Source organism: Eulemur rufifrons, chromosome 15 (assembly GCF_041146395.1).
Source record: "Eulemur rufifrons isolate Redbay chromosome 15, OSU_ERuf_1, whole genome shotgun sequence".
Lineage (NCBI taxonomy): Eukaryota > Metazoa > Chordata > Mammalia > Primates > Lemuridae > Eulemur > Eulemur rufifrons.
In genome coordinates, this window is record NC_090997.1 from 882,815 (window position 1) to 952,337 (window position 69,523).

Genomic DNA, 69,523 nt, shown 5'->3' on the forward strand with positions numbered 1-69,523 from the left:
TATGAATCAAATTTAATATCTCCTCTTTTCTCTGTTTTTTAAGTCTTCACCTCCATAATCATGTCCCTAATTTTATCATTTATAGCTCCCCTCCTTGTCATATCGTCACTATTTCTTCACCTCCAATTCTAACTCCTACAATATCTTCTTTAGTTCTCTCTCAAGTTTTTCCACTTCCTTATATGTCTGCTTTGCATTCTGATTCTTTTTCATTTCCCAGATAACAGCAAGGGAGAGTGGAAGCTGAAGCCCAGATAAGTTCAAAAACTCATCCAAGAACACACAGTGCTCGAACTAAAATCCAGACCCAGTGGTTTCCAGTCAAAGCTCAAATACACGCTGTTGCTTTCACACTGTAATCAAATATCCCTGTATCCTTAGCCTTGAAGTCAAAACAGAGCCTTGCGGAGAAAGCTTAACTTCTTCAGTCCTGATATTTCTTCTCTTACAATGCCCACAAATTGCAGCTCAGAAAAAGAGGGAAAGGTCTTAATATTTATTTTAGGCAGTCAGGACAATTTTGACATTGGGGACTTTTGCCACCTAGTGGTCAAACGAGGTATTGCGTGTGGCATCCCAGACTGGGGTTGCCTCCCAGCAAACCCATTGTAAATTGAAAATTTCTAAGTCAAACTGCATTTTTTTTTTTTTTTAAGAGACAGGGTCTTGCTCTGTCACGCAGGCTGGAGTGCAGTGGCGAGATTATAGCTCACTTCAGCCTCAAACTCCTGGGCTCAAGAAATCCTTCCACCTTGGCCTCCCAAAACGCTGGGATTATAGTCGTGAGCCACTGTGCCTGGCCCCAGAGATGCATTTACAAACACTATAGTTTGGCCTAGCCTACCTTAAACATGCTCAGAACACTTACACTGGCCTACAGTTGAGCAAAAGCACCAAACATAAATCCTATTTTATAATAAAGTGTTGAATGTCTCATGTAGTTTATTGAATACTTTACTGAAAAATGAAAAAACAGTGGTTGTATGGGTACTCAGAGTATGATTCCTACTGAATGCATACCACATTTGCACCATTGTAAAGTTGAAAAACGGTCAGTCTAAGTCTGAGAGTGAATGCAATTTACACAGACTCATTTAATACTTATAAGAACACTATGAACCAGATAATATAATATTATCCTTTTTCAAAGTCAGAAACTAAGACACAGAGTTTAAGGAGCAACTTGAAAATGTGCAAGCCAAGATTGAAACCGTGCTGGCTCGAGAGCCCATGCTCTTAACCAGGGGTGGGGAGCCGGCGGCCTTAAGGCCACACGTGGCCTTCTAGATCCTTAAATGCAGCCTTTTGATTGAATCCAAATTTCACAGAACAAATTCTAAAGGACCTTTCATACATTTCTTGGAGAATAAGAGTCACTCGCTCATTCATTCACTCATTTATAAAGCTGGGTGCCATTTTCCTGCAAAGTTCTGGTCCTTGCCCTCTGGCAGCCTGGAATCTAGCGGGGAACTAAACCAGAAACACCCAATGAGCTGTAGCGACACTTTTCCCAAGAGGTTTCTTGTTCTATTGTTTCTTATTCCCATGAAATGCTTTGAAACATTTGAAAAAAACTCTAATTCCAGGGAAGCAAAACTTCAGCTGGAGATCAAGCTAGATGTATTTCTAAATTAGAATGATTTCCTCAAAGTTTGTTGAGAAGTCAGGGCTTGTCATCTGCGCCAAAAGGCAGGGGTGGGGTCCAAAGAAATACAGAATAAAAGAATAAAGCGTGTGAGTGCTGGAGGTGAGGGAGGTCAGGGGAGTCTTTCTAGAGGTTTGCACTACAGCATATGGAACAAAATTAATACGAATACTTGCTGATTCACTGTGCGGAAGGCAGGAATGCTGGGCATTAAGATGGGAGCTGTAGGGAAGGAGCCACACCAGGGAGCAACATGATTAAGGAGGAAGACAAAGATTGTTTCAGAAAGATATAGAAGCTTGCTGAATTGGACACAACCAGAAAATTGGAAACCAGAAAAATGAGGTCCTTTACAGATGTTTCAAGCCCACAAGGTTTAGGTCTCCTGAGGGCAGGCACTTACCCATCCTCCGACACAACACTTGAGTTGGAAGCATAAGGGGACATTATTCAGGAACCTCACGGTTTTGGTTGCCTATTCAAGTATGGTCACCAGGTCACTTCTGAGGGGCTCTGAATCACGAATAGACGCTGACGCACAGGGCCCGGCCCCTGTTGTACCTGCCACCTGCAGAACAGCCAGGCCTCCTTGTTCCCCCAATGCAGAATTATTCACCCTTGAAGGGTACCAGAATATGCCACCTCAAAATATGCCTCTTCAGATTATGGGTTATTCTGAGCTAAAGACCATTGAGAACCGTCAGACCAGGGAATGTTCTAAAAACAGGACACAAGTTCTCCTGTTATAAAGAAAATTTCCGTTTGTGAAGGGACAACTCCTATCAATGGAGAAAGCACTGGCTGAGTCTGCTATGACAGATCTTACTGAACCGCCTTTGTTGACCATATTTTCCTGGTCACCTTCCCTTAATGTGCCTGCCGGCCACCCACCCACCCACTCAGAAGCCCAAACCCCCTTTTCCTTTATTTAGCCTAAGAGGGTATACAGTGGACCCTTGAACAATGGGCTTTTGAACTGCAGTAGGTTCACTTATACATGATTTTTTTCAATAAATCTATTGGAAAATTTTCTGGAGATTTGCTACAATTTGAAAAAACTCAAACTATGTAGCCTAGAAATATTGAAAAAATTAGGCATGTCAGGAATGCATAAAATGTATGTAGATACTAATCTATTTTATAATTTACTACCATTAAATATACACAAATCTATTATAAAGAGTTAAAATTTATCAAAACTTATGCACACCAAAACTCACACTCTATACGTGGTACCATTCCTAGTCGAGAGAAAAGCAAACAAGCGCAAAGACGCAGCATCAAGTCACAACTGCACAGAACTGTCTGCAGTGATACCGCGCTGTGGCCAGACCAGGCTGGCTCTGCTCACGCAGCGCCCTGGGGAGACGCTGGAGTGGGAGTTGCAGCGGGAGGACCCACAGCGCACACTTCACACCCGATTCCCCCACACTGAGGGGCCAGCGCTTTTAAAGGCAGGGCACATTTCAGGCGGGCAAAATTGTAAACCGATACATGGAGGTTGTATGTGGGCCTGGCCCAAAAGGCGGGGCACGCTGACGTGGGAGGGGAGGCACAGGTGAATTCAGAGATTCGCGGGTGGGTGGAAGGGAATGTTAGGATGAGTGTGACCGGCCCCTCAAGGGGAGTGCAGAATAAAGGGCAGTCAGAGTTCAGGTCCTCAGTTCCCCCTGGTCTGCACGTTCCATCAGGTGGGGGTTTCTGAAAAACAACTCAAGCACATATGTTAAGATGCCTCTTTAGTTTCCACAGGAAACCAAACCAGCTCCTGACTGTGGCTCACTTGGAAGGCCACGTCGTCCCCTTAGGTTGCCCAGAACCTCCCCTGAAGGGACCCAAGATTTTCCTTTATCTCCATGCCTGGGGGTGGGGGCGTCTGTCTCAGTCCTGCTGTGATAATTTCACAGCCGCCCCTCGCTGCGGTGAGCTCAAGCGTTGCAGGAATCCCCCGAAGACGCCGTGTGACACTAACCATCTCCGCAGGGGTGGCTCATCCAGCCAGCACATTGCGTGTCACAGCAAAGAGTGTTCGCTCAGGATCCTTGCACACTTCTCATCGTGCTCAGTGCAATGCTGTCAACCTTGGATAGCACCATGATGCCACTCGTGATGCCGGAAGTGTTCCCAAGAAGCAGAGAAAAGTCATGACATTGTAAGAAAAAAGTTGAATTGTTTGATGGGTGCCCGAGACTGAGGTCTGCCAGGGTGGTTGCCCGACACTTCAGACAGATGATTCACCTTGTAAACAGGTGACATAAACTTGTGGTACCAATAAAGACAGTGCAGTACTATAAATGTATTTTCTCTTCCTCATGATTTTCTTGATACACTTTCTTTTCTCTAGCTTACTTCATTGTAAGAACACAGTATACAATACTTAGAACATACAAAATATGTGTTAATTCACTGTCTATGAATCAGTAAGGCTTCTAGTCCACGGTAGGCTATTAGTAGTTAAGTTTTGGGGGAGTCAAAAGTTACGTGCAGATTTTCAACTGCACAGGGGTCAGCACCTCTGATCCCCAAGTCGTTCATTGTCAACTGTATTGGCCCAGATTCTAACCACGCATTTGTGCTACTCATCACCAGGTGCTCCCATGTGTACACGCACGAACTACATGTCTATAAACTTCTATTTGTTTTTCTCTAATTAACCTTTTTCCAGTCTAATATGTAGAGCCTCAGCTGGAGAACCTGAGATAGGCAGAGGGAGAAGATTTTCTCCCTCCCCTACGTCCCTCAGCACCCATCTGGAGGGTGCGCCAGCCCCGTGCTACGCGAGTGTCACCCCCCATCTGTCTCCCTCTGCTGCACCACTGAGTGTCGGCTCACACAGGCCCCCGCACACGTCCCACCACAGCCCCACTGGAGCTGGGACTCTCCTGCCAAGCCCCGGGTCCAGCATGGCCTTCCGGGCTCCAGTGGGCCATGTCAGCGGATGCCGTGTCGGTTGTCAAGTGTTTTGAGATGAGCCCACTGGAGGGGAGGCTGGCACTTGACATGAAGCCCACCTTATGATCCCCCTAAGGTTAATGGGCCGTGAAGGGCAACATAACAGAATTCCCTGCTCGGCGGGCGCGGTGGCTCACGCCTGTAATCCTAGCACTCTGGGAGGCCGAGGCGGGTGGATCGTTTGAGCTCAGGAGTTCAAGACCAGCCTGAGCAAGAGCGAGACCCCGTCTCTACTAAAAATAGAAAGAAATTATATGGACAACTAAAAATATATATAGAAAAAATTAGCTGGGCATGGTGGTGCATGCCTGTAGTCCCAGCTACTCGGGAGGCTGAGACAGGAGGATCGCTTGAGCCCAGGAGTTTGAGGTTGCTGTGAGCTAGGCTGATGCCACGGCACTCACTCTAGCCTGGGCAACAGAGTGAGACGCTGTCTCAAAAAAAAAAAAAAAAAAAAAAGAATTCCCTGCTCCAAAAGCCTGAGTGAATAAGCAAAAAGTTGCCTGTGCAGGGTGGCCTCAAATGACAAAGGGCTGTGGGAGGGACCACAATTGGCAGGACCATCTTCAAGGCTTCTGGTGGAGGGGGCTACGGGTGAGACTGCAGCTGGCCCTGAGGCGTCCAGAAGGAGCCAAGGGCCCGGTAGAGGCTGATGACAGCGCGTCGGCAAGACTGGGGTGATCAAGTCAAAAGGGAGGCCACGCGGAGGAACACGGGCTTTGCAGCAGTCCTGCTGTCCAGAGACGGCTGCGTATTTGTCCCTTCTGCATGCTCTCTCACAGCGTGACTTCTGCTCATCCCGCCGAGAAGTGGGGCCTGTCTCCTCGCCTGAACCTGGGCACAGCCTGTGACTGCGCAGACCAACAGGGTATGGCAGCGGTGACGCTGTGCAACTTCCAAGGCTTTGTCAGGAAAAAAGGTACAGCTTAACCTAGCTGGCTCTCCCCAGCTCCCGCCCCTGCAGTGTCCGTCTGTCCCCCTCCCTCTCCCCACCTGCCCCCCCCACTCCACTGGCCTTTGGAACGTGGCCACTACATCAGGAGGAATCCCAGCCGCAGGCAAAGGCCATGTGTAGGGCTCCAGCTGACAGCCCCAGCTGAGGTCTCCGCTCAGAGCAGACACCCAAACATAGACACTGGGTGAGGGACCCTTTGGATGGCTCCAACCTTCAGCCTTCAAAGCTTCCAGATGCTGAGGAATTGGGATAAATTCTCCCACTGTACTCTGAATTACTGACCCACGGAAACTGTGAGAGATAATTGTTTTAAGTCATTTAGGGTAACAGGTTACGCAGCAATAGATAATACACACAGTTTGAATATCGCTCTGCTCCTTAGTGCCAGACAATGAGCACACAACCCCTCCCCTTTAGGGCTGCCCTGGGCGCCGGAGCTAGTGACTGTGAGCGCCCACACTCCTGGTTGCTCTAAGATACCTGTCTATTTATTCGTTCAGCTGCTTACTGGTCACCTTCCCATCTCGAGAAGGCACATCCCATGAAAGCCTTCCAAAGCACCTGCCTCAGCAATGTGCCCGATCAACATGTGGATTAAAAAGACAACAAAACTAACACAGCCGCCAAGTGTGCACGAAATGCTTTCTATTAGTGAGCGCCTGGCACTGAGGCCTGATGTTCCAAAGCCAAGCGTGAGGGCGAATCCCACCCTGACTGAGGCAGGGATGGAAATGCAAAGCCTGCCTGTGGGTGTGGAGGGAGCAAGACGTCCCAGAAGCACTAAGCGGTGGCCTCCCGGCCTGGCCCCACGTCCCCTGGGCACCCTTTGCACTAAATGCCTCTGCGAGCCCCACCACGTGGCGTGGCTCCTGCACTCCTGCTAGCAAGGTGCCCGGCTCACCCTGGGCCACAGTGGAACTTCTGAGCCTTTGTTTATAGCGCACACCCCACCTGAGCGCGATAACAGTCTGAGGTGGTAATTTGAGTCTTTTAGGCTCTACCAGGGGCTGCTACGAAGCTCCAGCTGCTGTTTCTGAAGCCAACTGTCCATTTTCCACGTTGCAGGCTTATCCACTGCGTCGGCTTCTTCCCCTCTCCTTCAGAATATCCCACCAGGGGAAGAAGGGAAACTCAGACTAAACCCTTTTGGTCCAAGGCAGAGAGTCACAGCAGAATGTTTTCCAAGGGCTGGTCTACGGTCTAACCTACCCGTCTCTAGTGGAAGTTCAGAAATTGGCTCTGAAACGGGACCCGCCAAACCCTTGTGGCTCTTGTGCAAAAATGTGAGACTCACTTGAAAAATCAGTGCCAAAGTGAAAAAGTTGAGCTTTAACAAAGCACTTCTTCAAGACAACATGAAGAATCATAAAAGTCCTAGGCAAGTTTGTTTTGCCCTTGGCCATTCAAAACCTTCTTCCATTTTAATAGCAAATTCTTTCCAAGATGCTCAGAGTTCCTTGCACAAAGACTTTAAAGGTTGGAAGCACTCCAGGGCCATCTCTTCCTCTGCCTTCTAGCAGGATCCATTCTGTTGTTCTTACTTCCTGGGAAGGAGAGTCTCCCTCACACCTGCTCAGCCGCTTGCTCCAGGCTCCCGGCACCGCCCGCCACTGTCACAGAACCCATTAAACAGCGGTGACCAGGCCAACAGCCACCCGACGTCCGCCACGGGCCGAGCACCACCAGGTGCCCGAATGCGTGGTCAGTCCGGTCCTGGCGTCCGCCCCATGGAGAAATGCACTGCTGCTGCTGTCGTCACTGTTGTTGTCCTCGTCTCACAATGGGGACACGGAGAATAGAGGTTAGGGACTGTTTGCACGTGGCAGGATCCGACGCCCTGGCAGTCTGACTCCAGAGCCCGCACTCCTAACCACTAACGTCACCGCTCGCTAACCTCAGCCCTGACGGTGCCCCGCTGAGCACTGCTGAGCCCGCGGTGCCTACGCAGAACACCCTTTCACCCCTCTGCTTTCACGCCTTTTCATTAACCCGGAGCCCTTCCCGCCCCTGCCCGCCCCAGCCTCCCTCCCTGGACGTGGCCCACTCTGCCCACAGAAAGGAGGGTGAGGTGCTGAGTCGCACTGTTCACTGGTTTATTGAGCTGTGGGGAGATCCTTCCCCAAGAGACACCACAGTGTGAAAGGGACGCCGCCGTCCGCCCCATGGGGTCCCCTGTCCATCCCAGCAGTCGGGTCCTTCCTTTGCTCAGGATTCTCAGCGAGTATCCACTGGAAGCAGCTCTCCAAACCTGCCCCCATTTCTTTTCCCCTAATTCTCCTCAAAAAACACAAAATGACAGGGAGCAACCTCGGGAGAGGGTGACTGTGAGCGCAGACTGAGGGTGGTGCACGAGGGGACGGGGGAGTCGGAGCAGAGACTGAGACCGCGTGAGCAGGGAGCGCGAGGACGGCCCGCCAAGCATGCACTGGGCCGAGGGCACGCACGGTGCAGGGCGGGTGCTCGTGCTCTGCTGGAGGAACACGGCGATTTTAAGGTGCAAAGGAAAGAAGGTACACAGGTCCACTGAGGCACACAGGGAAACACACGGATGAACATGACGTGTGCACGTAGGAGAGACGTGGCCCAGCATGCTAGCCACGCTGCACACGCCCACCCAGACACACGAGGGCCAGCCCGTGACCGGGAGAGGGGCACACGCAGCTGTGAGCGCAGGGCGTGTGGGTGAGCACGTGACTGAAGCATGAAGAAAGCACTCAGGGAGAGCACGTGTGACCGGGAGCGTGTGCGTGGGCACAAGCGCGAGACGGGAGCATGCGTGTGTGGCCAGCGCGGGCACGCGGGGCAGGGCAGGGGCAAGTGAGCCTGGCGAGAATGAGTCCCCAGAAGAAGCCAAATTCAGGGGGAACAAAACATGGGCCTGTGTGGAAGCGCAAGGAGGACGGAGAGACTAGGACAGAGAAAAGGAAAGGCCCGGCGGGAAGAGCACTTGTCAGGAGAGCCCCGCTGGGTGGGGCTGGGTGGGGCCCAGTGCGAAGGCGGAGGAGCTGCGGAGGTCAGACAAAGGGGAGAGAAGCGGACAGGAGAGGGGGTGCAGGGAGTGGGCCGCTCCCAACAGAGACAGACCAAACGAGGAAGCAGTGATATAAAATTACATGAATGGACAGAGAGAAAAAGGTCTGTTTCCCAGAGGTATTAGGGGCCCACATAAGCCCAGCACGCACAGATGGACACGTATTTACAAGAGATGGGACTGGACGGCTTGTTCTTCCCCTGGGGACAGGAGCCCCTGCCTCCCGAGTCCCCCACCCTTCCACCTCCCTCTCCCCACCCCCAAAGTGGCTGTCCTCCCTCACCCGCCCCTCACTTGTAAAGCAAATGGACTCGGCTCCCATCACAGCTAAGCCGGTCGGGGGGCTCAGGGGGCCCCCTGGGCAAGCCCCCAGAGGGGTCTGGGGGCGTCGGGGGGTGTCGCCGGGAGCGCAGCTGCTGCCGAGACTGGAGCTGATGGCGCAGTTCGGAGACGCGCTCCTCTTTCTGGAGGAAGAAACAATTGCCAGCGGGAGAAGGGGAGGTTGTGGGGGTGGGGAGGGAAAGAGAGGAAGGGCACAGAAAAACGGGTGGGACACAGGGCAAGTGACAGGGAATTTAAATGAGGAATCAGAACCGAACAAGGAAAGCCAAAGAACGTAATGGGAGCATCAGTGAAAAAAAGAGGTCAGGGAAAGCAGAGGGAATTTTAAAACAAAAGGAGGAAATGGGGAAGGAGCTCCAGTGGCTCACACAGAAATTTATGCCAGCCTGGCTGGACACGCCCCTCTTTGGCACTGCGCCAGCCCCAACCACTGCCTGGGGCCCAGTGGACCCTGTGGGCGCCGGCCACATCCCCTTTGCCGGCGGAACACGTGACATCCAGCTGCTGTGGTGGCTGAACAGCTCACAGCTGCCTTCCCCACTGCCACCCAGCCTCCTGCCTCCCACTCCGCAGCGCCCTCCACCGACCAGGCTGACGCCAGATTGTGCCCGAGACTGAATCCTGCCCCCTGCACTCCCTTCCTTGCAGGCTTTCTCCCGGGACCCTCCTTCCATAAATCATGGGCACCGGGCTTCACAGCTCCCCCGACCCCACCGCCTCACCCTCCACCCCGCCGCACCTCGGCAATGATCTTCTCCAGTTCGCGGTTCTCCTTCTCCAGCAGCCGGGACTTCTCCTCCTCATTGTTGTTGGTGGACGACCCTGTCTTCATGGTGTCCTGCGCCTCAGACTGCCACTCCCCTCGGGTGATCAGCCTGCGCATCTGGGGGCAGAGGGGGGCGTGGGCTGGCCAGCAGGGCCTGTGCCGCGTAGCAGGTGGAGGGTTGGAGGTGGAAGGACGAGTTGGGCCCAAAACAAGGGAGTGAGCGGAGGGGTGGGCAAGGGCGGGGAACAGAGTCGTGCGAGGGCAGCGTGGAGGGCCCATGGGACCTCACCTTGGGCACAAAGAGCACAACCAGAGTAATGTAGGAGGAGAAAACGATGGCAAGAGAGGCAAAGGCGAAGGCTGCGTCCTGCTGGCTGGACAGAATCATGGTGACAGGGGCCGTGATGAGGCACAGGACCTAGAGGGATGGAGCGGGTTAGGGGAGCCTCAGATCTGCAGGCTCAGACGAGATCCAGGGTCTTCTTCCCCCAGAGACAGCCTAGAGGACAGAGTCCTGGTGAACTTTCCATTTGAAAAGAATCCAAATTCTGGATCGTCCTCAAATCCAGATTGAGAAGAATCCCAAATAAACTGCCCCAAACCAGTTCCCAGCCCCAGGTCAACCCCTCCCTCAGGGCGGGGATCCCCAGGATCTGCACACCCCGCCCTCCAAGGGCAGCCCTGGGGAGAGCCAGCAAGAAATCGCCACTCAGAGCCCAGCCAGGAACCAGAACTTTCACTTCTCTGTGTTTCTGCTTCCTCACCTATACAATGAGGTTCCAATACCTGCTTCACTGGCTGCAAGAAGATGAATAATTTAATGTCTGCAGTGGCTTTATAGACTATAACATAAAGTGCTTTATAAATCTGAGGTATTAACAAACTTTCTAAGAATTCCACGAGACTGAGCCCAGATCTAGGGCCTGATTCTTCCCGGTTGCCGTGGTCAGCCCACAGGGTCACTGCCGTGGTCAGCCCACAGGGTCACTGCCGCGGGGCCAGTGCTCACCGCCACGTTGTAGATGGCCATGCCCACAGCTCGGTGGTCATTGATCTTCTCAGTGGACACACTCTTGGTCTCATAAGCAAGAAAGATTCCCAGCAGCAGCAGCAGCCCCTTGTAACCATAGAAAATGCCTAGGGGGGCAGGAAAGGGTCACCTGGGCAACAAGGACCTCTGCGCTCCCCACTCAGTCCTCGTCCTCTCTCTGCCCTTCACCTACTGGTGCTCCACCTCCCAGCTCCACAGGGGGCAGGGGGCTCTCCTCTCCAAGCCAGCCCCTGCGACCCAGCACACCTCGCCTGTGTCGCCCACCCGCTATGTCCACCCACCTTGCCCAGACCCCCGAGCAGCCTCCTAGGATTCACACAGGACGACACGCTTGTAAGCAGCTGTCAGTCAGGCTAGAGCCTGTTGAACAGCTGGGGACGGGCTATCCGGGCCACACACAGCGTCTCACTCCTCACCGTCCAGGTGGGACATTTTGCCATTTGTGGCCATAATCAGGGCAACGCTAATAAGACCGAGTGGGGCCCGAACCCATGACCTCACATCCCCGCTTTTCATCTAGGGAGCTGACCAGACAGATGGCATCAAGGAGGGGCCAACCCCACGCGTCCTTTGCTGAACACAAATTCCTCTTCATCTCTGCTTTGGAGCCTGAGCTCCTCATCACAAAAGAGCAACTCACCTCTATTCTCAGGCAATACCAGTGCAACCACAGAGGGAGACGCTGCAGCTGGGCTGGAAGCCTCTGCCTCCTCTCCCGAACTCGCTGCTGCCCCAGGCCCGCTGCGCCGCCCGCCCCGCCCACCTTCACTGCACCACTGCCCTCCTCTCCCCACGTCCACGCACCGAGCCACGTGTTCATCTTCTTGGAGCTGCAGTGCTCCAGCTGGGGCAGGATAGAGACGTCAATGTCTTCCTTCGGTTCCTCCTTGGCAAACGTCTACGTAAGAAATGGGGCCACAGGACAGATGGCTGCCACCCGCCCCTGCCCTCCTCAACTCTGCTCAGCGCCTGACCCCCACCTGCCCTAGGAGACCCTCGATGCTGATGCCGACTCTCACTCCAGGCCTGGGCACACCTTGGAAGTGCTTGTTCCCCACTTTTCCCGATGCCTGGAAATGCTACAGCCCTCCCGGATCCCACCATTCCCTTTCTTCAGCTGCAGCTAGAGGCCTCTGGCAGGCTCCTTCTAGGAAGGAGAGGACACATCTCCAGTGCTCAGAAGGCGGAGGCCTCTCTCACCAGCAGCTGCATCCCACGAGGCCACACGGCGCCAGGGCCCGGCTGGCCAGTGGGCCCCGCTCAGCCCGATCCCAGCACCTCCTCTCAGCGGTACCTCAATGGTCCGATGCAAAGGATCCACAATCTGCCAGATGGCGAGCGTGAGGACGTCCATGCCCACCAGCAGGCCCACCGTGGCATACAGCTTCCAGGGCTCCAGGGTCTGGGCAAGCACAGGGGCACGGGCACGTCACGGGAAAATCCTCCGAGCCCCAGGAGCCAAGGAGCTGAGGCTGAGGACTGGGAAGCAGCTCACCTTCCTCCACTCCTTCTTTTCCTCCTTCTTTGTGAAGACCGTGTGGACCCACCAGATCTTGGTGAACATGGAGCCGTAGCCCAGACTAAAGCCCAGGCCCAGGAGCCAGAGGCGGGCCTAGAAGCGGGGAGAGAGCGCAGGTGGAGCGGCTGGACGGGCAGAGGCCAGGAGGGAGTGTGGGCCGGGCTGGTGGCAAAGCAGCAGGATGCAGCCGTGGGGGACATGGTGAACGGAGAGGGGAAGGGCAGCGAGGGGGTGTCTCCCCTCCTTCAACAGTTCTTCCTTTCCATCCTCTACTTCTCCACCAGCTGATCTTGCCACAATCACCGGGATTTAGGGCCAAAAACCTCTGACCATTCCCCAGTACCTGTGCGATACAGCCTGAAGTCCCCCGGGTGTGACACAGACCCTCACAATGCGGCCCCACCGGCCTGCCCAGGCTCATCTCCCAGGCCCTCGTGCACCGCACACTCCAGCCGGGCTGAACTACTCGCTTTCTCCTGGCCCACTCTCTTTCGTGTCTTTGCCAGCCACGTGATGCCCGCACGGCCCTGGAGCGACCCTCCTCTGTTTCCCCAGCTGACAGGACTCCATGCATCCTTCCATATTCAAATGCCACCTCTCCTATCGCACTAATCGTCTGCCTCTCCCAGCACACGCTGGCGCCTCCTGATTACTGCATGTGCGTGTGCGTGCAAATGCCACGTGCGTGCAAATGCCGCGTGCGTGCAAATGCCACGTGCGTGCAAATGCCACGTGCGTGCAAATGCCACGTGCGTGCAAATGCCGTGTGCGTGCAAATGCCGTGTGCGTGCAAATGCCACGTGCGTGCAAATGCCGTGTGCATGCAAATGTCACGTGCGTGCAAATGCCGTGTGCGTGCAAATGCCACGTGCGTGCAAATGCCACGGACACAGATGATCGGGGCAGCACAGGGCAGAGGAAAGAGAGAGAGTAAGGATGGGCAGAATCAGGGAAAAGACTGAATGTTTCCCACCAGCGTAATAGAGAACCACTCAAATATCACTGCTGAAGCCAGCCTGTCGCCACAGCCCCAGAACCCTCCGTGTACCAAGAGTCTCGGAGTCCCCCCTCCCTGAGTGGCAGTGGACCCCCTCTCCCGCCCCCGCCCCGTTCACTCTGCTGTCTGTTTAGGTCTCTGCCTCCATCCTTCCAAACCCCCCCAAGGCTGCCGTAGGGGGGTCCACAGTTCCGGTTCTCAGCCCCCACACCACAGACAAGCCCTCATTGTTCAGGGTTTTTTGAGCAGACCCCCTTCCTTTGTCTTCAGCGCCTCCCTCCTTTTCCCTGCAAGGCACGCCATGGCAACGCCGGAACTGACAAGTAAACACAGAATGAAAAAGGTCTGGAGGCACAGAAAGAAGGAACAGAGGCAGAAAGCACAGGGGTGACGCTAGGAGGAAGGAACAGGGACAAGAGGCAGGGAAAGGCGGGACCACACACTGTGGAAGGGGCCCCCGAGGGGGCTGGGAGAGCCGCATCCTGCAAGGCGTGTGCCCACCACCTCCTCACCTGGCAGACGAAGGGGAACTGGTTCCTGCCGATGTGGTAGCCATCCAGGCCAAGGGGGAAGACGGCAGCCAGCGCCAGCGAGCAGCCCACGGCCGTCAGGTTGTTCAGGTTGGGCTGTGAGTTCTGGATATAACTAGGGCAGGGGCGGGAGGGGGAGAGGGAGACAGGATTACCCCTCTTCTTCAGGGAGGCTGGGCTCTCCAAATGCCATGCCACAGCATGACCCCTCCGTAGGGCCACGGCATGACCCCTCCGTAGGGCCACGGCACCAAAGGAAGACGGGACTAGAGAGGGCAGCAGAGCGACCCGGTCACGCAGCTGGGGCTGGGGCTGCAGAGGGACCCCAGCATGGGGCCACCAGGACAGACCTGCCGATGCAGAGCCCAGGACTGTGCGACCTGGCCTCAAAGGTTGTTTTTCCTTTTCTTTTCTGTTTTTCCAGTTAGCTGCTTTGGAGCAGGGGTGGGGGTTATAGCCAGTTCCCCCTTTTCAATCTCAGCAAGTCGGAATGAAAACTTCCATGATACGTGGCATTGGGAGTTACACTGGTTTCATTCCCCATCCCTCAAGGGGCACAGTCGTTATTTTGGACAGGCAGGCGGCATAAGGGAAAGTCAGAAGAGAAACTTACCGCACATGTGAGTTGTAGATGTTAAAGGACAGACAGACAACAGCTAGGACAATGCCCAGGCTGGAGAGAACCGAGACGGAGATAAAGAGTTTCTGTGACAGGAAGCGGAATGTCTTGATGACCAGGGTCTGGTCAGCTGGGGGGGACCCTCCTGCATGGCACAGGGGAGGACGAGGGGAGGGGACAAGAGAAAGGAAGAGGACAAAGGCATGAAGGTGGGACGGGAGAGAGGGGCGAAGGACTAAGCTGCTGATGGGCTCCGTCCCTGGCTGAGGACACGAGGCCCTGAGTGCACGGAACAGGGGCTGCAGGCGGGAGCTCGCTGACGCCAGGGCCCTCGGGAAGCATCGGAAGGCGACGAGAGGCTGGCGTGAGCTCCGGCCGGAGGCTGGGAAAGGGTTAGGGCGTGTCCCCACAGTTGTCTTTTTTGTTATTGTTTGTTCTTTCTGCCTTCCTGTCTTTCTTGCAGAAAAGGAAAATGAGAGGGGGAAGAAAGAGACAGCTGAGAAATAAATTTAATAAGGTCTCCTATAACCTGACTCAAAGGCTTCAAAAGATAATCACAGAATCATAAAGCTAAAGGGCCCTCAAAGTCTCAGGTGTGGTCTCCAAACCCTATGCAAAAAACCCGAAAACCAAGAACACTGATCTGAGATTTTAACCCTGGCAGGGTGATATTCCCAAAGGTGTTTTTCAGTTATTATTAAGTGGAAGTTCAAATTTGTTAGAGTTCACGAAAATAACTAATTTCAATTTGCTTAGTTTAAAAAAAGGGGGGCAATTGAGGCCACGCGGCAGCGTTTACAGCAGCACGGAACACTGTCCTAAATTCACATCTAAAAAGAACTGCAAGACTCCAGCAGTGCTGGGAATGACTAGATTTCCGCTGGGGAGGCAGACGCAGCTGTCGGCGACGCTGGGCCTCCCCCCGCCCTCAAGGAGCTATCCTCTCTTTGCCAGGGGGCCCTTCCTGTTGCCCACCCTCACTCTCTCCCGTTTCCTATCACTTAGGCCACCAAGTGCACAAAGAGCGATTGCTACTTTCCCTCTTTAAAAAGCACATTGTAGCAGATGGCAATTATATGAGGTTTTGCATCCTTCCCTACGGTTTAAGCAACCGTTTTCCTGAGGAAGACAGACAGAGGCAGCTCTAGGCTTGAAGTAGCTGGTTCAGATGTATCCAGGCACCAGGACATCTGGGAAACCCAAATGGAGTTTCTATTTCCCGCCCTCTGCCCACCCCCCGCCTCTAATCCCAGTTATCGCAGCAATGTACTATTAAAAATAGTACTGCCCCCCACCCATTCCCTCCCAACACACCAGTCTCCCCTGCCCACGTCTTGGAAGCTGTAGCCACTCTCAACCCTTTGCCCTGGCCCGGCTCCCAGCCACATTCCAACCTCACGGCCCCCACCTCCAGCCTCATTCAAACGCACGACTCTTCCTAGATTGTTCAGAGGGCTGAAGGAAAATGCAGACAAGATCCACTTACCAATCCACTTATCCGTTCTAGACCAGGAGAGGTCATCCTTGGTGCTGTCATAGTAGCCAATCTTCTTGTAGCTGCCACCTGGGCAGACAACAGAAGTGACCACAGGCAGCCGAAGAGCCGATCCTAGCCAGGCATGCGCAGCTTCCCACTTCCCTAGAGCTGCTTTCCACGGCTGAATCTGATTTCGTCTTCACCTGAGCCCCTAACCCACGCTTGGACGGACCTAGGGGTCTCCTGATCAGCGACCTGACTCCAAAGCCACATAAGGCGGTTCCCAAGGCAACTCGGGTAAATAAGAATATCTTGTACGTTTAAAACCCTTCCACGAGAAGCCGCACAGTACGTCTGCCACCTATTCTACTTCCTCGCGCCTCTTTCGGCGAGACGTCTCTCGCTTTGATTCTGGCTTCTTAAGCTTTCAACATCTTTCTGGTTATCTTCCTTCTCATGATGGACAGGATCTATTTTCCCAGTGGCTTTCATTTTACCTTTAGAAATTTCCCTTCCGTTGGCTTGGGTTCTAATTCCTTGGATAAGTTACATCTGCCTCTTAAAGAGCCACCAAGTAAAATTCACTCACTTCTAAGATTTCTGTTCTAGAACTGTCCCAGTTACCATAACTTTTCCTTCAAAAGCCAACTCACACCCTTTCACCATGGCTGAAGTCCATTTCCTCTTGTTCTGGATACAAAGAAGAGCCGAGAGGATGTGGGAGGTGGGGAGAGGGGAAGAAAGAAACTTTTCACAGGTGGCCAAGAAATGGCTTTTTTGGCCACGCCGTAAAAGGCTGAGAGTGTCGTAGAGTTGAAAAATTAACTCATGGAAGTTCTGCAAATACGTAAGTGTGCAAAATTATAAGAAAATGCAATCTAGGCAGGGTGCTGTGGCTCACACCTATAATCCCAGCACTTTGGAAGGCCAAGGTAGGAGGATCGTTTGAGGCCAGGAGCTCAAGACCAGTCTGGGCAACATAGTGAGACCTCCATCTCAACAAAAAATTTAAAAAAATAAACAGGTGTGGTGGTGCACACCTATAGTCCCAGGTACTCAGGAGGCTGAGGCAGGAAGATCTCTTGAGCCCAGGAGTTCGAGGCTGCAGTGAGTTATGATTGTGCCACTGCACTCCAGTGTGGGTAAAAGAGCAGGACCCTCTCTCCAAAAAAAATTTTTAAATATACATACGATCTAGAAAAGCCACTCTCTACCTACTACAAATGAATCAGAAATGATAGTTTACATGGCAAGGAAATTCAATGGATTCCCTTAAAAAATAGCAGGTTTCCTAGATACAGCTTTCCATGAGTCTAACTGACAGGTCATCGACCCCTCAACCCAAGCCACCAAAGGGAAAGTTCTGAAATTGAAATAGAAGCCACTGGGAATGACAGTGGCTGTTTTTAATCTGCATGCCCCTTTTCAAGAACACAGCCAGTGTGATCCAATCTAAGCTTTTTATTAGTATTATTTAAAAGCACAATGAACACCGTTAAAACAGAAGGGCAGGAGGGGGGCGCCAAGGCAATTCTCGCTGTCTCCGGCGTCCTCCCCCAGGCGCCGTCTGGCCCACCCCCAGCCTAAGCCGCACCTCCCCTCCCGTCCCCTCCTGCCACCGCACTCACCCTGCAGCTGCTCAATGAGCGTCCACGCCATCCGGGAGCCGCTGGCATCAAACACCACGTGGCCCTGAGGGAGGGGAGCGTGGCGGAAGGCAGAGGGACAGAAGCAGAAGTGAAGAACATCAGGGACTCTTTGAATCCCTCTGCGTTTGATGTACCTGAGCCTCTGAATGCTATTTATGGCGTCCGCCTGCATATAGGACACACCCCAGATGCCCATACCCTAGATTTTAGAAACAACATTCTTTGGAGAAGCTTCCCCATGAGATCTGAATGGGAAAAAGCCCCAGACAGAGCACCAGCAGACCTGGCTTCCGGCCGTGTGGCCTGAGCAAGTCACCAAATCCCTCTGGGCACTAATTCTCCCACTTTAAAAGCAATAAGCAGATAATATTCCAGACTGTTTCCTCTTTTAAAATCTTACGATTCCCCTCTGACTCATATATGCCTGAACTGGTTTGACAAGCAATGAGGGGAGGGGCTGAAAGAAATGGAATGCATCATTGTTTCCCTTCTAGCCTTTAATGTGCTTGTCTGGTTTGGGGATCCCTACGCCCTGGTCTGAGGGCATTATTGAGAGAAGTGACAAGAAAGACAATGTGTGCGTGCAGGAGGAGAGGGCTCTCTCTGAAGGGGCCTTTCTCCATGGCAAGACGAGGGACCGCAAAGGAAGTTGCGGCGACTCACAGAGACACCCTCAAAGGACGAGGAGTTCATTGCCCGGTAGATCTGGTCAGTGATGGTCTGGTTGTTGTAGTTGAAGTCCTCCAGGCGCACTCCGGACCGGCCACCCGCTCCAGATGTCTTGTTCAGGGCCAGCGCCAAGGCCCAGATGGCATCGTAGGCCAGCGGTGCCTCCTGGAAGCCTCCTGTCTCCTCAGGGTGTCTTTTCAGGCGCTTGGTTAGTTTCTCCACAAATTCCTGGGAGGTCTTGAAAGGGAAGAACAGGAGGAGAGAACTGGAATGTGCGTCGGGGAGGGGCGGGGGGGGAGGTACAATCCAATTCTGGCTCAAACACTGAGACTTGAGTGGATGGTGTGTGTTCATGTTGTCAGATTGAACATACATATGTTCAAAATCTTTATCCCCGTGTGTCTGCCTAGACTGGAAGCCACTAGAGTAGAGCCGGGATTAGCTGGGTCCAATGGCCTCAGCGTGCACAGCTGCGAGCTCAGAACCACAAACAGGAGTTCGACGCATACACACTTTGGGTAATGAAAGGCAAAGGACAGAAAGCAGAGGCAGAGCAAAGGAAGGGACGCGGATGTTCCAACGAAGGGCTGCGACGCCAATGTTCTCATCCTTCAGACTTTCTCAACAGACTTGGTCCAGGATCTAACGTTCCTGCAATTCTGAAAGGTCCTAGAAAAGGTGACACCACGGCCTTTCTCACTGCTTATCAACCAGGCAGATTGTCCTTGGGTGTGCTAACTTCCTGTCATCCTGCGCTTTCAGTCCGCTGCCTCTTGGAGGGTTTTCAGAAGACTGAGAACTACAGAAATATTCTTCATATTTTTGAAGTCCGTTATTCAATCCTACTCACCCCTCCCAACACTCAACCTTCTTTTTTCAAGACAGTGAAAAAGAATTATGGTTCCTTTAACTCTCCCCTGAAACGGGTCAAAAGCCCTGACTTTGTGTACCTGGCAGTAAACTTCTTTGGCTAAAGCACTGTAGGTAAATCACTTAACCTCTTGGAACTTCCCTCTACATAATGGAGAAAATCACATTTTTCCTTCCTCACCTCCCAAAACCACACAAGGAAAGACTCAGCGACTACTTCTTGGCAAAGCACAAGTGACACACAGGGGCACTGCACAGACAGGGGTTTGGGTTTGGAATGTATTAGCGCACACACCCGCATGAAAGCAGTGGATGAATGAAGAATAGACAAATATCTTTGTCTCCAATGCCCTGTCCACTTTTCTCTCTATTCAGCTTTCCGGAGAGAAGGAGGGTGGGAGACGCAAAGGACAGGGGCAGGCAGTGCAGTGCAAACAGTCTGGGTTGTGCGGACACACAGGCCTGGGCTCTACCACCCTCGAGCAGGACCGAGTTCCACTCTTCCTTTAGGCAGTAGCATCTAGCACAGTGCCCAGCCCACAGTGCACAAACAGTAAATGTCCACCGGACAGAGCAACGAAAACACTCTGTATAGCACTGTGATGGCAGATGCATGGCAGCATGCGTTTGTCCAAACCCATGGAATATACAACACAGAGGCTGAACTCTAATGTCAACTACAGACCTGGGGTGACTCTGACGTACCAGCGTAGGCCCGTCACTGTAGCAAAGGTGCCCTCTGGAGGGGGTGCTGATGGGGAAGGATGTGCACGTGGGGTATATCGGAAACCTCTGTACCTTCCTCTCAATTGTGCTGTGAACCTAAAACTGCTCTTAAAAAAAGTATTTCTTATAAAAAGTCTATTGGATGGATGAATTTTAATTCTAATTAATTCACTTACCTGCTAGGAAATCTCAGACAAAAATAGGACTACTACTACCTTAAAGTGTTAGTATAAGGATGAAACAAGAACATGTATAAAATGCTGGGTATAAGGTAAATTACATTTTCTCTTTGTAAATTTCCCTGTCTCGACCTCATCTTTGTAACTAACACTCAGATCTACCACATAATCTCAATATTCCAAATCTGTGTCTCCAACTGACTCTAAAGGATGTGTAACTGCATGATCAATAATTTCAAATTCAAAATATCCAAGACAAAGTTCAATTTTTCCTCATCTCTGAATACTTCCCAGTACATGAGATTGAAACCTTGGAATCACATTAGATCTTTCAATTCTCCAAGTCCTCTTAATTCTTTTATTGAAATGCTTCATTAATATCACCCCTCCCTGCACAGAATAATGACGATGATGACAATGGCTAACATTTATATTGTTTTTACTATATGTCAGGCACTTTTTAAAGGTATGTATATTGACGTATTTAATCCTCAGACAATCCAATGATGTATAGACTACATATTACTAACCCCATTTTAGAGATAAGAAAAGTGCGGCACAGAAAAGTCATATAACTGGCACAAAGTTACAGTGCTGGTGAGCCGCAGCGCTGGGATTCAAACGCGCGCAGTCTGCACCGAAGTCCACACTCTCACCAGCCGCCCTGCACTCCTCCGACGTGGACAGGCACCTGCCGCCGCACACACAGCAGCCAGACTGACTGACTGAGCAGTCCTTTGGCTTCCGGGTCCACCCAATCTTCAGTTCAAAGTAAACACTGCTCCAAAACCCACCCAGATGGGAAGGGATTAATCCGCTCGGCGTGCTGCCACCCCTGCCCCGGTCCTCACACTGCCTGTGCACTCCCGGTCACTGCCACTGAAACACCTGGCCACTGGGGGCACCTCTGCCCCCCACGACTGAAATTATGAAAAAACAATCTTTCTCCCTTGAGACAGCAGAGATATGGTTATAAATTTTCAAAGAGAAATTTTACTAGGCAGGAAAACTGAACAACAAAAATCCCACAACCCATAGAAATTAATGAATTAACCAAATGCAAATGTATGATCCTAATTTTTTCAACGGCCCTGTCTGGCTGTCGCTATATGTGAGAATGGATGCTGAACAGCAATCTAAAATGTACACCCTGAGCTTTGTCGTTTGTATCGGACCCAGGTCTGACGGAAGCTCTACCCCAATCAGGAGTTACTCAAAACCGTATCACCAGACACGCCACCTCTCACCTCCCCTCCAGCCCACTGCTATAGTTCTCCTAAGCCACTCTCACTCCCCACTTCCACATACGGCCCCCAAAGATTTTTTCTCTCAACCAGCTTCTCGGTCTCTGCATTATTGGCATTTTGGGCAGGACAGCTCTTTCTTGGCAGGGGCTGTCCTGTGCATTGTAGGATATCTAGAAGCGTCACTGGCCTCTACCCATTAGGTATCAGGAACATCTATCCCTCCCCACACTACCACTGCCAGTGGTGACAACCAGAAATGTCTCCAGACCTTGCAGCCTCTGGTTGAAAACCACTGCCCTGACTAATAGTTCTCAAGGTGTGATACTTAGACCAGTAGTATCAGCATCCCCAGAACTTGCTAGAAATGTAAATTCTCAGGCCCTACCCCAGATCTACTGAATCAGAACTTTCAAGGGAAGGGCCCAGTAACCTGTGTACTAACTGCCTTTCCAGGTGGTTCTGATGACAGTAAAGTTTGAGAACTACTGGTCTAAACATAATGCCATTGTCAGAGAGCAAAGGCAACTCTGCTTCTCTTCTAAGTCTCCACAGCTCTGGCCCTCTAGGTCTTGGTGCTGCTTGATTCATTTATAATCTCTTCCCTAGACAGTTGCTAAGCCTGCTGCAATCCTCTATTGGAAAATCTTGGCTTCTCCACCCGGCATTTTAGGCTGGGTGTCACTAGAAACCCTATGGCCTCCAAGGCAGACACTACCTTTCTCTAGAGACTGAGAGCCAGACAGAGACCCTCCAGGTCATCCTGCTCCAAAGCTCAGGTGTCCCTCTACAGTCCCAACCGCTCCACTTTCTGTCGGGCTCCTCCAGTCCCTTGCCATGGGACAGAAGCCATGACCGGCAGGTCCTGGGCTCAGGGCACCAACAGCCTTCCTGGCTTTGGCAGCCAGCTCCACTACCTCCCCAGGTTCTTGAGGATGACTCGCCTCTCAGGTACGCTCCAGGGCAGTGACCTTCCAGAATCTTTTCATTGTGTTTTTCAGCTAAGAGACCGTAAGCACAGAGTCCCCTTAGAATCACAGACAGGACAGTGTCTGTGATCAGAGTCCACATGGCTGCTGATCTTCATCAGGATCCAACACCAGAACCAACTTCCCGAATCTTATTCCTCCCTTGCTCAAAAACTGCCACTGGCTAAAAAGTGTTAGCAGATAAAAGTACAAACTTTTTAGTCAGGCTCCACGGTTCTCCGTGAGCAGTGATGAGGCAGAGCAGTTTGGAGTTAGATTTAACTAGGATTCCATTCCAGCTGGACCACTCGGTAGCTGCATGACCTGAGACATTAAACCTCTCTGAGTCTATAAAATGTAAATGATAAATCTACACACAGTATTGCTGTTAGGATCACTGAATCACATATCTGAGACATTTTTCAATAAGCTATTTGGGAGCTTTACAACCATTAACTCACCCCAGCACGCTCTCCAAAGCAGGTTTGCACTTGGGGTCATAAGCAGACACACAGGTTCCCCTTTCAAGCCCGCCCAAGATCCCTGGACTCTTTAAGATGCAGTGCTGGGCAAGGAAGGAACCACCTCTCCACGCCCACCCTTATCTGCAGGGCTGCCCCGGCCCACCCAAACCAGAGGATGCGCCTTCCAGCTCCAAATCTGTCCTGAACCAGTGGTCTGGGGCTAAATGATTTCAAAGTCCCTGCTACATCTAAAATTCTAAAAAAGGAATCAGTAAAAGAAAGCATCAGGATCCAAACTAATTGTGTATCAGTCACGAGTGAATATTAAGCAACTCTGAAGTATAACGTAAGCCACCAAGAAAATAAAACACATTTCTGCCAGTGCTCCCATAAAGGTGTGCTTGCAAATACAAGCAGCAGCGTTATCATTAACGCCTCTTCCTCATGTGACTTCTCACCAACAGCTCCTCATCTCCATGGTAACAGCCCTGCCACTCATCAGGAACCCACTGAACATACCACTCCATCGTTGTTCTCTCTCTGCTGCCGAAGGAAGTCACAGCAGAGCACAGGAAACACGACGCACGTAAGCTCAGAGTGGGGCACGGCCCCTCCCCTCCTCTATGTCCCAACTCCACACCCTCTCTCCTCCCCTTCCCTGAGATGTTCCTTAGGTCCCCCCAACTCTCCCGGGTCCCAGCCTCCAAGCCCCCACGCCCTCACCATGTTGGAGATACTGCGGGTATTGGCAGGGTTCAGCATGACAATCTCGGTGGTGATGTGCCCCTCCACCGCCTGGGTCATCTCGTCCACTGTGCAGTTGATAGACGGGTCATAGATCTTGAACCAGTTGTCAGCGTACCACCCGATGAGGAACCAAACGTACTTCTTCCCGAAGAGACGCTCCTTGTACACCTAAACACAGAGACCAGGAGGGCCGAGTTTTTGTTCTGTTTTGTTTTTTTGTCTTATCTCACTTGACACTATTCAGCCTCTTGGGAATCAGGGAAGAACAGCAGAGCTATTAATAAAAAGTGGAATCTACAAGTCTTGTGAGTGGTAGGAAAAGCTCAACAATTCCTCTCTCTCAGCTCCTCCCCACCCCACTAAGTGGCCTTTTCCAGCCAGTCAGGAAGGATGGAATTCACAGGCTCCTTGGGAAACACAAAGCGGTAGGAAAATGAGATCCGAGAAAGTATCACGCACGTGCATGTGTGTGTGCATATGTGTGTGTGTGTGTGTGTGCGTGTGTGAGTTTGTGTGTGCGCATGTGTGAGTGTGCATTTGTGAGTGTGTGTGCATGTGTGTGCGTGTGTGAGTGTATGTGTGTGCATGCATGTGTGAGTGTGCATTTGTGAGCGTGCGTGCGTGTGTGTGTGTGTGTGTGCAAGAGTGTGTGTGCGTGTCTGTGTGAGTGTGCATTTGTGAGTGTGTGTGTGTGTGTGTGAGTGCAGATAAGGGATGGAGTCAGGGCCAACGGACAGGGACACGGTATCCGTCGTCACCCCAGATCACTTGCTATCTACTTGAGCAGAGATGCAGAGAGGAGATCCCGGGAGAAAACCGAGGAAGGGCACCCGCCCGGCCCCAACTCCCTCTTCAGATCCCAACCCCACCTCACAAAACACTTTCCGGGCTTCAGTCTCATAGAAAAGTCCCACGATGATTCGGGCATCCTGGCGCTACAGAAGGGAGAGGGAAACAGAGCTGCTGAGGGGCTGAGCCCAGCGCCTTCTCAGCTTCAGTTTCCCACCCAAAGTGCTCGGTGAAGGACAGGGTTCAAAGGATAGTAGACAAATGTCAACCGGACCATGGAGCCAAACTTCCCGGGGTCGCTGCTGCCTCACAGAATCAAAACTCCCCCCACCTGGCTCTCCTCTCCAGCCAACCACCGCCCTCCACCCCGCCCTCTGCAAAGGACGCCCACCATGCCCGGCTGTCCCACCTTAAGGTTTTTGACAGGCACAGCTGGATCTGAGAAGAAACTCTGGCGGAAAGTAATCTCGATCCCAGCCTCCTTCACTCGTTCCTCCAGGTCGTCCAGAGTCTTGGGTGGGAATGAGAAATACGCAGGAAAATGTGGAGTGCAGGATGGAGCAAAGACCAGAGGTAGCTGGTGATTACGGAGCAATACCCAGAGCGAAGGAGCAGCCATCCTGAACCTTCCCTCCACAGCTGCTGCCCACATGGAGGGGAGAGTTGAAAGAGCCTCAGGATGCGGCTTACAAGTGGGAAGGAGCACGGTGAGCCCCTCTGTGGGTCTGTGTCCCAGGGAGCCACCCCATTCAGCCCACTCCTATCACTGACAGCAGAATGGGGGAAAGGAAAACAGAGGAACCAGGAGAGGACCAGGCAGGGACTGGTACAGACAGGATAATATCAACCTCAAGAAGCAAGTGGGCAGACAGACAAAAGCATCAGAGAAGAATGGTCTGAATCACTGGGAGAAAGTGGGGGAGGATTAAGGAGCCACTGAACATAGAGTGGATAGAGGCCCCACAGAACGGAATACAAGGGAGGGAGCAGACTGCCTTCTTCAGATGCAGGGCTGGGCCTTTCCTCCACCACCACACATCTTCCCCTCCCCTTCAACCTCTGCTGCCTGCTGGCATCTCTCTCTCAGCGTCAGCTACCAGACCCATGCAGGTGTCCGTCTGTCCCTCTCTCCCCTTGACTCCGCTTCCTCTCTCTCCTCTCTCTTCTCCTTCCCCCTTCTCTCTCTCTCTCTCTCTCTCTCTCCCTCCTCTCCGTTTCTGCCCCATACCCACTGGCTCCATCCCCTCTGTTCCCATTCACACCCACCCACCACCCCCCTGAGCACCTCTGGAATCGCTGCCTTCCTGGATTCCTATCTCATATCCCTCCCCTCTCTTCCCTCAACTTGGCTTGAACCTGCTTTAACAGAACTGAGTCATTTTTGGCCTATCTGTCTGTGGAACAGAGCAGCAAAGGAGAAAAAAAAATCACAAAATCAAGAAGATGGAGAGGATCCCAAAAACTCACCTCGTTCATCCCCCTGGCTGCAGAAAGAACATACACTTAGCCCCTTGGAGTGTGTTCTCCTTTGATAAAGGACCAAGATCTTCCCCCAGAATGAGTCTGTGCCCTGTCCCCCCCACCGTAGGAGTTCGAACGGATGCGCCCCCTGCCCTTTGCCCAGTCCCTCCTCACCGAAGTGAAGACCTCCGTGGTCTGCTGGATGGTGGCAATCTTCTTCCAGCCCCACTTCTCAAAGAGCTTCACACGGGTGGGGTTGTGCAGTGTGGCCGATGGATGCGTTCGGAAGAATGTGGGGAAACGCTGCCGGTTCGACAGGGCTGGTGAGCTGGAGCCGTAGGAAAGCTAGGAGGGCAGGCAGAGTGCAGCGGGATTTGCACATCCTGGACTCCACTGAGAGTGGCTAATAGTTCCTTTAACCCTCTCCCTGCCTCCAAACTTCCCCACCTCTGGTCTGCTCCAGAAAAAGTGATTCTCAAAGGCCCACATGCTCCTTACAATCAGAATGTTCTTCCACTGATCTAACTCCAACTCCTTCCAAAGAAGGAGGTCAGCTGCGGCACTGCCGGGCCACTGTTGCTAGGACACTTGGCAGCTCAGGCCTGCAGAGGACTCTGAACCTTGGAAGCAGATCCTCCACAGTCCTCTTAATCCCAGTTCCCCCCCTTTCCTTCAGGCGACCCCACCTTCTCACCCCCACAGCCTGCTTACCACAATGAGGTTCCACATCCTGGCAGCCTCGGCCACCAGCGTGGACACAGAGCTGCAGCCAGGCATAAGGATGATTTTGATCGGGTCGTTGTAGAGCAGCTCATACAGGTACTTGGTGGCTTGGCCTGGGTCACACTGAACAGGGGGGAGGGGTGAGGGCAGGCTCTCCTAGGGCCCCCGCCCTGCCTGTATTTCCCATTCTTTTCTCTTCTCAAACTAGTTCCTTTCTCAGTTACTCATTTGCATTATTATTACTATTTTTCTCTCCTTCCTGACATCGCTTCCTGCCAAGTGTCTTTTTCTTTCCTTCTTTTTCATTAAGCTCCCTTCTCTGCCTTCCAGCTGGTGCCTTACCCACATCCTCTCCTGCACACCTTCCGTGGCGCTAATGCACACGCTGCCTTCGCTCCTTTCAGCTCACCCTTGGACATCCCCAAGCCCCTCTTACCCCTGGTGCCCAACTCCTTACTCCATATTTCTATCCATTTGTGGGTAGAAAAGAGTTTGTAGGAATATGAGTAAACTCTCCCCCTGTCCCCAGACAGCATGCTCAAAGCCCTATTATGAAAATTCCTCCCTCACCTCTGCCAAGCTCCCTCTCCCCACCTTCCATTTGTTTCCTCCCTCTTCTCTTTCCAGGGCTAGTGATAAGTAAACAAGAGAGAACAGGAACAAGACCACCAGGGGGTCCAGCTCCTGATCCATCCCCTCCCGCTGGGCGCTGACATTTGACAGGTCCATTAGAAAAAACACTCAGAGGTGCAAGTGGGGAAGAATGTAGGATGAGGAAGGAAAGGGGGAGAGTGAGTAGAATGGAACTCTCAAGAAACCAGATGATTTTAGGGGTGCCTGAAAGAGAGACTCTTCGGAGCTGGGGAAAGTAAACAATGCAGAAAGCTAGAGAGAAGGAGGAGAGGAGGGGAAGAGGGGAGGAAGAGCCAGCCATGGGTCTCCCACTGCCAGTTCCCCTCCTGCTGATAGGTGACATTTCAGAAGCTGCTGGAGCCCCAAAGCAAGTGCAGGAGAAATGGCAGCCAGTGGGGAGCCAGGGCACAGGGGACCCAGGAGGCAGGGGGTCTAGGGAGGCTGCCGTGAGGGAGGGGGCGGGTAGAAAGGAAATAAAGAAAGCCCCCCAGAGCCTGCTCACCTCCCCCTGCGGCCTGACATTTGGGACACTGTGGGAAGCTGGAGAAGGGGGAGCCAGGGGAAGCTGGCGGAACCAACACTCACCCCCAACTCTCCGCTGCCCAGCCCACCCCTGCCTCCTGCCAAGGGCAGTGCTCAACGGCATTCTGCAGGTTTCTCTTTATGCCTCCCACCTGTGCCTCTGTATTTCTCTACCTTCTCAGGTCCCACCTTCCTGCGCTCTCCCAGCATCTAGTACTCCAGATCCTGCCCCAGCTTCTCCCAAGGCCCCTCCATGCCCCTCCACTGCTCACCTAAAGAAAAGGTTAATGGGAACAATGAGGACGTGCCAGAACACACAAGACACATATAAACAGGGCAATGCGTGCCCCCAACGTCTCTTCTAGTTTCCTCATTTCTTCTCTACCTTTTCCTACAACCCTACCCCTTCCACACCCTATTCCCCACTGCGGATTCTCTCCCCTCCCCAGTGAACTTCCTCTGCTCTCCTCCCTCTCCTTTGCTCTTACAAGGATCTGGATTTGCAAGCAGGAAAGGACAGTTCCAGTTGACACATTCCAGTTCTCTGCCTTCCCACCCCACCCCACCCCCTACTGCCTCTGCTACCGTCTCCAGCTCCCTCCTCCCAGGTCCCCCATCTGCTCCCCAGCACCTCAGGGACTCACCTGTCATGGTGGATGAGTCTGAGCTCACAGCCAGGGCTCCCCTCTCTGTGTTCCCCATCCTAAAGCCTGCACCCATCCCTCCCTGTCCTCACCCCACACGCCCACCCCACATAGCCAATTCTCTGTCTTGTCTCAAGCTTGACCCCTCCACCGGATCTGACCCTTTATTTCTCTTCCTGCCTCCCCTACCCTAACACCTAATTATTTTCCTGTACCCTGCTGCTCTTCCCATAGGCACCCTGGGGTTAGCTACAGCTCAGGCATCCACCAGGACAGGATTCCTGTTGGTAAACATGCAGATACTCAGGATTCATCCCTGACCAAGGAGTTAGAATCCATTTTAAACAAACTCCTGTGGTGTCTTATGCACGCTGAAGCTTGAGAACCACTGAGATGGCAGCAGTCAGAAGGGACGAGAGGCTCTCTCCAAGCTCCTGACGCCCCTGCTCTCTTCTCTCCAAGCACCTGCCTTCAGCCCCACTTCTGCCCCCATCACATGCCTGTCTCTAGGTGTGTATTGATGTTCTAAACAATCTACATTCTAAGTCCACCCCAGGTATAGGATCACCAGATCCTCACCTGCTGTACTCTGTGTCACCCTGGCCCAATCCCTTAAGCCCGTGGGGCCACATGTCAGAGAAGATAAATCTGAGGAGGTCCCAGATCTCCTTTTCCCCGTGTCACATTCTTCCCCATGCCCCCAATTATTCCTGTAGGGGAGAGGGGCGGGAAAAGAATCTCATATAAACCATCACCCTAAAACCCCTGGACCTAAATTTTTCTCCCTTCCCCCCTGCCCCCCTCCCTAACCCTACGTCCCATTCTCCTTCTCACATCCTAAAGGCCACAATTAGGAAAGGGAAGATAAAGTCGGAACCCAACTTCCCCAGCATGTCCCAGCTTCTCTCACTGGCCCCACTCTTCCCTCTTCCCCACTCCCCAGCTCCCCACAACTGCCATTCTTTTCGGTTCTTCTTCTCCCAGTATCCTGAGTCTTCCTGGTCCCCATGCTATTGTGGGGGCTCCAGTGTAGACCCTAATCCAACCTCTTGACCATCAAACACCACATGCCATATATTCCCACAGCCCAGGAATCCTCAGTGGGGCTGGGACTAGAGGGATGAGAAGGAGCCGGGAAGGGCTCACAGCTGCCTTGCTGTTTGTTGTGATAAACAAACTAGAGCTCTCAAGTCCCTCAACGTTTTCCTGATTCTGCCCCTATTCCTTCCAGTCCCAACCTACGCCAAGATTTACCTTGTTGCCATGGTAAAGGTAAACCCCTGATCCAGCTTCCCACTTCTGACAATCCCTCCACCCCCCAACCCACCCCAGGGTTAGCTGACTCCCCCGGAGGATCAGGATCGGCTCCTACCCTAAACCCCTCACCTAAATCCATCACCGGTTTCCCCAAGCCCCAGGCACTTCCATGAGTCTCCTGCAGCGGGGCAGAAGGGGCTGCCTAGCAGCGTGACTAACCTTCCTGAACCTCTGGACCCTCAGCTTGAACCTCCAGCCCCTGCGACTCTCCCCAAGCTCCTGCACCCCCAGCCCATCCCTGCTAGTCACACATGGGAGGGGTCTGCCTCGCAATCCCACAGGCGACTCAGACTGAGGCCCACGTAGCTGGCTGGCCCCCTGCCCCCCAAGCCCCCACCTCCCCCCCACTCCCATGTCCAGGGCTACCTTGCTGTCGTGGTGGATGAGCTTGAGCTCATAGTCCGGCAGGATGTCCCTGCGGCTATTCACGTCCTCCAGCGCCATCTCCACCGCGGGCTGGCAGGCCTGGCCCCCTGGCCAGCCCCCGCTCATGGGAAACAGCGCCCCGATGTACACTGCGCGCCGTTCTGAGGAGGGGTGCGGGGGGACCCGCGGGTGAGGCCGCGGAAGATGGGGGGAGTGGGAGGCCCACGCCGGAGCCACCCCTGCCGCCATCACCACCAGAAGCGGCAGTGGCCACCCCACCCGGGGAGAGGGGGCCCCCGGACCCATGGCTGGGGGCAGGGGTAGCTGCTTGGGGAGGCGGAGGCGCTCAAGGGGGACACTTTTCCTGGGGAGGGCTGCTGAGGGGGTGTCGCGGAGGCGCCTCCATCCCTGGTTTTGTGGGGAGGAGGGGGCTAGGGCCCCAGAGAAGCAGGCAAGGTTGGCTTCCTCCGGCCCCCGCGGCTCCCGCCACCGCCACCGCCACCGCCACCGCCACCGCGGACTCTCCTCGCGGACTGACTGACCGACGGAGGGGAGGAGGAGGAGGGAGCTGTGGGGCCGGGAGGGGGCTCTGACGTCACGGGCGGCGGGCGCAGGGGGCGGGGCGGGAAGGGGAGCGGCGGGAGGAAGGGGGCGGGGCGGGAGGAAGGGGGCGGGGCGGGAGGCTGCCACCTCGCCGAGCGGAGGGATCGGGAAAGGGTCCCGCCTCGGGGGCCGAGAGGAGAGGGCCGGGCGGGGCGTGCCGAGGCGGGCGGGCTGGGGAGGCTGCGGCTCTGAAGAGCGAGGGGCGGAGGAGGGGAGGAGAGTGGGGCGAGACGAGGGGCTGGCGCCGGAGGTCTGGAAGGGGGCGGGAGGAGATGGCTGGAGGTGGGAACGGATTTGGAGACGAGCTGGGTACAGGCGGGTGGGACGGACGAGCGGGGAGTGAAGGCGGGGTGGGGGGAGCAGCGGCCGGGTAGGAAAAGACCGAGGAAGGGGCGGGAGGACGGCGATCGAAGGGGAGGATGTGCAGAAGAGCGAAGGGAGGACTGCGATCGAAGGGGAGGATGTGGAGAAGAGCGAAGGGGGAGCGTGAGAGGCCTGCCCGGGCTGAGGTGCGGGGTCCGCCGGGTGAAATCCCAGGAGGGGCTGGCAGAGCTTCCCGAGAGGCCGGAAGGAAGCCCCGGCAGGACGCCCGGCAGGAGGCGCAGCTCGGGGCTCCGGCGCGGTGCCGCCCCCTGCAGGGGCTCTGCCTTTTGGCAGCGGGCGGAGTCCGGCAGGGGGTGGCACCGAGGGCAGCGCAGCCAAGCAGGGACAGGGGAGGGACCGCGGCCGCGGAAAACCGAGACTGGAGGCAGGAAACAGGTAGGGAGAAAAGGGGACGGTCGCAAACCTGGGTAAGTGGGGGGGAAGTGGGAAAAGGTCGACACCCCATGGCCTAAGGGCAGAATTTCTGGGGGTGGAGGGTGCAGAGTGAAGGGGGAGGAGATGCAGTGCACGCGATAACGGTGTCTCATCTCACCTGAGTGTGGCGTTCGATTCACTGGCAGCAGGAAAGACGGGGATCAGAGAAGAGTTACCACTGGTGCCCAGCTTCCCTGGCCTGATCCCCAGCCCCCTCCCACACCTGTCCATGCCGAAGACCGGGAGAGCAGAAGCCTGCGTTTCTGAGGGGAGGGTGCCTGAGGATAAGAGCAAGGTGGGGCTGGGGGTCAGGACTTGATTTTCTTCTTTTATTTTTCAGAGGATAACAGATTTTGAGACAGGAGTGCCAACAGCAAAGGCAGGGGCAAATCTAGTATTGTGGTGCCTGAATGTTATAAAATTGGGGGGAGGTCTTTAAGAAAAAATATTACACATACAATTGTCTTTAAGCAATTGCTGTTAAAAGTCTTATTTTTGCAATTATTACCAAAACCTATTACCATTTGAACAAATTATCGGAGCCCTCTACGTTACTAGAGCACAGGAAGAGGGTCAGTAGGTGAGGCACCTTGAAGCTTTGGTTTCATTGGCTTCATAGTAAATGCACCCCTGATGGGACTCCCAGTTTCCTGAGTGGGATAGTCAACTGGAAGCAGAATAGCTGAGTTACAGAAGGAAATTCAGGCCAAAGGATCTTGAAAGAGTCTACAAGGGTAGAGGAAGTATGAGGCACAGGAATGGGATGCCTGCATCCCAGGAGAGGTGACTGCAGAGGGAGAGTTTGGTGCCCAGAGGAAGAAGTTTGCAGAACTAGATAGCAAAAAAGTGGTAGACAGACACAACACCAATCCCTTAGGGAATTATGGCAGTAGTCTGGGGAGGTACAGAAAAGAACTGTTCTCCCACCCCACCCCACCCCCCCGGGGTTGTCCTTAATGTTCTGATAATTCTGCCCCCAATTTTAATTCTTTTACCCTGATATGTTTCCAGTCCCAGATCTCCTCTTATCAGTTTTTCTAAATACAATGTATGATGTACATCTGAGGCTTTAAAATAAATCAATTATATAATGAATGGTGAGGGATCAATTCTTGAAAGTTCTAAGTTTAGAGAAAGGGAATGAGTCTAGGGAAAATTGGAGCATCTAAACCTTAAGAAGGTAAGGGAGGGTAAGATCCATAAAGGAAAAGAGAAAAGGTGAGGCTAAGAATTGGGGGCAGAGAGAAGATATGAAAAAAGGTAAAGGAAGGAAACCCCCAACGTTCGAAAAGCGGATATGGGGACTGCAGGAAGAAGTGTGAGGCAGGTAGATGGAAGGAAGGATTGGGCTGTCACTCCCACCTTTCCAAGGCCATCCCCCATTTTTATATCACCCAATCCTTTCCCACCATCCATTCCCACCCAACTCCCATCCTTGCACAAGCGTCCTCATCAGCTGTGTGCAGGCAGCTGTTCCCCTCACCCTGGCAGTGGGGCTTGGGGGTGCTCCACTGGCCCTGACTACAGATGCTCCGGGCGCTGCCCACCAGATGGAAGTCAGGGTCACATCGGAAATCCACCCGGGCTCCGTCCAGAGCTGGGAGGTCCCCACCCGTCAGGAAAACCTTTCCATTTTCCAGGGTCAAGTAAGACTTAGAGCAGATTCGGACTGTGGAAAGACAGGACAAGAAGAGAGGCGAGTTGGAGAAGGCTCCTTCTCCTCACAGAGCAAGGGGATCAAGTTTGGGCTTGGAGCCACAGGCATCCTGCTCTACAGAAAATCACGTGTAAAAAGGATTTGCCTCCCTACCTTCCATTCCTCCCTTTACTCTGAAAGCATCCACACATTCCCAAAAGAAAAAACATTTCCATTGTAGGAACCCAAGATGGGGCTATAAGCACACAAAATGGGATCTCTTCAAACTCAGCTACAGGGGGCGGCTCTCTGGCTTTGAAATGTGTAGATGTATATAACTTTGGATAGACAATCAGATTTGCTTTTCTTATAGTTGGCTTATATTAATATTAAACTGGCTTTTGTTTCTGCCTCTGGGTTGGAGACAGAGGTATTCAAAAATGTGATGAAATCATTTTAGAATTTTTTGGCATAATCTACCACTAATGATCCTCAAAGAGAATAGCTCACATGATGAATAATCAAAGTTACTTTATCCAATGCTCAGTGGCCTAATGAAATGTGCAGGCTGCTAGCTCTATCACCTGCACTGCACACAGCCAAATCCCTCGCACATAGTAGTCACTCAACAAACGTGTTTGTGAATTTGGTTGCAGTGGATTTAAAGTGCTGACTTTGCAAGCCGTGATGCCAACTTTGAGGCAGGAAAAGGAACGGCCTTGCGGAGGGAGGGGCTTCCCGAGGCTACTCACCGCAGCGGCTGGGTGTGTCCATATCTGTCCAGGAGCCGTTGGCCAGGCACTTTCGGACCTTGGGCCCCACCACCTCGCGCTCCCCCCGGCACACATACTCAATCTCATAGTCCACAGGCAGGAAGTTGATAGCCTTCACCTGGTCCCGAGTCAGGCCCCGGTACCTGATGCCCCCTTCCCAGGGCGGGTGTATGATCTGGCAACCTGAGGGAGGGCGGGACGCAGACTCAGAGGAATGGTGGGAAAGAGGAAAAGGACTGGGAGCGGGAGGCAGGGGAGAGCAGGGCGTGGTCCGTGGGCAGGCTGGGGACAGAGAAGGGATGGGTACTGGCGGGTGGGAGTGGGGACAGGTACAGAACCTTGGGCTAAAGGCCAGAGAGAGTAAAGGGCCAGGGCTAAAGCTGATGACAGAACCCACAAGTGCGGAGGGAAGCGTGCTGGTCAGGGTAATGAAGAAAAGTAAGAAATTGTGAAGGGTATATATGTGGGTGGAGCTTGGTTCAAAAAAGGGACTAAATGAGATATTCGAGTTCAATTCGGAGGAGAAGTGGGGGGGCTTATAAGACCATCTGGACAACAAAGCGGGACCAAGGAAAGGGAGGAATTGAGGTAGTAATGTGGGGCCAGGAAAGGGAGTTGGGCCGAGAAAATACCGCACGGAAAGGCGGTGTAGCGTAACGTGGGCAGAGAAAAGGGGCTCTGGGTAGTAATGTGGGGTGACAGAAGGAGGTCAGGAGTAGTAAAGTGGTGCCGAGCACAGGCGGTGGCCAGGCCGGGACGCCAAGCAGGGCTGACGAGACAGTGATGAGGACCAGAAATGAGATGCAGGGACAGGGTGGAGGAGGGCCCGAGGTCGCCAGACAAGGGTGCACCTTCCGAAGTGGCGTTGGGGGCCTGCGCCCCGCCTGCGCCCGGGGGGCGGAGGAAGAGTGGCGCCAGCAGCAGCAGCAGCAGCATCTGAGTGAGAGGCGGCGGTGAGGACCGGACCGAGCTCCGCCGGCGCGGCCCGGACCCGGAGGCGGCCCGGCCTCCCTCCGGTCACCTCGCAGGCTCGGACCCGGCTCAGCTCGGGGACCGGGCGAGCGCCCCGCGGAGGAGGCGGGGGCGGAGCCCCGCGCGGGGTGCGGGGAGAGGAGGAGAGAAAGCCTGTCCCCACCCTCCTCCTGCCTCCCTCGGCCCCCCACCCTCCCGGGGCTCCACCTCTCACCGCCTCCTCTCCCGCGGCCCCCGCGGCTCGCCGGAGCCCGGCTTACCCACGCTCCGGCGATCGGCCGCCCCAACGCTCCCCGACTCCATGCCAGCCGTTCCTGCCCTCCCCCAGCCCCGCTTCCCCGGCTCGGCCCCGCGCCCGCCGGCCGGCCGGCCCCCGCGGGCCCCTCTCCAAGCCCCGCTTGCCCCGGGCCCTGGCTCTTACCTCGGCGCGCCTGCCCAGCTCCCCGGCTCTCCCGGGCCTCAAGGCCCCAGGCCCGGCCGCTCCTCCCCGCGCCCCCTCCCTTCTCCTCCACCTTTCCCCTCCGCCCGTCCCTCCTCCCCTGGAATCCGGGCTCCAGCCCGGCCAGGGTCTCTCCCCTCCTCTCTGGCTTCCCCAAACCCCACCCCAGTCTCTCCTTCCCCGGGGCGGCGGCGGCCACGGGAACGGGGAGCCGGGAGGGAAGGAGGCGGCGCCGGGGACCGGGGAAAGCTCCGGGTGGAGGGAAGAAGGCGGGTGCAGGGGAAGACAGGGCGGGGGGGAAAGAGGGGGAGACCGGGGAGAGGGCGCCTCCCACAACCCGAGCCCCGGGAGCCGCCCCGGATCCCGGCCCCGCCCTGGACCGCCCCCAGCGCCGGGGGGCTGGCGGGGGAGCGGCGCGGGCCGAGGTGGCGCAGACGGAGACTCACTGGTGCTCACGCACGCGGGCGGGGACCGATCGCGGCAGAGGGACCTACGGCCAAGATAACTGGACACTGGGGTGGGGGTGAGGGGACCCGAGCCAGAGGCAGAGGAGCTGGCGCCGAGACAGGCATGGCGGTGCAGAAAGGCGGTTGCACACAGAGGAGGCAGCCCTGGATTCGGGTGAGAGGAGAGAGACAGAGGCCAGGGCCATGAGAACTGAGACCGGTGGGAGAGAAAGGAGAAGCCGGGGGCACAAGGAGAGCGGGAGGTCGCGGCGGTGGGGGCGCTGCCGAGAGCGCCGGGTGAGGGGTGAAGAGGGAGCGGGGGGACCAGGGCGGCTCCGCGGACCAGCAGGCTGCCACTCGCCGGCTCTGCTGGGGACGTGCAGAGCGGACTGGAAGCAAAAGACCGGGAGGGGGGCCATCCAGGCGAGAAGTTGAGGTCGGACGGGGGAAAAAGGCAAGAGAAAAAAAAGAACCTCCAGGTGGGCAGGAGCCGGCATTACCTTCAGTCCTTCACCAGGCCCTAGCCGACAGTGTCTTTTGACTAAGGGTGAGCTGGAAGCTGTACAGACAGGAAATGCAGGCCCTTTGAGAGCTCCCGGAGCTCCAGCCTTGTCTGGCATTGGAGGGGTGTGTGTTGTGTGTCGTTGTTTTTCATGGGTCTGAGTTTGGGCTGGGAAGGAGACGGGGCTTTGTGGCTGGTCCCGGGTAAAAGGTAGGTAGAAGCCAAACACTGTGAGACGGACTAGAACTGAGGCTCTCAACCTTCAACCTTTTCTTATAATAAATATTTCGTGATGACCCCTTTATACTGTCCTGAATTAAAGTCCATAAATGATATAACCTACCTACATAACTGTAAAAAAAATCAAATACTTCTCCCTGTCTGTAATATAAAAGGAAAATGAAAGAAAAGTAAGTTGTAATGGAATAACATAAACAGTATTTTAATGTGAGTGCCGAGGCCCGACTGCACTGGAAGCCTTAATGCGGTAGGCGGATGCTTACACCCATCCACAGACTCACGAGGACCAAGCTGCTACCAACACAGCGGGATCCAGGTGCTGAGTTGGTGACTCAACTACCTCCAGCACGTTGCCATCAATGAAGTGATTTAACCAAATGTTAAACAACTTTTGGTAGCAAAGTCAATCTTCTCTAAATTTACACAGACCTGTAATTGCATTCCTAGAAAGTTCATTGAATATTAAAACCATTTTTTTTAATTGTATTAAGTCCTAGGCTCAGATAATTAAACACAGGTTTCACCTACATGAATGTCCTAGGGGACTTTTGAGAATCTGGATGAGGGACAATTCTTCGTTGTGTCAGGCTGTTCTTTGAAGAGTATCTTACACCTCTGCCCTGCCCATAAATGCCAATAGTGCCTCCTTCCATCTTTGTAGTTACAGAAAGAAAACCCACAGATTTTCGAAATGTCCCCTAGGGAGTGGCTGAGAACCACAGAGCTGGAAAGTGAGCAGAAGAGAGAGAAGAGAATGGGACAGGATTGCTAACCACTCAAAATGACAGCCACCCTCTGCCTGTGCTCTCAAAAATGTGGGTATCAGCCTAACTAAGGTTATTAACACCAGGAAGAGGGTCACGAGGAGGGGGACTTTCCCAGATGCGTGAGGAAGGAGAGTTTCCTGACTCTGTGCCGGGTCTACAGCCAGTTCAGCTGTCCGGCAGGACACCCTCTCTCTCTGCGCCTGTGTAGTCCTGGCAAGGCTGCGTGCTCAGAGAACACACTTCCCTGACCTTTCCCAGGCCCAGCAGGTCCCTTCTGCAGGGGAACATGGGAGCAGGTGCACTCTCAAGAACCTACTCACCGGCTTTCAAGAACCTTATCTAGGCCGGGCGCGGTGGCTCACGCCTGTAACCCCAGCACTTTGGGAGGCCTAAGCCGTAGGGTCACTTGAGGCATGGAGTTTGAGACTAGCCTGGGCAACATAGCGAGATTTCATCTCTACAAAAAATAAAAATAAGAATTTAGCCGGTCATGGTGGCACGTGCCTATAGTCCCAGCTACTCAGGAGGCTGAAGCAGGAGGATTGCTTGAGCCCAGGAGTTCCAGGCTGCGGTGAGCTATGATTGTGCCACTGCACTTCTGGGCAACAGAGTGAGACCCTGTCTTTAAAAAAATAAAAATAGAAAAAGAATCTTATGTAGTCTTTGATTCCAGCAACTTGTCTCTGACTTCCCAATAATCCTGCTTAGAATGAGAGATATGGAAGGAAGGAATCCCCCAGGAAAAGAGGGTTATGAATTTGAAAGTTATCTCAGTGATTTCCATATAGCCCAGAATGTAACACCCCGAGAGCCCTGAAAACATATTAACCAAAGCAGCTCAAATGTTAATGATCAGCTGGGTGCCAGGTGCTCTTCAGGGTGTATCCTATTTAATTTTCATTTAACCATGCAAAGTGGATATTCATGTCCTCATATTGGAGCCAATAAACTGTGATTTAGAGGAAGAAACAAATCAGAGGTCTCACAGCTATAAAATTGACAGAGCCGATATGTGTACTTAAGTCTATTTGCCTGTTCCCAAATTCTTTCCACTGCGTTCACCCAACTCCCACCCAAGGCATTCTCTACCAAGGTCAAACTGCAGCTCCGTTCTGTTTTCCCGCCTGAAGTAGTAGTGGCCGGCATGGGAACAGAAGGAGTCCATGTCCTCTTCTGTCAGGATGAAAGATCTGTCTTCAGGGCGGGTTTTCTGTCCTGCACGGCTCTTGCTGTTTAGAAAAATGTACGGGGCGAAAGCTTTTTTTTTTTTTTTTTTTTGAGACAAAGTCTCACTCTGTTGCCCAGGCTAGAGTGAGTGCCGTGGCGTCAGCCTAGCTCACAGCAACCTCAAACTCCTGAGCTCAAGCGATCCTCCTGTCTCAGCCTCCCGAGTAGCTGGGACTACAGGCATGCGCCACCATGCCCGGCTAATTTTTTTCTATATAGATTTTTAGCTGTCCATATAATTTCTATTTTTAGTAGAGACAGGGGTCTCGCTCTTGCTCAGGCTGGTCTCGAACTCCTGAGCTCAAAGGATCTGCCCACCTCGGCCTCCCAGAGTGCTAGGATTACAGGCGTGGGCCACCGCGCCGGCCCGGGGCGAAAGCTTAAAATTCAAATGTGAAGGTATTTACACTCTGGGCTTCACTCTGGCTTTTGAATGAGGGTTTGAACCCTTTCTGTCATACTTTAATATCGCTAAAACTTTCCTGTTCGACCCTGTCCTCATTTTTTATTTGTGTGTTCTCTTCCTTCCCTTCCTGAGAGATGTGGGCACTCAGACTCGCTGGGCCAGAGACGGCAGGAGGTGAGGGAATCTCTCTCTAACAAATCCCCTCAGTTGCCCCCTACACACAATTCTAGTTTGGTTATTGTGTTAATCTTTCTTGAGCTGCTATAACAAAATACCTTGACTGGGCAACATATAAACAACAGAAAATTTATTGCCAGCAGTTCTGGAGACTAGAAGTCCAAGATTAAGGGACTGGCAGATTCCGTGTCTCATGAGGACCCACTTCCTCACAGAGGGCGCCTTCTGCTTCCTAACGTGGTGGCTGAGCAAACAAATCCCTGGGCACCTTTTTCTTCTCTCTCTTTCCTTTTATTTTATTTATTTTTTTTTTTTTAGAGGGCATCTTGCTATGTTGCTGCCCAGGCTGGTCTTGAACTCCTGGGCTCAAGTGATCCTCTGGCCTCAGCCTCCCACATAGCTGAGAGCCTCTTTTATAAGAGCACTAATCCCATTCCCAAAAGGCCCCACATCTTAATACCATCACACTGAGGGTTAGGTTTCTACATATGAATTTTGGGAGGACACAAACATTCAGATCATAGCAATTGTACATTGTTGACACTTCTGGCCTTGGTACTTTTTGCCAATAAAATAAATAGGAAGCTTACAAAGCTATTTGTATTGTGTCTATTGTATATACAGGTGAGCCCAGTCTGAAATTTGCAAAACTTCAGTGAAATAAAAAAGCCACATTTTGTGCCAGGAGCGGTGGCTCATGCCTGTAATCCCAACACTTTGGGAGGCCAAGGCAGAAGGATCACTTAAGGCCAGGAGTTTGAGACCAGCCTGGGCAACATAGCAAGACCCCATCTCTAACAAAAAATAAATAAATAAATGAATGAATTAGCCAGGCACAGTGGTGCATGCCTTGTAGTCCCAGCTACTAAGGAGGCTGAGGTGGGAGGATTGCTTGAGCGAGGAGTTCAAGTGAGCTATGTTTACATCACTGCACTCCAGCCTGGGCCACAAAGTGAGACTCTGTCTCTAAAAATAGGGAAAAAAAGAAAAGCCACATTGTGAATACCTGCTCTAGTGCTGACCATCCCTACCCACCAGACGCCCTGAGGCAATGGGGAGCCCACCATTGTCTCAGGGTGCTCACAGCCAATTGAGATTCAACATCGACACTGTGAGTCGCCCCTGGAAATAAGTTCTTCATAAGTAAGCCTGTATATAATAAGTGAATGTACACAATTTAATTAAATATTTAACCTGAGCAACAAAAAGGAAAAGAGTAGCTTGTTTGCCCATTCTTCTACTGGGTATATGAAGTCAGGCTAACAGATTTAGAAAAGGTTCAGTTCTCATAAACACAAATTTAGTGAACATTTCTACCCCTAGAACTATGAAAGCCTGGATTTTTAAAGATTTCAAAATAAACAAGTATTATATTTAATTAAATATATATAATTATGTATACTTTCGTATGAATATCTATACATAATTATCCATACCAGTCTGAAAAGCACATGCATGATGTGTGTTTGCAACTGATCGGTAGGTTTTTTGGTTCATTTTGCTGCAACAGATTTGTCTCTCTTATCATGTTCGGTTCGGGTACCTATAATGATGGTTGATTTGTTCAACACACACTCACCAAATACCAGTCAGAGTAAAAAGACACATCACCCAGATTTTTCTATTAGAAGGCACAGTATGCTGAAATACCTATCATTTAATATGTGTATGCAGATCTAAGCCCATAAGAAGCACAATTATACTTCTGCATTACATGTGTGACTATTTACATTACGTGGGGTAAATAAAGATTTCAAATAGCTTCAGGTCTGGTTTTGCCACAAGATGAATGAAAATCAGGCCAGATGTTGTCACCAAACGAGTTAAAAACAAAACAAAACAAAGCAGAGTGTTGTGGATTTTGGATTGCAGAAAAGGATTTGTGGAACTAAGTTTACAAACATAAGATGTTTACAAACAGATGTGTTAGGAGTCAAATGAACAAATCTGAGGCAGCAGATTCGAAATTTTATTCATAAAAATACCATAAAAACACCATCAAGTCTTCCCATAAAGGCCCTGTTAAAAACCTGACCACGTCCACATCCCTGACGCTATTACGATGGGTCAGACCGGTCTTGCCCATATGAACCGCATGAACCATTCAAGTCCCAGCAGCGGAAGGCCTGGAGGATGAGAAGGTAGCTCTGCTTTTGACAGTCGAGAGTAAACAAACACCTGCAGTTTACTCTTCCTTCCTGTCTTTCCAAGTCATCACTCTGAAGTTCTAAAAAGCCAACATGACTCATACACACCTTCAGATGCTTTTGGTATTTGTTACATTTAGATCTGCACAGAAACAGAATACCTTATTGGTGCACAATTTGCAAAAAACTGTCACATTATCTCTCCTAATTCTTTCAATTATATCTGTATGGTAATATCTCCATTTGTCAGGTGAGAAAACTGAAGCTCGGAAAGTTTGAATGACCTGCCTGAGGTTGCATAGCCCATAAATGCAACCAGAGCTGGGTCTCAAACCCAGGCCTCAGGTCTTTATCCCTCTCATCTACAATACTCCTGCCTGCTGTCCCGATTGCATTTTTTCAAACTTCCTCAAATACTTTGAATTCAGAGACGAAGCACACCCAACTCCCTCTGCCTGATGTGCCCTCCTCAGCCTCCCCACCCCATCCATGCTTTCCTCACCGTACTAACAGCTTAAATGACACCTCCTCAGTGAAGCCTTCCCTAAGTTCCCAGATGTTATAGCCTAAGATGCGAGAAATGACCACCTAAAGACCGAATTGAGCCAAATTAGGAGTCTTTATTAGCTGGCCAGTGACCACCCCTGTCCTGGGAAAGTCCAGAGACAGAGAATGGCCCCGATCTTAAAGTGAGCAGGGGTTATATACCTTTACCACTAACAATGCTAACAATACACATACGGCTAAGAACATGTTGATTACAATAATTTATAAGCAAGCAAACTTATAGAAGCAAATAGCATCCGTTAAATCAAGGAACATTTCCTTGAGGAACATCCAAGGAACATTTTTCCAAGGAACTGCCAAGCGTAGTACAATGTAACTATACACACCTAATGATTTTAAACAATCACTTACAAGTTAATCACTGTATAAATTTTTTTTCTGTTATTCATGTATTCTTTTTTAACTTTACACAACAGTGAGTCCATGCACAAGATGGCTGCACTAGCCTGCATACAAGATGGCTTCACTGTGGCTCACAGAGCTATAGTGATTACTGTGCCTCATCACACCAGACATAGACGCCTCCCCCCATCCCACTAGCCACTCTCATAGCACAATGTATTCTTCATTCAAAACACTTAGCCAGGTGCAGTGGCTGATGCCTGTAATCACAGCACTTTGGGAAGCCAAGGCCAGGGGGTTGAGACCAGCCTGAACAATATAGCAAGACCCGGTATCTACAAAAAGAAAATCTTTTTAAATTAGCTGGGTGTGTTGGTGCCTACCTGTAGTCTCAGCTACTAGGAAGGCTGAGGCAGGAAGATCACTTGAGCCCAGGAGTTTGAGCTTGCTGTGAGCTATGATGACAACACTATACTCCAGCCTGGGCAACAGAGCGAGACCCTGTCTCAAAAAAAAAATAACTGAAACACAACTAAAATGGGCTGGGCTCCCTCCTACAACCATTCCTCTTGATTTTAACACCTGAGAGATTTCCCTCTCTGGGCACTGAGGTGTCATGGTATCTCCAAATTCTATCTTGAAGTTATTTCAGCATTCCAAAATAAGAAGTTCGGGATTTTTTTCAGGGGGTTTGTTTGCTTTCTTTTATGGAGGCTGGGAGTGGGTATACCTTTCTTCAGGTGAATTTAATAAATATAAATTAGAGGTAGAATTGCTTTATTTCAAAAAGGTTTATAATAGAACCAATTTAGACTTCAGATTTATCCAATGAAGTATGGACTATTCAGTTTATAAAAACATAGTTTACAAGAACATTTTAACACTATATTGTGAGGCATACCTATAATCGGGCTTGTTTATTTATATAGTCTTTTCCACATGTGTTTTGGGTGGAGAAGAGCAAAGAGAGAGTTGAGGATTATGATCCCTTGCTTGGAAGGGCGAGAGAGAGGGAAAGAGAGAAAGGAAGACCTGACAGTACGATGCTGCCACGCCTACTTTCTCAGGTATAAGGCAGCTCATAGGCAATGCAATGTGGGAAATTCTTTTATTGTTTTGTTTTTGTTTGCTTATATTTTTTTCAGACAGGATCTCACTCTGTTGCCTGGGTACAGTGCAGTGGCACTACCATAGGTCACCACAACCTCCACCTCCTGAGCAGCTTTAATTTTTTTTTAGAGACAGAGTCTTGCTATACTGCCCAGGCTGGGCTCAAACTCCTGGCCTCAAGCAATCTTCCCACCTCAGCCTTCTAAAGTCCTAGGATTACAGGCGTGAGCCACTGCACCTAGTCAAGGAAACTCTTTTAGATAAAGCAAGACAGCAAAGCATAGGTAGAAGAGGACAGAATGTGAGATTAAAAACAAAAACAAAACATAAGAAAAACCCTAGAATCAAATCTGCTGCAATATCCTGGCAAGCATTAGTCATCATGAGTGAGCAACTTAACTTCTCTGATCCTTAGTTTCCTTAGCTAAATAAAATGGGAGAAAAATCCAATATCTACTCATTTGTTTCCCTAAATTACTATGAGCTTCAAACAAGACAAGGTACGCTATAAGCTTGAAACACTGATAAAATATTAGAACTTAAAATTTCATTATGAGAGAGAAATGGAAGAGAGAAGATAATCTAGGCCTCAAAAAGGCAGGAACAGCAAGAAAAATAAATGTTTGTGTGTAATGGTCCAAGTGTAGGAGCCACTCATCGAACGTTTGTAGTTGATTTAGAAACAGAAATATGAAGTCTAGTCAGAAAGCATAAAACAAGGACTCAGAATGTTTTTCCTACGTATGTGCTGATATTATTTTTAAGGGGCTCATAAGAAAATACTATTATGTGTTGATATCCTCTTCCACAACTACCATTAAAAGTATTACAAGTGTGCAGAGGAAATTGGTTGGCTGTGGGTTTTCTTCTCATTTATTCAATAAATATTTGTGGAGTAAGGCACTTTGCAAATATGCACATGAGCTAGGCATGGCAGCAGCCTTCACAGCCCTACAGTCTGTATGAACTGTATGAGAAATGAGTTCATGCCCTGTCTTTATTATTTAAAATCAGAATAGATACATGTATTTCTTTCTTTTTTTTTTTTTTTTTTTGAGACAGAGTGTCGCTTTGTTGCCCTGGCTAGAGTGAGTGCCGTGGCGTCAGCCTAGCTCACAGCAACCTCAGATTCCTGGGCTTAAGCGATCCTACTGCCTCAGCCTCCCAAGTAGCTGGGACTACAGGCATGTGCCACCATGCCCGGCTAATTTTTTCTATATATATTTTAGTTGTCCATATAATTTCTTTCTATTTTTAGTAGAGACGGGGTCTCGCTCTTGCTCAGGCTGGTCTCGAACTCCTGACCTTGAGCGATCCACCCGCCTCGGCCTCCCAGAGTGCTAGGATTACAGGCGTGAGCCACCGCGCCCGGCCACATGTATTTCTTGTGAGCACTAATTAAGCTACCAAGTTTCCTTACTTTGAGGTGGAATTATTCACATACATATGCACATGGTGCTGACTAGAAGAAAAGTTACAAATTAAAAACATGTTTGATTAATAAGAGAAAAATAAATGAATTATACATAAATTTAGCTTTGTTGCTAAAAATCACCTCTCCAAACAAAGTTCAGGCTGGGGAAAATTTTAAAAGCATAGAAACCAAAAAAGCTACAGAAATGGTAGAGAAAACTTAGAGAACCACTAATTCATAGTTCCTAATAAAGCAATGATGTTATATTTATAAAATCAAGCCAGCATATTGCCATCCCCAACTGCAGCAGAAACATCTGGAAAAGAATGCCAGTCTGGTAACCTTGCTCTGGCATTGGGCCTATCATAAGCCCTCTGGCCTCACTTCCATTATCTGTAAAATAGTCATAAAACTATTTGATCTGCTTAGCCCACATGCTATTGTGAGAAACAAATACAATCATAGAAAAATGTTTTGAGGATGTAAAAGTTCCATATGAACACAAATTAGTATTTCCCTTATTGATTGGCATTCAAATGTTTCTATGTTATACCACCATGCCATTAGATGTGAGTTAATCAATGGATTATCTCAGTAAGGATAAACACTGTACAACATTAGCAAGTAATTTTGGTGTGTCGTCCACAAAGTACTGTCACCCTATTCCTTGCCATATCCCTGTTGAACTTCTGGTATCCCTGTCTTCCCCGCACTGTGTCCAAACCCAGAGCAATAATTTAGTTTGACCACTAGATGGCACTAGTTACAAGGCAAGTTCAGGTCCCTCCAGAAATTGAGCGTTTCTAAATGGCTTTCTCAGGTTCTGTTTTATAAATTTTTTGTCTTAAATCATTACTATAAAGGCCATGTGCTCAGTATGAAAAATTTATTAGGCACTATGTGAAATATAAAGTAGATTCCCTGTTTTTCATAAACCTTGAGGCAGTTTCCTAGCCCTGATTTGAATACAATAGTGTATCGCCCTGGTTAACACCTTAGGCAGAAAGCTGTGCTGGACTAGTTGAAATCCCTGCAGTGTCTCAGGGCCACTCGGAAGCATAACCGTGACTAGCTGAAAACCACTGTGCCCACATCCACCCCACCCACCCCTAGACACCTACATCTCCACATTCAACTCCACTCTCACAACCTCTGAGGCCCCAGCCCCCCTATAGTTTACTAGCTCCTTACAAAGTCCTCCTTCTCTGAGCAAATAGCATTGTTAATGGACAAGAAGCCAAACTCTGTAAAATAATTTTAAAGAGATTTACTCTGAGCCAAATTTGAGGACGATGATCCGGAGCCACGCCCAAGAAGCCTTGAGCAAGTAGCCTCACTGTGGCTGGGTTACAGTTTGGTTTTATACATTTCAGGGAGACAGGGGTTACAGGTAAAGTCATAAACCAATATGTGGGAGGCATCCATTGGTTTGGCCTGAAAAGGTGGGCCATCTTGGGGGGGGCGGCGCTACAGGTTATAGGTGGGTTTAAAGATGCTTTGACTTGTAATTGGTTAAAGACATGAAGTTTTGTCTAAAGGTTTGGAATGTTTTAAGATAAGAAGCAGTTAATCAGAGATAAGCCACTGGACATATAATTGTTGTGTAAATTGAAGACCTGCAGGTTTGTCTTCCATACCCTTAGGCCTGTTAATAGGTTACAAAGGATGTCTCCAAGAAGTGGAGCAGCATGATGAGGCATGTCTGACCTCCCTCCTTGTGGCAGGCAATTTAGTTTTAGGATATCCCCGTGGCCAAGAGGGGGTCCATTCAGTCAGCCAGTGGGGGGAACCTTAATGTAAGGCTGGTGGCAGGCACCCCTCCCCTCCCTAACAGAAAAAGAAGAAGCCCACGAGACCTGCCAGGAGACCTGCCGAGAACAATGCCTGCAGGGCCCAGCCAAGTTAAGTTAAAGGATGACCACACCTGGATGGTTACCCTGAGAAGAGTCTCGGTTCCTGGAGTCCACACATACCACTGGCCCCTCCTATTTCTCAATACCCACCCTAAAACTGCCACAAAGAAATTCCTGACTCTTTGCGCCAAAATCTTCCTGTCGAAGAAACCCCCATTCCCCAACCCTAAAAACATATATAAGCCCACTCAAAACTTCTGGACAATGCGACTTCCCGGGTCTCTCTCTCTCCCAGGACCTGAGAATCTCCCCCGGGCCCCTCTCTTGGGACCTATTACCCTCACCCAAGAGCGCCCCAATAAAGCCTCTTTACTTATCCCTTTCAACTCTGCTTGCCTTTCTTTCTCTGGCACTGGCCAATCCAAAAAACCTTACACTTAAGATTTTATTTTAGGCCGGGCGCGGTGGCTCACGCCTGTAATCCTAGCACTCTGGGAGGCCGAGGCGGGTGGATCGCTCGAGGTCAGGAGTTCGAGACCAGCCTGAGCAAGAGCGAGACCCCGTCTCTACTAAAAATAGAAAGAAATTATATGGACAACTAAAATATATATATAGAAAAAATTAGCCGGGCATGGTGGCGCATGCCTGTAGTCCCAGCTACTCGGGAGCCTGAGGCAGGAGGATCGCTTAAGCCGAGGAGTCTGAGGTTACTGTGAGCTAAGCTGACGTCACGGCACTCTAGCCCGGGCAACAAAGTGAGACTCTGTCTCAACAACAAAAAAAAAAAAAAGATTTTATTTTAGTTTACAGCATTAACACACTAACTGGGCTGGTTCAACTTCCGGTGTTAGTAAGTCAGTAACTGAATCAACAGTTTCAAGAAGCATATTAAAAATCTTATATATATTATATAATATATTATAAGATACAAATATATTAACATAATAGGGTTTTTCTTTTCCTTCCACAAGACTTTTTCTGGGATAACTACAAATACCTTCTTGATCGGGTGACTTGGCAACACCAACCACTCAGAATGCCGCTGAGAACCAAGGGTGAAAGGGAACCAAAGTGCTCCAGTTGGTCAAAATGGCTGTCATGAAGTTATTCAACAAGGAAAACTATGAATAAGTTTGATTCAACTTGATTATGTTCAATTAAAAATAATTGGACCTCAATTTCCTCAACTGACACTGGGAGAAGCCTTGAGCAGCCCCAGGGCAGGGCGCTGCAGGTCCAGAAGCACCAGGCTTCCTGGCAGAGACGGAGGTGGACTGCGCAGGTGGGAAAAGCTACCAAGTCCCTTTCCTGGAGCAGGAGGGAAGATGACACAGGGAGGAGGACTTGGTTTCTGCTCTGTGAGAGCCTTGGAAGCCGTGGAAGTGGATATGGGATCTACGGTAAGGGAAGGAGAAAGCCAGGGGAGGAGAGAAGGTGCTAGCTCCCGCTGCCTCCCCCTGAAAAGCAACCAAAGCTGCTTTACCATGTGTGCGCCCTGCCTCTCAAACTAAATCACCTAAAGTTCCTCATCAGGACACAAAGTCCTTAATCCAGAATTCAAGATCGAAAATAAAAAATATCAATGTCTTAGGTAACAGATTGGTGTGATCCAGATCAAGTAAAAGTGTAAACATCGACCTGGGGGGTTGAATACAAGAAGATGCCTGAGGGCGAACCCCAGCCAGAGAGGTGGTGGAATGCAAAGGCTGGAGATCTCAAGGTGGGGTTTTAGTTTGTCACCCATTCTTTGGACAAATGTATCTATTATGTGTGCCTCACCGTTCTGTGCCCAGGAGGTACGAAAACAAGACAAAGCCCTGCACAAGACAGGGGCCTGAGCACTTTCTGCACCTTGAGGGGGAGACAGACATGGGCCTAAACCGTGAGGTGAGTCATAACATCCCCAGTTTACAGTTAAAGAAACTGAAGTTTCTTCAAGCTGTCCGCCCAGGGTCACGGTCTTCCTACAGGACAGAACACTGGAGTGTGATGTGTTCATCGCTCAACTAGGAAAGGGGCGTGGGGGGAAGCTGGAATGTGCATCTGAGTATTCGAAGCCTCTATATATCTATATTTTGGAGTGAGGATATTATGAGTCCTGAAAGAGCTCTAGAAATTCCGGACTACTTAATTATCCCTCCATATAGTTTTCTCTGCTACAAGACAAAAAAAGACCCTGAAAGACTGTCCTCGCCAGGCTTCAAGATGATTGGCCAAGCGACGGTTGCCCAGTTCCAAAATGGCCACCACGGCGTTTTCCAGCTGTCGCGGGGACTACGTAGTGACGGAGGAGCAGTCACCAGGTGAGCGCGCCCGTGCCTGGGCCAGGTGCCCAATTGGCCACCTGGCTCTTCCTTCTCCTGAGCTACTGGCCAAGCAGCATTGCAGGCTCCACATCTCCTCAGTCGTCGCTGGACCAACGACTGGCAGAGAAACGAGGCCGACCGGCGGAAAACCCCGTAACGAAGGGCCGAAGACTTTGCGGGCAGAACCCGGGCGGCGCTGCGCCGCTCGCAGGCGCCTCACTGTGACCCTTTTGTAATCACCGCCTTAGTCTCCGCCCCCAAAGGCTTCTGGCAGCCAATTCTCGGTGCCGAAGCCGTAGACGTCAGCGGTTGCGGGGCAGACTGGGCGCGCCTCCCTGTCCTCCGGCAAGCTCCGGTTGCGAAGGCGGCGGCAAGCGAAAGGGCCAGGGAGACCGGAAGGAGACCAGGAGAAGCGGGAAAAGACGGGGAAGGAAAATTTATGTTGTTGTACCATCCTACAGGTAGGAACAAACGTTGGAGTGATCCAGCCTAACCTCCCGTGCTGTGCTGGCTTGCACGTCCAGGAATGGGGCGCTCCCTCCTGCGGGCCTTGCGCCGCGGTCGCCCCGCTCCGATGGAGGGGAGTCTTCGTGCCGGGCTGAGGTCCGCCGTCCGATCTCTCACCCAGAAACTCCACCCCACGAGTGTAAGGTTTTGGGTGGTCGGCGCCAGAGAAAGAAAGATGAGCAGAGTTGAAAGGGTTAAGCAATGAGGCTTTATTTGGGGGAGCTCCCGGGTGAGGGTAACGAGCCCCAAGGGAGGGGCCCGGGCGAGGTTCCCTGTCCCGGGAGAAACCAGGGACTCGAGAAGTCACGTCGTCTGGGGCTGAGGCAAGAGTATTTATATGCGGTGAGGGGCATAAGCGGAGGGGGCTTGCTTTTTGGGTGCTTGTTTACGTAGATGATCAAGTTCTCGGTAAGCAGGATGTCTCTGGGGCTGCAACAGGATGTCTCCAGGGTCAGGTAGACAGCGTGGGGGCGGGGTGTGCTGCCAGTTACAGGATGTGGCTGGGCTTGATGGGGCCAGGTGCTTGTTCAAGCGGAAAAGTGGAGCTGACTCACTGCTTAGGGCAGAGGGGTTTGTAGCAGGGGAGAGGGCCACACGGCCCCCCCACCAACCTTACATTGAGGACCCACAGAAAAACTTAATGCCTCTTCCACACGGCAAACGATAGCCCTGTGGTTAAAATCAACACAAATCCATCCCCATTTCTGGGCGTGGGGTGGGGGAACTCAAGTGCCTGACTCACTTGACTCATAGGAAGCTGAATGCTTGTCTTTTTGAAAAATAAAAATACTGGTGAATTTCAAAATAATAATAGCGAGGACTCGAAAATGGAAAAACTGTTGATAGATAAAATTTAAAGCTTTGACAGACCGTCATTAGTTTTTTGTTCTCTACATTTTCCTGTATTTTTTTCTAGTTTTCCACACTGTATGTGTTACTTATATAAATACATCAGTATGAAAGAGCAGCCCCGTGGGAGGGGGGAGGAAGGGATGGATATATTCACACCGAATGGGTGCGGTGCGCACCGTCTGGGGGATGGACTCGGTGCGCACCGTCTGGGGGATGGACTCGCTTGAAGCTCGGAGTTGGGTGGGGCAAAGGCAATATATGTAACCTAAACATCTGTACCCCTGTATAAGCTGAAATAAAAAAAAATAAAAAAATAAAAGAGCAGCCCCTGCCTTCACTGCAACACACATATGCACACAAGCTACAAGTACTCACTTGCTGGGTAGCTGCATCAGATTGATTAGATGAGTGTTCTTATTTCTCCTGCAGACCTATGAAGCATCTGGCTAAATGGATATAAGTTAGACATTTTACAGTCTGATAGTCATTGAGTCTCCGTGGAATATCCAGACCAATTCAAACACACAAATGTTATGAAAATAGGACCATAAGAGTAGACAAGAAAATGTCAAATTCCTCCTGACATTTATGTCACTAGCTGAGCACGGTCGCTCACACCTGTAATCCCAGCACTTTGGGGGCCAAGGTGGAAGGGTCGCTTGAGGCCAGGAGTTCAAGACCAGCCCGGGCAATATCGAGACCCCATCTCTACAAAATATAAGAAAAATTAGCCGGGTGTGGTGGTGCGCGCCTGTACTCCCAGCTACTCAGGAGACTGAGGCAGGAGGATCGCGTGAACCCAGGAGTTTGAGGTTGCTGTGAGCTATGATGATGTCACTGTACTCTAGCCCAGGCAAAAGAGAGAGACCCTATCTCAAAAAAAAAAGAAAGAAAGAAAAACATTTATGACACTGGTGGGCATTACAGAAGACAATCGCTGCATATAAGAGCTAGTGACTGCACTCACTGAGAAGGTTCTGTGTATGACTCACAGCACCACTCACAGCCTGCACTAAGGAATTTCAGCTGAATTCATTCATGGAATTCTCATGAAAACTCCAATTAAGTGGATGATATTATTCCCTCACTTACAGAGGAGAAAGCTGAGGTATAGTGTGTACACATATACAACATATACAACTCTGTGCAGGGCAATTTATCAATATTTATTTATTTATTTATTTAAGGAGACAAAATCTCTGTTGCCCAGGCTAGAGTGCAGTGGTGTCATCATAGCTCACAGCAACCTCAAACTCCTGGGCTCAAGTGATCCGCCTGCCTCAGCCTCCCGAGTAGCTGGAACTACAGTTGCACACCACCACACCCAGCTAATTAAAAAAATTTTTTTTTTTTTGCAGAGATGGGGTCTTGCTCTGTTGCCAGGCTGTTCTCAAACTCCTGGCCTCAGGCGATCCTCCTGCCTCGGCCTCCAAAATTTTGGGGATTACAGACATGAGCCACCACTCCTGGCCTCAATGTTTATAAAAATTACAGAAGCACATGCTCTCTGAATCAACAAATCCACTGTTAGAGAAAGCAGAGTAAACTTCTAGGGCCTGTGACGGAGCAGTCACACAGGGCCCATGCTTGGAAGGATATGCTGTGTTTAAGTGTTAATGCTCTGTGGTCCCTGTCTTGAAATTTTTAATAATTTTCTCTTTCAATTTGTGCATGAAGTCTGATGGGCCAACAGAACATGTGCTGGGGACTTGGAGCTTGGTCCTGCTCCCCACATAGCCCAGCTTCCCCTGGACCGGTTCTCAGCTGCCTGCTCCTCCACCCTGGGTGCCACTTCCCTCCCAGCGGGGGGCCTGGGCACAGGGGAGGGGAAGGGAGGAGTCAGGCATTCTCACCTCTCTTGCCAGGTGGAAGGCAGGGTCCCAGGCACTTGTGGAGATCTGTACTCCCCTGTAAGTATTCCTTGCCTGAAGGAGTGTGACCCTAAGCAGAAAAACAAAAACAAAAGCCACGTGATCCATTGAGAGTGAAAACACAGAAGAAAGCCCCTGCTTTTTAACAAGGGGCCCACAGTTTCATTTTGCAGTGTGCCCCTCAAATTATGTAATTGGCCCTAGGAGACGTTAGGAGACGTAAGGGTAAAAAGGTCGAACATGATGGCCTGACATTCATTGATTTGTGTCCTTAGGTAACATATAACTGGAATATAGCAGCAATATAACTGAAATATAACTTTCATGAGGGTAAGAACCTTGTCTGTCTTGCCAAAACGTTATAATCAGAATCTAATATAAAGTATGACACATAACACTTGCTGCTAAATATTTATTTTTTTCATAGACCATGTGAAATTTTTACTTTTAAAACAATTTTTTTGTGAGAATGTTATTAGAACATGTTTCTTTCTCCCTTGGTTCATATTACATGGGATGACATATGCAGCTATAAAAGACAAATGTAAGCATGCTTTCTTTTTTTTAATTTATTTTTGATTTGTATATATTCATGGGGTGCAATTTTCTAGATTGATATGTTGCATTGCGGTAAAGTCAGGGCCTTCAGTGAGTCCATCGCTAGAGCAACGCACATTGCACCCACCAAGCAACCTCCCATCGGCCCCCCACTTAAATATTTATTAATTTAAATTAATTGAATACATTTTTCCTTCGACCTAATATAGATATTTTAAAAATTCAAACAGCCTGAATATCTTGAGAAACTAGTTAAGTACGTATAATATATTCATGCAATAAGACATTGTGGAGCTATAAAATAAGGATGTTCTTTAGGTACTGATAAAGAAAGATCCCCAAGATTAATTGTTACTATTTACGTGAAAACCCTCACGGGCCGCGACTCTCCCTGGAGCGCCCTCTGCTGGCACGTACGCGTGTGTGGAAGGATTGGGAGAAAATACCGGTTGGCTCTAGATGGCTGGGAGATTTTCAAGGTATTACATAAAATCAATTTTTAAAAGTACAAAAGAGCTATATTATGCATTAATGTGGAATTATGCGTTATTGTACAACACAAAAAGCAGAACAATGTGTCTATTATCATTTGCAATAATAGTGTGAAATATATATTTTACACATTATCAGGAAAATTTTACACAGTGCTGTTACTGGGTAACTATGTAGGTGAGCTCCCATTTACTGATGTTTACTATTTCCATATGGACAGCGTGTTAATTACCATACACATTCATTGTATTTAGAGTGTGTCACTTCGTACATGGCCTGTCATTAGACATGGCGAGCGATGTAGATTAAACTGAGATTATTGAGGAGAGAAACACAAACAAGAAGCAACTTGAGAACCCTGGCAAGATAACATAACATGTGCTACTCAAAATCAATTAAAATGACATTTAAGTGCTGAAAGAAGTGACCAGCCCTGACCGACACGGGGTGGTTTCAGCTCCTGAACACAGCCACATCCGTGCCCAGCAAAACCGGATGCTCCTGCACCCCAGATTTCTGTACGTGGAAACACTGCGGGCTTCGTTTCGCTGGCGGCCCCTCCCCCCTTCCCCTGTACACATCACCTTTGCCCAAAGACCACGGCATCCCAGGGACCGCTCACCACAGCTCCAGGAATCCACCCTTGCGGGGGATTTGAGGCATGGAGGTGAGGCATGGAGGTGAGCCAGGCGAGCTCCGCGGAGGCTGTGTGGTGTGGTGGTCACAGTACCAGTTCTGGGGCCAGAAAGCCCAGCTGTGCCACTGCCTGGTGCTGTGACCTTGAACAAGTTACCTCACCTCTTTTGTACCTCTGTTTCCTTATCTGCAAAATAAGAGTGTTAATAGTTTTACTATTGTGAAGATTAAATGAGCTAATGTAAGTAAACCGCTTAGAACTGTGACACATGGAACCTCTCAGTAAAGTGGCTGGGTTTGGTTTTGGTTTGGTTTTGGGTTTTGTCAGAGACGCTGTGATTTCTCCTGAGTGGCTTTGATTGGCTAGTTCCTGACCCTCCTCGCGGCCCATCTCTCCATCCTAATCCCCCATCCAGCTTTGACAGCTGGGCTGTGCTGGACGCTGCAAGCACCCGGCCACCCCCAAGCCCTGCCCAGAAAGCAGCTTGTACATCACTCTCCTACCTGGATGTGCATCATGGAGGAAGAGTATCCCAGGATATTTTAGGTTCCAAAAGGAGAGAATCCCCATTTGAGAAAAAGGGATCCACAGCAGCTCCTTTTTCCATGGGATTCACCCCTCTGACCTTGACTCTCAACCACACAGCTCCAAGTAGCTAAACTGCTTGTGCTCAAACTCCAGCCACCTTGCAGGGAAAAAGAATAAGCAAGTCCCAGACTCAGCTGACCACAATCCGTCCTTTTAGCCCCGACGCCCATCCTGGACAAAAGCAGGAGTGCTCTATGTTTGTGCTGTCCAATGCGGTAACCAGTAACTACAGTGCTATTGAGCATTTGAAACATGGCTAGTGGCCGGGCGTGGTGGCTCACGCCTGTAATCCTAGCACTCTGGAAGGCCTAGGCAGGTGGATCACTCAAGGTCAGGAGTTCAAGACCAGCCTGAGCAAGAGCGAGACCCTGTCTCTACTAAAAATAGAAAGAAATTATCTGGCCAACTAAAATATATATATAGAAAAAATTAGCTGGGCATGGTGGCACATGCCTGGTTCCCAGCTACTCGGGAGGCTGAGGCAGGAGGATCGCTTGAGCCCAGGAGACTGAGGTTGCTGTGAGCTAGGCTGACGCCACGGCACTCTAGCCCGGGAAACAGAGCAAGACTCTGTCTAAACAAAAAAAAAAAAGAAAAGAAAAAGAAACATGGCTACTGCAATCAAGGAATGAATGTTTAATTTTACTTCATTTTAATTAATTTTAATTTAAATGCCCACTTGTGGCAAATGACTACTGCATTAGACAGTATGACTCTAAATTGTCCATTCTGATCCTTTTTTTCTTATTTGATGAGGCATCCTTGCTCTAAGATTGGAAAATATGTTTTTGATACTTGATGCCAATGCCGGTCTCACCCTTGCAGTTCTCAGTTGAGTCCAGAGATAAGAAATAAGGTCCTGGCCGGGTGCAGTGGCTCACTCCTGTAATCCTAGCACTCTGGGAGGCCGAGACAGGTGGATCGCTCGAGGTCAGGAGTTCGAGACCAGCCTGAGTAAGAGCAAGACCCCGTCTCTACTAAATATAGAAAGAAATGATGTGGATTTAAAAATAATAATAATAAAAATAAATGAAGAAAAAAAAAAAAGAAAGAAGGTCCTATTTCCATTCCAGATTTCACTTTCGCCTTTGACACTGAGGAAATCGGAGAGCAATGCCAAGGTCGGGGGATGTGCCCCGCATGTTGGCTCTGTCCCGGCGGCCTGTGCCTCTGACAGTTGCTGCCCTGGCAGCTCCTCCTCCCTCCGGCCCTGCCTCTCCGAGCACCAGCAGTCAATTCCTGACGTTCAGCTCCTGACTTCCCTAAATGTATTTTTTGGGGGCAAGAATCTAACTAAACCCAAGCAACCCATCACATATCTAAACACACGGAAGGGAATTTGGATTTGCAGTAGGAGGGAGGTTAGACATTAGGAAGAATGGTTTGGTAATGGCAATTGTGAGACAACCGAAATAGGAAACCAAGTCTAAAATTTTTTTTCTTTTTTTTTTTTAAGCCAACAATAATTTCTTTCTCTTGGCTAGTTCCCGGATGTGGAACCTTACAGATTCCATGAACAAGCCTCTTCCTGAGGTCCAGTGAGTGATCGGTCCCCACTGATCAGCCCCCAGAAGCCCCCTCAAAGGCTGTGTCTCCCCGGGGACTAGTGGGGAAGCCCAGTACCAGGCAGCCGCTGCTCCGTGGCTCTGAGGGGGTGGGGCAGGCAAACCCAGGTCATGCCCTCGGTCTGTAGCCCTTTTGTATAAGGCCTGGCAGGGGTGACGTGGGGCCGTTCCTACCAGCACAGCTGTGGCAGCAGCCGGGGTGGAGGCAGGGCCTGGGCAGCACTGCCATCCCCGATCCTCCCTCGGCTTTCAGTGGTAAGGCGACATGTCCCCCAAGGGCCTCTGCTTGGCCTGACCCTGCTGCGGGGCTCTCTGTCCCTAGGAACAGTGGAGATGGCCAGCTTAGCAAGCCCCTCTCTGCCCAGCTGCCTCCTCTCTCTCCTCCTTCTCCTGCTCCAGCTGCCTTCCAGCCATGCAGGTAAGCCACATTTATTCCTGCCCTGGGGAGACCCTGAGAACAGAAAGGCTGATTTCCTGAGGCCCACCCCTTCGACCACCCTGGAGCTGCTATGTGAGTTACCTTTCTAAACAGGGGTCTGCGGGCGTGGCTCTCCTCCTCAGAAACCTCCAGGTGGCTTCCTACAGCCTTCCCGTTAGAATCCACACTCTTTAACGTGACTTTAAGTGAAGCCGTCCTTGAACTAGTGCTTACCCATCTTTCCAGCTTTGGCTTTTCATCTCTCAAAGGGGGATAAAATAATAACCTCTTGAAGTTGTTGTCAGGGTAAAATGAGATGAGATATATAACATGCTTAGCAGTGCCTGTCCATAGTAAATCTCGAAAATAGTTTATGGAATGATAATATCGTATCATGTTTGAGAGTTTGCGCTGCATAATCAGGCACCAATGACTTTTTATAAAGGAGCCCTGCTCTCTTCCACAGAGGAGAAATAAAAGAGAGAGAACACAGACTCCTGACCTCAGGGAGCCACCTGGGAGAGGAGGCTGGTCTGTCCCTGGGGAGCCTGGGGAGGCTCCCTGGGGAGCCATTTCCAGGTCTAAGGGAGAAACCAGCCTTATCTCTAGTAGCTCAGGGTCTGGCTTGAAAAACATGTCCACGTAGGCAGAAGACTGGGACCATGTTCAGAGCAGGGTCCAGAAGCTGCAGTGAGGTCGCAGGTACAGAGGGAAAAGCAGAATGAGACAGAGCTATCATCAGGGCGGAAGATCTCAGAGGAGAATGTGGGGAACAAAGGACAGAGGGAGAAGTGGTGGAGAGAGGGTCAAGTGGGTGGACTGACAACAGCAAACCCTCTAAGGGGAGAAGAGGGGTGAATTTGGCCAAGTCCAAACAGGGAGGCCTGGGGGAGGTGCCGGATCACCGAGGTGGAACCTGGGGGCTGAGCTCAGGATCAGAGATGGATACAGTTGGCAAAAAAGGTGGGCAGTATCTGTTGGGATGAGATCGTTGCTAGAATGTTCTGTCCAAGACACTCACAGAGGCTTTTTTTTTTTTCTTTTCCTCAAGAAGAAAAATTGTACTCTTCCCTGGCTCTAGAATTCCACTTAAAAATTAAATGTTGTCTTCCTTCCCTGTTTTGAAGCAGCCCTGCCTATGACACGCCTGTTTGTCAAGGCCCCCTCTGAACCTCCGTCTCTTCTCTTTGGTGTCCTGGACAGGACAGTTCAGAGTGATAGGACCAAGGCACCCGATCCGGGCTCTGGTGGGAGATGAAGTGGAACTGCCATGCCGCGTGTCTCCTGGGAAGAACGCCACAGGCATGGAGGTGGGCTGGTACCGGCCCCCCTTCTCTCGGGTGGTGCATCTCTACCGGAACGGCAAGGACCAAGATGGAGAGCAGGCCCCTGAATACCGGGGTCGGACGGAACTGCTGAAAGACACTATTGGTGAGGGAAAGGTGACCCTCAAAATCCGGAACGTAAGGTTCTCAGATGAAGGAGGGTTCACCTGCTTCTTCCGAGACCATTCTTACCAAGAGGAGGCAGCCATGGAATTGAAAGTGGAAGGTGAGTGGTGAGATTGAGACTTCGATCACTCTCCCAGTTGAAATGAGATCTTTCAACCCAAACATCTCACCTCTGAGAATCAGAATTCAGAATTGATTCTCAGGATCAATTCCATAGAAATACACACATTAGTAAACAGGAACCTGTACACTCATGGTTGTCTATTGCATCAGTATTCAGAGTGGGAAGGAAATTGGAACCAAAGTCAATGTCTTTCAGCCTGGGCAATATAGTGAGATCCCATCTCTAGAAAAAATAAGAAAAATTAGCTGGGCGTGGTGGTGCACACCTGTAGTCCCAGCTACTCAGGAAGCTGAGGCAGGAGGATCCCTTAAGCCCAGGAGTTCGAGGATGCAGTGAGCTATGATCAGGCCTCTGTACTCCAGCCTGGGCAACAGAATGGGACCCTGTCTGTGCACCGCCCCCCAAAAAATCAATGTCCCTGAGTAGAGAAATGACTAAATGAGTGGTATCCAAACCATGAATATTATGCAGCCAGTAGAAAGACTGTTTTAGAGCTATAGCAGATCCCATGAGATATTTCTGAGTGATTAAAGCAAGTTACAGAATGTAGGGGTTAAAAACAAAACCCCGTGTTTGTGAGTGTGCATAGTCTGGAAAGTACCCGCCATTGTTAATGCAATGAGAACTTATTCCATGGCTGGATACTTCCCGGACAGCCCTCGTATATGCACACACACGCGTGCACACGCGCGCACACGAGAGCACACGCAGAGTCATAGCTAATAAACTAGTAAAGGAAATGTCACCTGTGGGCTTTAGCTCCCCATTTCCATTCTCTGGAATTTCAATTCCAGTATGTTTTGTGTGATGGATGATCTTGGAGCTTATTTTCTTGTGCTGTCTCAGGATGATTAAGATGTCGACAAGGTGGAGTGGATGGAGGGGGAGCTTTGCAAGTCAACTGCTATTTAATTGAAGAACAGAAATGTCCCGAGGGCCTGAGCCTCGGAACCTCCCCCGTCCCCTCCTCCCCACCTGCAGTGCAAACACACACAACCCTTCACTTCTGTGCCTGGGGTGGGGTGACCCTTGCAGTGCTGGGACCAGAAGGTGGCATTGTATGCGGAACAACAAAGCACTGTTTCTAGCGGCAGATTGCAGGGATACGAAAATAGCCTCTTATGTCTCAGAATGTTTTTCACAAAGCTATTTTTATTGGGGACTTCTTACCTGCCAAGAAGTTTGATAGTGAAAACCACTCCAGTTTGCAGATTTTCCTCCTTCCTGCTCAGCGTCTTCCTAGTTCAATAGCTGCTTTCCCAACACACTCCCCTCAGTCCCACGGTGCACCAGAAAAGAAAGAAAAGAAAGAAAGAAACCAGAAACTTTGCCTTAGGGGAGAAAGTTTTCTTTTGAGTTGGTTTCCACATTCCAAGCCCTGCTCTGGTCTGCATGCCTAAAAATCTAAAAAAAAAGACTGTTTACAAGTAAACAAGGTACCACTCACCTAGCCTGAGGGGCCAGGAAACCACAAATTTATGAATGAAATGGAGTAATTGTGTTATTGCAAGTTCCATGTGTAATTACATCTCCTCTTTCTGGAAAGCGTTTCTGATCTCTCTTTTTGACATTATTATTTTTCTTGTCATTATTGTGATTTTATTACTAAGCCTTTCTTTAAACTCTCCATTACGCAACTTAAAAACATGTATTAATACAAAGGCACAGAACACACCACAATCAGATGCCCGATGGGCACCCCCGGCTGCCGCAGTCACAAACTGGGGAGCACCTGGCTCAAGGGCCCCCCTAGCACCACTCGCCTCCCCTGCTCACCTGCAGAGGCAAATCCTAGGCAGCACGATCATTTCATCGCTAAATGCCCCAGAATGGATCACTCAAATGTAAGAACTCTTTGCCCTGGATTTCCTTGTAAACTGATAGCTCTGAGGGCGGGATGAGATTCAGACGTCTGCTGGAGTACAGAGATATGATCACAGCTCACTGTATCCTCAGATTCCTGGGTGCTGGCGATCCTCCTGCCTCAGCCTCCCAGTAGCTGGGACTACAGGCATGAGCCACTGTGCCTGGCCTTTCTTTTTATAATTCTAATCCTTTGCGAAAGATAAGATGTTTGCAAATGAAAGAAAAAAACCTTAAGTATGTACCTGCTAAATCACATTGCTATGGGTGACTTTCACTAAGAACTTGTAGGTGAAGTTTGCTGCATTTTCTCCCAGGGAACACAAAAGTAGACAAGAGCCGTAGTCTGCAGCTTGAAGGATTGTAGTTATGCCTCAGCCAGCCTCCTGGGCCAATTTAATGTTGCTGGCTGTGACTTAATCGCCCCCCTTTCATGGCAGTCTCCTTATCTAGCCCCCCTAAGGCAAAGGACAGATGAACAGGGCTTCAACTGCAGCGTGGAACATTGAGGTTAGACAAGTAACTTTGGGATGCTGGGGAGAAGGATTATAGATGGGAGCCCGAGAGGTGAAGGTCACCCCTCCTTCACTGGCCATCCTATTCCATATCTGAACAGCATCAAATCCTGCATATCCCACCTTCTGAAAAGCTCCAGGACAGGATTCTTTATCTTTTTTGAGTGTCTTGCACCCCTTTGGCAGACTGGTGAAGCTGATGGACCCCTTTTCAGAAGAATGTTTTAAATACACAAAATAAAACATTTATATTGAAATACAATTATCAAAATATTAAAATAACAAGAGTTAGGGTAGCCCTAATAAATTAGTGTAATTTCAAAATAGTGATCAACATAAGTGATATTTTGGTCAGGAACAGTGGCTCACGCCTGTAATCCTAGCACTCTGGGAGGCTGAGGCGGGAGGATTGCTTGAGGCCAGGAGTTAGCAACCAGCCTGAGCAAGAGCAACACCACATCTCTACTAAAAAGTAGAAAAAATTAGCTAGGTGTGGTGGTGCACACCTGTAGTCCCAGCTACTCAGGAGGCTGCGGTAGGAGGATTGCTTGAGCTGAGGAGTTTGAGGTTTCTGTGAGCTGAGCTGATGCCACAGCACTCTAGCCCGGGCAACAGAGTGAGACTCTGTCTCAAAAAAAAAAAAAAAAAAAAAATCCCATAAGTGATATTTTGAGATTTCTGTAATAGCTCTAATGTGATGGGAAAATATTTGTGACTTTTATTGATGACAAAGTCAAAGTTTCGTTCATGTTATTGTGGTGAATTGCCTACAAACATAATTAAAAGAAACACTAAATTTCAGTTTAAAGGTTACTGAAAATAAATATGTGTTTTTTCCCCTTTTAAGCTCACAGATCCCTTGACTTCCTACACCACCGCCACTGTCCTAGCTCAGGCTCGTGTTGATTTTTACTTTGACTGCTACCAGGGCCTTCTAACTGCCCTCCCTCTCTCCTCCAGTCCGTAGCCGGTCCATCTGATCTTGTCGCTCCTCAGCTTGGAATCCTCAAGGCACCCTTGGCCTTGAGATCAGATCTGAGTCCCTCAGCCTGTTCTTAAAACTCCCCAAACGGCAGTCTTGGCTTTAAACCACTTGTCATTTGAAACCAGGGGTCCCCAACCCTGGAGGTGCATAATTATTTCATCATATATTACATAATTATTTCTTTATATATTATTGCATAATTATTTCATTCTCGATTACAATGTAATAATAATAGAAATAAAGTGTACAATAAATGCAATGTGCTTGAATCATCGGAAAACCATCCCCACCTCCCTGGTCTGTGGAAAAATTATCTTTCGTGAAAACGGCCCCTGGTGCCAAAAAGGTTGGGGACCACTGTTCTAAACCACTAGCCGGCCTGGAAACAAGCCCACTTTTCCTTAAGGCTAAGCTCCAGTGTCCATTCTGTGTCACCTTCTTTGCACTGCAGTAATGTTCACGCCTTCATTCCCTCGGTCCTTGAGCCCCAGGCGCTGCTGGGTGCTGAGGATGAAACGCTGGGCAATGTCGGTTCTGCCTTTCAGATCCCTTCTACTGGGTGAGCCCTGGAGTGCTGGTTCTCATCGCCGTGCTCCCCGTGCTCCTCCTGCAGATCGCTGTGGGCCTCCTCTTCCTCTGCCTGCAGCGCAGACTGAGAGGTACGGGGCGGAGGGTGGGCGGATCAAGCTCCTTCCCTGAAATGAGCTGGTCTCGGAGCTACGTCAGTTAACAGTTATCTTGAGTGACTTCTGGGCTTAGAGCTCCATAATGACAGCATGTCTTGTATCTTACTGAATGCTTTCTCTGAATAGTAGGACCTTGCATTTTTCTATGGGGTAAGTATGGCATATAATAACCCCATTTTAGAGAAGAGACAACTGAGGCCAAGAGTGGCTCAGTGACTCACTCAGAGTGACACAGCTTGTAAGTGGCAGAGCTCAGGCCCCTGTACCATCCCTAGCAGCTCCTTGCAACTGGGAGAGTGTGAGTTTCAAAGTCGGACCGCCCAGGCTATTAGGAGTATTTAATGAAGACACTGACATGAAGCACATGGTAGGTGTTCAAAAAGTGTTTCCTCCTTCTTTTCCGTTCGACGCTGAGGACTCGGGGTCAGCTGTCCCCGAAGCTCCTGTTTTGCGCCCAGAGCTTGCCTCCTGCTCCCTCTCCCGCACCAGGGTCTCCTCCAGGCCAAAGCAGGGAGGTCCCTCACTGCCCCTCCCCCACCTCCCGTTTGTCGCTAAGAGGTTAAAGCCGCAAGGCGCAAGGCGGGTATGGGGAGGGGTGCGGGAATTGGTGGGATCGACAGTGGTCTTCTCTCGCCCCTGAATTCTTCCCGGATGCTTGGCTACCTGCTTCCTGCACACGGAGCAGGCCTTCCGCCCGCATGGCCGAGCAGAAAGAACCCGCATGCCGGAGCCGGGCCTGGGTTTGGATCCCACCTCAGACACTGAGCTCCGAGCAAAATTCTCAGGTTCTCCGAGCCACAGTCGCCTTGTCCGTCAAGCAGAGAAAACATCCTCCTTCCTAAATTTTGGGGAGAATTAAAGGGGACAATGTCATGTAAAGTGCCGGGTACTGATGTGGTCACAACGTGGCTCCCTAATATCTAGTGCTTCCTTCCTGTTCAGATGGGAGGTGGCCACCGGGCGGGCCGCAGTGGTGGAGGGAGCTAGGAACCGCCAAGAGGAGGGAGAGCAGGGGGGAGCTGTTACAAACTCCCTCAGGTGTGGGGCACTGTCCTTGGGATTCTTTATTCCACTACCTAACCCAGATTTGGGCCGGAGAAAGAGCGTCCCGACGCAGTGCCCGTCCCGCCCTCCCGGGCGCTCCCCGGTGCGGTGCGGAGAATGGCCCGCGGGAAGGCCCGGCGCGGTGTGCCAGGGCCCTCCTGGTGCCACAGCGGGAACTAAAATGTTGCCTTTTTCTATTTTAGGAAAACTTCGAGCAGAGATAGGTGAGTTCCAGGCCCCTCCCTCCCAATCCTTCCCTTTTGGTCTTTTGGCGCAGCTGAAATGTCATGTTCTCGGCCCACCTCTGCCTCCCTCCCGTGCCCGGTGCGCCCTCGGTTGGAAAATCCACTGCTTAAGTCCTCAACCAGCCACGAATTGTGGAAAGTCTCACCGCCCTCCCCCGCCTTCAGCCAGGGTAGAAGTGGAAGCCTCCAGTTTTCCTTTCCCTATAGTGTGTCTAGACCAGAATCCGTTTTAAGCAATTAAATAACAAAGACTCAGAGGAGAGAGGATGCTTTGAGCCCCACTGAGTCCCTTTCCGTTTCTTTCCCTTCCAGAGAATCTCCACCGCACTTTTGGTGAGTGCTGGTGTCCCGGCCCTCCCGGGTCAACGTGGCGTTTTACTCGGATTCCAGTCGCCGGGGGGAACAGGGACCCCGCCCCCCATCTTCTCTCTTTCTTTGAATAAGTCATCATTTGCAGTTAGGATTGGTGAGATAAAAATACTCATCTACTGCTTTTATTTGCCAGGTATAATGCCAACTGCTTTACAAAAACGTTAACTCGTATGTTCTGTTAACTCCTTATGCATATCATTTCTCTTTTCGGGAATTACAAAGGGGAAGTAAACAGATCCTTTGCACGTAAACTTGGTGTTTAGTGGGGAGGTGAAATACGGACTTGATCAGGAAAACAAAGGACAAGTACATCATATACTGCACCTGCACGGCAGGATGAGTTTTCATGAGTACGGAACATGACTAATCAGGGAAGGCTTCTTGGAGGAAGAGTGAAGAGCCACCAAGCCCCACTAGGAAGTTGACCCTTCAAGAATATGGTCTCTTCCCTTTTTATTCACTACAGATTGCCCCGTGCATACGGACAACTCCTAAAACAGAAGAGCACCCAAACATTTGTAGAGAAAATGCAGAAATTACAAGATGGCATTGGGCAGAGCACAGATGGTTCCTGCTCTGAGCACCCTTCCTGAATAGCCTCTCCTCCTGCGGCCATAGGTGGCCCTACTCTGCTCCCCTGGCGCCGGGCACACAACAGGGTTCTATGCTAGGATTTAGGACGTTAGACCGGCATGCGGATCTCACACACACACACACACACACACACAGCCTTCGCACAGCCAAAGAGGAGAAATAGGATCTTTGTTTTGCAGAATCTGAATATCAAAGGTCTTAACTCTTTTTGCACCATAAATCTCTTTGGCAGTCTGAAAAAGCCTAAAGGACCCCTTTCCAGAATAATGCTTTTATTTTATTTATTTATTTTTTTGAGACAGAGTCTCGCTTTGTTGCCCAGGCTAGAGTGAGTGCCATGGCGTCAACCTAGCTCACAGCAACCTCAAACTCCTGGGCTTAAGCGATCCTACTGCCTCAGCCTCCCGGGTAGCTGGGACTACAGGCATGCGCCACATGCCCAGCTAATTTTTTCTATATATATTTTAGTTGGCCAGATAATTTCTTTCTATTTTTAGTAGAGACGGGGTCTCGCTCTTGCTCAGGCTGGTCTCGAACTCCTGACCTTGAGCGATCCACCTGCCTCCCCAAAAAGGAGAAGGGTGGCTGGGGCATGAGGAGAAATATGTGTTAACTCTGCTCGTTCTGGTGAACAATTCAGATCCGCACTTTCTGAGGGTGCCCTGCTGGAAGATAACCCTGTTTGTAATCGTGCCAGTCCTTGGACCTCTGGTTGCTTTGATCATCTGCTACAACTGGCTGCATCGAAGACTAGCAGGTGCAGTGGCTGAGTAGCAGGCGGGACCACCAAGTAGGGGGAACTGAGTCAGCCCTGGAAGGGAAGCAGGAAGGGAATGGAACCAGGGCTCAAGAGTAGGGGAACTGGGGCTTCCTTCCTGTTCTGCCCTGTGCCCAACCCCAGGGTCCTCAAAGTGAAGGGAACCACTGCCTGCATCTGTGGCGTCCCTCAGCAGAAAGGGGGCGGGTGACTCCAGATGTCCACAGGGAAGATGTGGGGGAAGGAGCTAGTCACCTTCCACTGATCACCTGACTGTTTCTTTGTTTGCAGGGCAATTCCTTGAAGAGCTAAGTAAGTTCTCTTTCCTGCAAGGGGAGAGTAAAAAGCCAGGGAAGGGGCTATGGAGGGATTGGTCCCAGAGGAAAGGAGGGGCTGGAGAGTCCGGGGGAGGAGCCTGCCTCACCTGAGAGGTAGAAGGGAAGGCAGCTGCGGGCACTCCCACCTGCTGCTCAATCTGCTCCACCGCAGGTGCCCCTCAGCAGGGATCCCATCCCATGCCAGCTGTCCTGTGCCTCACCTCCAGACCAGCCACTGAAGCGGGCACAGAGAGAGGTGACCCTGGTTCATGGTTTCATGATAGAAACTACTGACACAGACTTTTCATGTTACTTTGTCTTTCTTCTAGGAAACCCCTTCTGAGTGATGTCACGTCTTGGCGGGGGTGGAGGAGAGCCTGGTTGGTCCAAGGATCGGTCCTTGGGGATGTCTCATCCATCAAGTTGCACACTCACTAGCATCTTTGCTGTGGGGACTTCCCAATCTGCACTTCCAGGAACACTCTGAAGTCCACATAGATTTGATTTACCTTCTTCTACCTTTTCCTTTCTCCAGCTCCTTCCTTTCTTTCCCCCTTTTTTCTAGCTGCATCTTTCCACTCCTCTCCTGTCCTACCTGGAAGCCCTCTCTGGCTCAGGACAGGCAGGTGCTCTCTTGGTCTGAGGATGCCTGTGCTGGAGAGAAGCAGACAGGAGGGCCTCTGCCAGGCACTGCAGACCAGGAACCTCCGCGCTGGCTGAAGACTGCGGCGTGCCAACTCTGCAGATGGGGGTGGTTTTCTCCAAGACCCCCGCCCTGACTGGGCAGAGCTGAGAGGTGTGGAGGGTAGAAGGGAAGGAGCAGAAAGAGTCCAAAACTTCAAAGAGAGATTGAGTGAGCTGCAGAGTAAGGATATGGGGAGCCCTGATCACAACGTGGATGAGGAGAAGCCCATAGAATACCGGCCAGTGCTCCATCTTGTCTCGGCAGCCTAATAAAGACTTAGGGGAGCAAGGGGTGACAGCTGGGCACCTCTCACCTGTTCCCTTCTACTTCTACGTGGCTCCCTCACACTCCTCTCCTCTCCTCCTCACACCTACCAGTGTCCGCTGTTTTATTCAGCAATTGCCACTTGATGGTCTGTCAGACGCAAAGAAAGAAGCCAGGTGCTGATCAACAATAATACGAGTTTCCACGTGCACATTTCTTTTCCCTCTTATTTTTGTATTTCCTTCATTATCCACTCACCTCTCTCCCTCCAACCCAGCCTCCTTGCCCTGGAGGTCAGTCCTCAGGAACACCAAACATGAAGAAAGACCTCAGTCGGGAAGGCCACTTATTTATGTTTCAAGACCCTCACTCGCTGCCTCCTCTGCTTTGCCTCTCTTGCCCTGGCTCTGGGGTGTGTGGATCCTGGGAGACCCATTTTCCACACACTTCCCACCCTTCCCAGCCACAGGGGAGGCATCCTGGAAGAAGCCAAGCCACTGGCCCAGGGTGACCCAGCATTTACGAGCGCTGCCCGGGCGCAGTTCCTTGCCTTTATAGCCCTGCCAGTGACCCACAAGGCCCTCCTTCTCTCCAAAGCAGAGGTCGCAAATCGGGCAACGGTAGATCTTCTGCTCCCAGTGGGTCTGCTGGTGCCTGACCAGCCTGGAGAAGGAACTGAAGGACTTGGCACAATGGAAGCAGCGGTTCAGCTGCTCTGTGGGATGGGTCTTCTGGTGGCTGGAAAGATCGTCCTTCTTGCTAAAAGTCAAGGGACAATGGGGGCAAGAGAAGACCTGGAGTCCTGAGGGCTTCACTGGATGAGAGTTGGATCCGCCATCCAGGCAGGGGGCTTTAGTGTTAGGTGCCTGGGTCCTGGTCACAGGGGCTTGGTTCTCAAGCACAGGGGGCTGGGGCTGGGCCACAGGACCCTCAGTTCTAAATGTGGGTTTCTGGGTCCTGGCCACTGGTGTGTGGCCCACACCTACAAGCTCCTGGACGGCCCCTGGGCTTCCGATGCTGGGCGTCTGGCATCCAGCGGTGGCGCCTGGAATCCTCACAGTATAGTCCCAGGTTCCAGACACCGGCTCTTGGTTTTGGTGTATCTTCTGGTGGCGTTTGAGCTCAGACTGGTCCCGGAAGGCCTTCCCACACACGGAGCACGAGTGGGGCCGGTAACCCAGATGCACACGGCGGTGGCGACTCAGCCCGGAAGCATCACAGTAGGTCTTGTCACAGAGTGAGCAAGAGAAGGGTCTCTCCCCAAGGGGCAGGCGGCCGTGGAAGCTGAGGGACTTGGGGGTCCGAAACAGCCTCCCACACCTGCGGCAGCTGTCAGTCCGCTTGGGGCTGTGCACAAACTGGTGGCTGTAGAGGGAGGAGCGCCTGCTGAAACTCTTGCCACAGGTGTGGCAAAAAAGGGGTGGCCCAGCCTGGGATGCCTGGAACACGGGGGTCCTGCCCAGAGACCTGGTTGGAGCAGAGGACGGGCACCGGCAGGCCCCTCCACAAGCAAGAGTGACCTTCTGGTCGTCACCAGTCCCCTCATCTCTCAGATTCTGCTCTTGTTCGTGAAGCTCCTCCTCCTCGTCTCCTGTGGTGAATGAGGAAGAACACAATGAGGTTCCCTATGAGAACCCCAACTCGAGCTCTGTCCAGCCCGAGCCACTCCCTCTCTGTCCCTGCCTTCCCACCCAACACAGTCACCCTCACCCTTGGGCCTCAAAGACTAGAAATAAGGAAATAGTTTGGCTTTTCAAATTAAAAGCAAATAAAAATTTAACTGGAACCAGCATCAGAGATCTGAATTTTAACTTACAACCACATTTCTTTTTTTTTTTTTTTTTGAGACAGAGTCTCACTCTGTTGCCCAGGCTAGAGTGAGTGCCGTGGCGTCAGCCTAGCTCACAGCAACCTCAAACTCCTGAGCTCAAGCGATCCTCCTGTCTCAGCCTCCCAAGTAGCTGGGACTACAGGCATGCGCCACCATGCCCGGCTAATTTTTTCTATATATATATTTTAGCTGTCCATATAATTTCTTTCTATTTTTTTTAGTAGAGGTGGGGTCTCGCTCTTGCTCAGGCTGGTCTCGAACTCCTGAGCTCAAACGATCCGCCCACCTCGGCCTCCCAGAGTGCTAGGATTACAGGCGTGAGCCACCGCGCCCGGCCACAACCACAATTCTTGAAATCCATTTCCTCGCATTGTCAGTATTGCTCACAGTCCCCCAGATACCCACAGGTGACCATATAATACCTCATGCACACCGGGACACGCCAGAGTGAAGAGGTGTTATTAATCCGCACTCTGCTCCCAGGAACAAGCCTCCCTTACTCCAACCCAGCATCGAGCCTCTCTCCCTCGCTTCTGTTTTCTCTTGGAAAGAACTTTCTTAATCCGAGCAGTATAATGGACACAAGCAACCTACGTGTAATCTCTCAATCCCTAGACATTCCCATGCCCTGAAAGGGTGACAGTCACCTTGAAGCCAAGGGATTGGAGACCGTGATCGCAAGGTCTCTTCCATCTCACGTCTGACCGGGCTGGACAGGCGCAGGCTGGGAGAGGACACACAGAGCCCTGACGCTCAGTCAGCTCTCCAGCCCTCCAGGGCTTGTCCCAGGCCCTTGGTATCTTCCCCTCTCCCTTGCAATTCTTACCTGAAAGGAGACCTTCTCTGCCCAGGGGAAGGAGACACGCTCTCCACTGCTCCTCTTCTTGCTCAAGCTTGCTGATCAGGTCTGGTTTATGCAGAAAGGTTCTGGCTGGCGAGTGGGATGAGAAAGAGTTGAGTGGGTCCCAGGCTGCACCTTCATACCCGATGGGGACCACAGGCTACCTCCTGCACCCTCTGTTTCACAACATAGCCTGGGACACTTAGATGCAGGGAGGAGGCGTTCGGAGGGCCAGTTCCCAGCAGAGTCTGGCATGCAGGAGTAACTTGGTAAATACTGACTGGGTGACAGGCAGATTCGCATGTTTTGAGAACACTGTTATGGTTTTACAAGTGCTATCTTTGCCTTCATATAGGCTTTCATCGCTTCTCTTTTTACCCCTGAGCTTAGTGCTCTGGATCTTTCACTCCTGGAAGGTATAGATTAGAACCAGGGGCCAGTGAAACTCACTGTGAGCCGATCTACCTGCCCAGGGAAGCAGGATGTTCCAGGGGTCCAGGAGGGAACCCAGCCTCTTACCCACAGACGCCAGGTTCTTGAAGGTTTCTGACATGACATCCTGGTAAAGGACCCTCTGACTGGCACCGAGACATTCCCACTCTTCCTGGGAGAAATGCACTGCCACATCCTCAAAGGTGACTGGCTTCTAGAACAGCAGGAGAGACTCAGGGAGTCCACGTACACACACAGACTGACATCTATCGCAAGGTTCAGAGAACTGAACCTAAGAAAACGATAAAACCACGGAAGCAAGAGAGAAATATGAAAAGACAGACAAAAAGCCAGCAACTGTGAAGTATGGAAAGGAAAGAGTGAAGAGAAAGGCAGAAAGACAGGGGCGGCGGGGAGGAGATACACAGAATATAAATATAAAGAGCGGG

General features: G+C 50.9%; 3 protein-coding genes across 4 annotated transcripts; 1 reads left to right on the top strand and 2 right to left on the bottom strand.

Moving 5' to 3' along the window:
- Positions 1-7,628: 7,628 nt before the first annotated feature.
- GABBR1 (gamma-aminobutyric acid type B receptor subunit 1) lies at positions 7,629-35,381 on the bottom strand. 2 transcript variants are annotated; one of them, XM_069488433.1, is made up of 23 exons: positions 35,059-35,381; positions 34,517-34,601; positions 33,645-33,848; positions 32,740-32,925; positions 31,375-31,395; positions 29,856-30,016; positions 26,362-26,496; positions 25,825-25,995; positions 24,599-24,700; positions 24,270-24,335; positions 23,377-23,568; positions 18,197-18,439; positions 17,513-17,576; positions 15,894-15,971; positions 14,402-14,552; positions 13,771-13,903; positions 12,238-12,354; positions 12,037-12,144; positions 11,547-11,640; positions 10,701-10,828; positions 9,981-10,109; positions 9,665-9,808; positions 7,629-9,047 (listed from the first exon to the last, which is right to left on the bottom strand). In XM_069488433.1, exons 2-23 carry the CDS (start codon positions 34,599-34,601, stop codon positions 8,874-8,876), a joined length of 2,886 nt encoding a protein of 961 aa, XP_069344534.1. In that variant the 5' UTR covers positions 35,059-35,381; the 3' UTR covers positions 7,629-8,873. The 2 variants fall into 2 exon arrangements, with proteins under 2 accessions (XP_069344534.1, XP_069344535.1); XM_069488434.1 differs by lacking the exons at positions 29,856-30,016; positions 31,375-31,395; positions 32,740-32,925; ... (1 more) ...; positions 34,517-34,601; positions 35,059-35,381 and adding an exon at positions 27,718-28,049.
- Positions 35,382-55,916: 20,535 nt separating this feature from the next.
- MOG (myelin oligodendrocyte glycoprotein) lies at positions 55,917-65,408 on the top strand. The gene is made up of 8 exons (XM_069488244.1): positions 55,917-56,068; positions 57,272-57,619; positions 61,552-61,665; positions 62,940-62,960; positions 63,294-63,314; positions 64,525-64,704; positions 64,996-65,016; positions 65,351-65,408. The coding sequence occupies exons 1-8, from the start codon at positions 55,984-55,986 to the stop codon at positions 65,362-65,364; spliced, it is 804 nt and encodes a 267-aa protein (XP_069344345.1). The 5' UTR covers positions 55,917-55,983; the 3' UTR covers positions 65,365-65,408.
- Positions 65,409-66,300: 892 nt separating this feature from the next.
- ZFP57 (ZFP57 zinc finger protein) lies at positions 66,301-69,210 on the bottom strand. The gene is made up of 3 exons (XM_069488243.1): positions 69,162-69,210; positions 68,628-68,732; positions 66,301-67,558 (listed from the first exon to the last, which is right to left on the bottom strand). The coding sequence occupies exons 1-3, from the start codon at positions 69,193-69,195 to the stop codon at positions 66,321-66,323; spliced, it is 1,377 nt and encodes a 458-aa protein (XP_069344344.1). The 5' UTR covers positions 69,196-69,210; the 3' UTR covers positions 66,301-66,320.
- Between the last annotated feature and the right edge of the window lie 313 nt (positions 69,211-69,523).

Bases quoted from the DNA above. Each gene is read 5' to 3' on its own strand.
- GABBR1 (XM_069488433.1), bottom strand. From the start codon at position 34,601: ATGCTGCTGCTGCTGCTGCTGGCGCCACTCTTCCTCCGCCCCCCGGGC. The intron at 31,396-32,739 runs GTGAGGGGAACA...TCCTGCTGCCAG, and splicing joins CCCCAAGCCCCACTGCCAGG to TGAATCGAACGCCACACTCA. The intron at 11,641-12,036 runs GTACCGCTGAGA...TTTCTTACGTAG, and splicing joins CTTTGCATCGGACCATTGAG to ACGTTTGCCAAGGAGGAACC.
- MOG (XM_069488244.1), top strand. From the start codon at position 55,984: ATGGCCAGCTTAGCAAGCCCCTCTCTGCCCAGCTGCCTCCTCTCTCTC. The intron at 57,620-61,551 runs GTGAGTGGTGAG...TCTGCCTTTCAG, and splicing joins CATGGAATTGAAAGTGGAAG to ATCCCTTCTACTGGGTGAGC. The intron at 63,315-64,524 runs GTGAGTGCTGGT...CCCAAAAAGGAG, and splicing joins GAATCTCCACCGCACTTTTG to AAGGGTGGCTGGGGCATGAG.
- ZFP57 (XM_069488243.1), bottom strand. From the start codon at position 69,195: ATGTCAGAAACCTTCAAGAACCTGGCGTCTGTGG. The intron at 68,733-69,161 runs GTAAGAGGCTGG...CCCACTCGCCAG, and splicing joins CAAGAACCTGGCGTCTGTGG to CCAGAACCTTTCTGCATAAA. The intron at 67,559-68,627 runs GTAAGAATTGCA...TCACCACAGGAG, and splicing joins CAGAGAAGGTCTCCTTTCAG to ACGAGGAGGAGGAGCTTCAC.